At 34.3% G+C, this 60948-nt stretch overlaps 6 protein-coding genes across 7 annotated transcripts in view; 4 read left to right on the plus strand and 2 right to left on the minus strand.

Annotated features, from left to right (window-relative positions):
• The window catches only part of LOC126976887 (allergen Tha p 1-like), a 4547-nt gene extending 3047 nt beyond the window's left edge, over positions 1-1500 (plus strand). The window contains exon 3 of the mRNA XM_050825523.1: positions 1206-1500. Coding sequence (XP_050681480.1) covers positions 1206-1399 — 194 coding nt within the window. The 3' untranslated portion in view covers positions 1400-1500. The remainder of the gene's footprint in view (positions 1-1205) is intronic.
• Positions 1501-9983: 8483 nt separating this feature from the next.
• LOC126976885 (allergen Tha p 1-like) lies at positions 9984-14280 on the plus strand. The gene is made up of 3 exons (XM_050825521.1): positions 9984-10151; positions 12555-12763; positions 13987-14280. The coding sequence occupies exons 2-3, from the start codon at positions 12574-12576 to the stop codon at positions 14178-14180; spliced, it is 384 nt and encodes a 127-aa protein (XP_050681478.1). The 5' UTR covers positions 9984-10151; positions 12555-12573; the 3' UTR covers positions 14181-14280.
• Positions 14281-21388: 7108 nt separating this feature from the next.
• On the plus strand, positions 21389-23636 carry LOC126976894 (allergen Tha p 1-like). Its single transcript, XM_050825533.1, has 3 exons — positions 21389-21557; positions 22537-22745; positions 23344-23636. Exons 2-3 carry the CDS (start codon positions 22556-22558, stop codon positions 23535-23537), a joined length of 384 nt encoding a protein of 127 aa, XP_050681490.1. The 5' UTR covers positions 21389-21557; positions 22537-22555; the 3' UTR covers positions 23538-23636.
• A 6033-nt stretch (positions 23637-29669) lies between these two features.
• Positions 29670-37052, plus strand: LOC126976889 (allergen Tha p 1-like). Of its 2 annotated transcripts, none has more exons than XM_050825527.1 (3): positions 29670-29694; positions 30713-30921; positions 36842-37052. In XM_050825527.1, the coding sequence occupies exons 2-3, from the start codon at positions 30732-30734 to the stop codon at positions 37030-37032; spliced, it is 381 nt and encodes a 126-aa protein (XP_050681484.1). In that variant the 5' UTR covers positions 29670-29694; positions 30713-30731; the 3' UTR covers positions 37033-37052. The 2 variants fall into 2 exon arrangements, with proteins under 2 accessions (XP_050681484.1, XP_050681483.1); XM_050825526.1 differs by lacking the exons at positions 29670-29694; positions 30713-30921 and adding exons at positions 34763-34785; positions 35625-35812.
• Positions 37053-45727: 8675 nt separating this feature from the next.
• Positions 45728-47773, minus strand: LOC126976897 (ejaculatory bulb-specific protein 3-like). Its single transcript, XM_050825536.1, has 2 exons — positions 47568-47773; positions 45728-45969 (listed from the first exon to the last, which is right to left on the minus strand). The coding sequence occupies exons 1-2, from the start codon at positions 47749-47751 to the stop codon at positions 45782-45784; spliced, it is 372 nt and encodes a 123-aa protein (XP_050681493.1). The 5' UTR covers positions 47752-47773; the 3' UTR covers positions 45728-45781.
• A 1662-nt stretch (positions 47774-49435) lies between these two features.
• LOC126976893 (allergen Tha p 1-like) lies at positions 49436-60747 on the minus strand. Its single transcript, XM_050825531.1, has 2 exons — positions 60509-60747; positions 49436-49732 (listed from the first exon to the last, which is right to left on the minus strand). The coding sequence occupies exons 1-2, from the start codon at positions 60687-60689 to the stop codon at positions 49536-49538; spliced, it is 378 nt and encodes a 125-aa protein (XP_050681488.1). The 5' UTR covers positions 60690-60747; the 3' UTR covers positions 49436-49535.
• Positions 60748-60948: the final 201 nt, after the last annotated feature.

Below are 60948 nucleotides of genomic sequence, written 5' to 3' on the forward strand. Positions count from 1 at the left end.
CGATCGCTTGATAAATTTTTGTAAGTGGAAAAGGAGCGTTCACCGTCTACTGAGGCTATTCGGCAGAATTTAAATTTGAATGCAATGTTTGGGTGTACTATGAAAAGCATCGAACGATGAGCGAGATCGAGCGTAAATATGCATAGTACTTTTTTTCTAAAATATGCAACTACCGCTGAAAAGGTACTGAATATGCAAAAGCACATGCAATATGCATTTACATATAATCCGATCTCTAGTTATCAGAGTAAGTAGAGTAAAGAGAGCAGTGCTTGCGCACATCAACACCCTAATGCAACACCCTGAAGTTAGTTGGTCAACTACACCATTCGTATTATACTTCAGTTAGTGTAAGCCTCTTGTAACTCATATGTCTACTAAACCACAACCAATGTACGAGAATTAAATAAATTTCAAAATGTTTAAGTTGCAAAATTAAAAAAAATTCTGTATAATAATATAAAAATAATTTAATGATTTTTAAATAAACGATGTTTCACTAAATTCTGCGGTATAGTCTTTAGTGGTTGTATTTAATACCTTCTATATTAAAATACTAGCTGACCTGGCAAAGGTTGTTTTGCCCTATAAATTATGTATGTAAACCTTTCTTGAGCTTCAACGAATCTATTACAAAAGATTTCATTGAGATCGGTCGAATAGTTTAGGAGTTATTAGGGAACATACAAACATACATTCTCTTTTATATATATAGATTGTTGTATCTACAAACGTAAAATAGCACGAAAATTTAAAAAGATTTAAGGAATTATGTTTTGTGCGTACACTAAGTACACACACACTTAGATAGAAATAATACAGTGTAAATAAAATTGAAATCAAACAAAGAAATAAAAAGATAGTGGCAATTAGGTTCTTGGAGTAAGCTTTCTCCATCCCTTTCTCGCAAAAAGAAATTTGTGTAGAGCTACAATGGAGAAAATAAGATATGACGTCACATTTTACTATGGCTATCTCTATCTAATCAGAAATATTAAAATTCTAATAAGTTTTTTGATATTTGATCGATTGAATTACTTTATTCATCATTTGTTATTAAATCTTGTTACGTATTGTGGATTACCCATGGCAGATTGTATCTACTTTGGCCATCATATAGATGACTATTTGATAACTGCTTTTGGTCAACTACAGTAACACAACTACTACAGTATGAAAATTAATGTTATATTGCTCATTTCCAGCTCATATCAAGGAAGCACTTGAAGAGAATTGCGGCAAATGTACAGACACCCAGAAGAAAGGAACCCGTCGCGTGATCGGACACTTCATCAACAACGAGTCTGATTACTGGAACCAGCTGAAGGCTAAATACGATCCCAAGAACCAATACTCTGTCAAATACGAACAGGAGCTCAGAACTATCAAGGCTGCTTAAGACTAATCATAATTTATTATTGTCTTGTTATTTTTCAAATAATTGAAAGCATTTGTGTTACTAAATATTTAAATGGAATTAAAGGATAGCTTTTCATAGAATGAATGACTTTTAATTTAATAGAATATTTCTTACTCTTCTTAAATATCCTTTCAATCTGAATGATGAGTGATCTATCTTCTATTTTACAATTCTGTCTCTGTATGAAGTGTTTTGGGTGATCACACGCATGGCAACATAAGCCCTCAATAAATATAAGTACAGTAAAAACTCTTATAAATAAAACTCATTATTCGTTATAACTCTTTATGTAAATAAAAAAAATGAAAATGATTTAACCCAACCTTAACATAAAAAAGTATTTGTGAATCGTCATCAAATGTTTAACAAAAAAGTCAACTGCGCAAAAGCGTCATTAATACGTTTGTTGTAGATACTTACGAGTAATACACTCTTGCAAAAAAAAAAACGGGCACCCTAGGTCAATAACCTTCCACATTCATCTTTCATCTTTTCATCGTTCCACTGGCATCTTCAGTTTATTTCATAATTCTACGTGCTTGTACCACCATAATACTTTAAATAAATAAGTAAAAAGTAGTTTCTGTTAATTTCGTCATTATATTACCAGTGGGAGGCTCCTTTGCACAGGATGCCGGCTATGGGTACCACAACGGAGCCTATTTATGCCGTGAAGCAGTAATGTGTAAGCATTACTGTGTTTCGGTCTGAAGGGCGCCGTAGCTAGTGAAATTACTGGGTAAATGAGACTTTCTCAAGGTGACGAGACTTTTGGGGTTTTTCAATAATATTGAGCGGCACTACATTGTAATGGGCAGGGCGTATGAATTATCACCAGCTTGCCTTGTCCCTTATTTTCATAACAAAAAACATTTCATGGAATTAATGAAAAATTTCTTCTGGAATAAACTTCCCACTGCACAGTAATTACATTCCTTTGCTCCCGGATATTTTGCGGAGCGTGCTGCACCGATCTTACTCTTCGTTTTAGTACATCCCAAATGTGCTCTATAGGATCGAAGTCGGGACTTCGAGCTGCCCAATCGAAACGACGAATCCATACTTCTTGAAAATACGCTTCCACATCGCCAGAACCATGAGTGCGAGCGTTATCGTCCATAAAAATCAGATTTTCTCCAAGAACGATTAATGTGGGTTGTATGTAAGCAATAAGGACTTCTGATATGTACCGGCATGCATTAAAAGTGCTGTTTTCTATGTAAGGGGTTAATGGGCATGCCTTCGCAGAACTCGCCAACGTCGGTTCTCACCATATAGTGATTTTCTGGTTACATCCAAGAATAATACTCTACCCCAATCCCTTTGACTCCACGTTGCAAATTTCGAGTGAAGCTAAGTCTACCAACTCCGTGCGTACTTAAAGGCCACCTGTTGTACGGCGAATGCATATTTTGGCAGCGAGAAGCCTGCTCCTGACGGTCCATAAGCTGGTTTGCACACCTCTCACTTCCTCTAGGGTCTTTTTGTGGTCGACATAAGAAGATTTGCGATTTCTCAATGAGTGGTTCACTAGTAAGTGGTCATCTCGAGCTTCTGTGTAAGGTTTTCTTAAAGACCCAGGCCTTCTACTGATGGAACCAGTCTCTTGATGAACGAGCACATTTAGCCTCTGCAGGGGAGTGCATATCATATAGGCAATTAGGCAGTGTCTACCTCGTTATAAACTGAAATAAATATACCACTGGTGTCAAAGTTAATTTAGTTTAATTTGGTTCCGTTATTTTATAACCAAATTTGTATTCATAATTTTTTTCTTTTTAGGTAGACACACGATACCTACGGTTAGCAAACTTTGCATTTAAAAGCTAATCTACGATCGATAGATCTACAGTGCCTACCCTGCTAGAAAATGCGCACAATGCACGCCCCTGAGCCTCTGGGACACATAATATTGACTACACCCTTCCTCAATTAGCGCTATAATTTTGCTCGCTGTTATCATTCTATCAGCCATTTATGAGACCGCTAAATAATGGTACCTATCAAGACATAAAATATCAAGGAAATAGGACAATCCGACAATAATTACCTAAAATGATTTAAAGTTAATAAGAACTATCAACGATACCCACCACGATACGCAATTAACAAAGAGGATGTACTACTACGTAGTACTTAATGAGAACTGTGGGACTGCCTTAGTAAAATTTTAAATTAAGTTTAGTATGAAAAGTGCAGTGAGATTTGACATAAGTTTAAATAAGTAAGTATAATATGACGACGAAGCTATAATCCGGCTAAATTTGAAACCGAACAGTTATTGCATTAAACGTACTGGAATTCGGCTATATCATTTTTTACAAGATTGTCATCTGTCAATCTATCAATAACGTTTCATGCAATCGAGTGAATCGCTTTTTTCTTAGAGAGTTTGTATAAGCTGCGCTATTAACTGCATTTTTTATTAAAGTCCGACTATATCTTAAATTTGAATTTGGAATAAACTTTTTTATGCACCACGCGCCAGTGTGCTCTTGTGCCAGTAATGTTCTGAAATGATTAAAACCTCTTTTGGTATTGTATTTTCTAAAGGGACGGAAAAAATTAAAACCGCCCGTTGTTTTGCAAATGAGTTTTTATTCTGATAGCACCGTTAGTATATATCTATTTCTTTAAACAGTCTGAGTCTCAACTTCTAAGGCCGTATACATGTATAGCGCGAACCGCTCTTTTTGTAAAACGAAGATGCAATCAATATTATATAATTATCATAAAATGCTGCTCTATGTATTAGATGATAATAATAAATGAATATTAATGTTAATGATAATAGTAACACTATATCAAAAGAAGATATGAGTAGCTAGTTGAATATGCTATACAATCACTCGCTCACAAAATATAAATTTCCCTTCTGAACTCACCCCAGAACACTCCTGACCATATCTGACTTCCCTTCTCTGAATCATGTATTCCTTTCTGTCAGCTAACCTTTAAACTTTAACTTTATAACTTTTTAATTCTTATTATTTATAACTTTATATATATAAAGGCTTCTTCTAGAAATGTTGCATATAATACTATTATACACCTTGAAAAAGGTTGACTTAAGCCTATAGCGAATCCAAGATTTTTGTAGCCTTTTGCAGTTATTGTAGCAATACACCAGCTATTGAGTCCATTCGAAAACAAAGTATGATTATATACAGAAGCGTTCAAGTATCGATACTGGTGTTGACCTAATACATAATAATATAGTTGAGGTCCAGGAGGATTCTGGAGATGCCTTCGGCGTCTATTGTGATTTAACCAAGGCTTTCTATTGTGTTGAACATGAAATATTGGTCAGGAAACTTCACCACATCGGTGTTAGACATATACAGATGATTTCGTAATAAAATTGTAGATTACATACGGTAAGACTCACACTAATTGATGTATAAAATATAAAAAAAATGGTTCTTACTTGTAAAGGTAACATATTATAAAGGTTGTTGTTTTGTCTTGTTCAACTCTCAGGTTGCGGCTCCATCTACAGGATTATCTACAATAGATAATCTGCTCAATCCCAATAATTGCACATTAGGAAAATGACTTGAGATGTCGCTCTTGCAAATCTAGACAGTTTGTTATTTTTAAGTGATATCTTTCACTTCATGGATTAAAAGTCTGCATCGTCCATGAATTTTAGTACAAATTAAATGTGTACATTTAATCCCAGAAGTGAGGAATATCATTTAAAAATTACAAACTATTAATATTCAAAAAGGTTTTCCCAGTAATTTATCGCAGGCGCATTGTACCTCGTATAAACTGGATCTTCGGTTATTTCCATTTACGTCAGATATAATTACACATGGGTATTTTAGTGTAGTCTTATAAATACTTTTTTTTTTAGAAGAACGTGGCGTGTCGTTGTGGTGTTCACCTACGTCAACTTGATGTAAACTTCCTTCTTTTTGTTCGGGAGCGCTGATTCGTTACCCGGTAGGAATGTATTAATTGACCAGTGGGAGGCTTCTTTGCATCGGATGCCAGGTAGTGAAGCATTTTTTTTTATAGAATAGGAGGACAAACGAGCGTACCTGGTGTTAAGTGATCACCGCCGCCCACATTCTCTTGCAACACCAGAGGAATCACAAGAGCGTTGCCGGCATTCCGATACTAGGCGAGGCTTTAAGGGTAGTGATGTCGAGGAGCGGTGATACGGTTAATGGGGTTTTGGCATCACCAGTGCTGTCGTCTGCATAGCAATGTATGTTGGCGGTGTCCAGCATGACTTTGGTGCAGAATAAAGGGCGCCGTATCTAGTGAAATTACTGGGCAAATGATACTTGACAAATTATGTCTCAAGGTGACGAGTGCAGTTGTGGTTCCGCTCAGAATTTTTTGGGTTTTTCAATAATCCTGAGTGGCACTGCATTGTTCATCTGAACGTCCTGCTCGTCTCGTCCCTTATTTTCATTAAAAAAAAATTAACACGCCTTCCATCTGAGATATTAAGAAAACAAGCAGTGAGACCAATGATTTAGATAATCAGGTTATGGGAATTTTTGTGAAAAACTTCCTTTAGTATGTTCAGCTCTTTATGGAAGAGAAAAACGTATACCTGTACCTAGGTGTATACTTCTCTAGATTTGTTTAACATAAATGACTTTCTTAATGATACTACAGATTTGAATGGAGCGACCACACTCAGGATATTAATCTTCTAATATATAAAATCCTCGTGTCGCGGTGTTTGTAGTTAAACTCCTCCGAAACGTCTTGACCGGTTCTCATGAAATTTTGTATACATATTGGGTAGGTCTGAGAATCGAACAGCATCTATTTTTCATCCCCCTAAATGTTAATGGTAGTCCAGCCCTAGATTTTTTTTTAAATAATTATTTTTTTATATATATAAAAAATACATATAACCCAAAATTTTCAACCCTTTACGATCAACACCTATTTTTCTATCGCGATTCTAATATTATTCTGTTACATCCACAGATACGCCCTAGAGTTGCATGATGACAATCGAATTTAATGATTATTGAAGTATGATAAATTTTATGTACATTTATATGAATCTATGTATGATAAATAATAATATATCATTTGGTAGGTCAGCGAATCGGTCGTCATCTATTTTTTATACCCCAAAAATTTTAATTATTGAATTTATTTTATTACTTTATATGGCAATACTACGTTTGTTGGTTCAGCTAGTCTTTATACATATATTTCTTGTGTGCGTGTGTATGTCACTGAACTCCTCCTAGGCGGCTGGACCGATTTTGATGATATTTTTTTGTGTTCCAGTGAATTTGAGATTGGTGTGTGTCTTCAGGTGGATTTGAGAATGGTTTCGATTCACAATTACAGTACCTCCTGAACGGCTGGACCGATTTTGATGTTCTTTTTTTTGTTTTAGTGAATTTGAGATTGGTTTAGATTCTCAATTCCGTCCATATAATATAATTCTCCTGCTCATGTGTATGTTAGTGTCCTCCTCCTAACGGCTGGACCAATATTTCAAATTTAAGACGTGTGTACATGACAACTTCTGTTGGCTCCACTAGTAGTATATAATATCATAGAAGTAAGCTAAGCTGCTCACGAGTTTCACACTCACTTATTCAACGCACTTGCGAGGAATAAATAAAAATGTATAAAATTTCATAAATTGTTTAATTATTAAGTAATATGACAATTATGTGAAATGGCGCACAAGATTTTTTCTTGCACGCGCCATATGTAAGGTGATTGATTACATATAATTGTAACATAATATATATATTATAATTTTAAATTATTAATCTTATTCAAATTATAAAATGAATATATTTTATTTAGAAATTGCAAATTATTATAAACTATAAATAATTTAATCTTATATCTTTAAATGAGCAATTCTTGTATATATATATAATTGGAATCTCGGAATCGATTTTCATAAAATTTAGTATATAGGGGGTTTCGGGGGCGATAAATCGATCTAGCTAGGTTTCAATTTAAAAAAAATGTAGTTTTATCCGTTTTAATGAGAAACAGCTACAATAACTTTAGAATACAAAGGTAAATTTCGCCACTATATACAAGACTATTATAGCTCAGATGGGACATTGGGTGATCCGGAAAGCAGAAGACCCGGTTCGAATCCAGATGTACTATTAGTTTTTTTTTTTAATTCAAAATTGTACATTCTTAAAAATCCGAGCAAGGCTCGGTTGTCCGGATATTAATAATAAATGCTTTAACGTCTTAATTAGTTCAGCGGCATAAAACCTCTTTGTTGTAACAAAAAAAAACTGTATTACCTGGTTAAATTGAAAATATTCTATTAACTTTCATATTATTTGCAGTTAGGTACTAATTTAATTATGCAGGGATAACTCTATTAGTGTGTAATATTATTATGCACGTGTGTATAGCCCCCTTTACGAGCAAGTGTGTCGAAATAAATTTTATTTTACGATATTGTACAGTAACAAATTCTATTCAAAAAAACTTGTTGAGCTGTTGTCATACTTTTTCGAATGGTTGGTATTTGACGTACGATAAGTGATCTTAAATCCTATTTTGAAAAAAACTATCGGCCTTACAAATAAACTTGGTATAAACTTATAACTGACGATAAACAAAGAAAATGCAAAATGTTTACAATATCGTTGACAACACTGTCAATACAATGATAATTCTGAAGTTTTCCTAATGACAAGCTGCCTTGCAAATAAACGCGGGAAACGTTATACGTTCGAGCAAACCATTCGTAAGCAAAATGTCTATTTGTAAACATTTTACATTTTCTTGGTTTATACTTAGTTATAACTTTATGCCAATTTTATTTCTAAGGCCGTATGAGTTTCAATTTTTGATGTTCTGGGCATGTCACATGCATATATCACATGCGTGTTCGACATTCTTTATATGGGTGAATCATGAAGATTCAAGTACAATTACTTGTTTATAAAAAAAAACACTAGAACGTACTAAAAGTAGACCATGATCATTCGATGTGGAATGTTTCGTTCGTAGATGTTTACTTCATTTGCACTCTGGCATTTGTTTTCGATTTACTTTTGTTTACAATTTTTCCTTATACGTACTTATGCTATAAGACTGACTTACTAAAGTTTGGCTGCATTAAGGTAATAAATAATATAAATGGTATGATTAAATGATGGCTGGTCCATGCGTCAACTCGTGAACGGATGCTGCTCGTGGTGCATAATCGACCTGTTATAGTTACAGTAATCACGACGATTTCAAAAATGTTCACAAATTAATTCCACAGATGTATATTGAAGAAAATATTGGCACCAGTGGGAGGCTCCTTTGCACAGGATGCCGGCTAGATTATGTATATAATATGGTGCTACTACTATGGTGGTGGTTTGTCGGCCATTTTGAAAAAGTGCAACCTATTGTCGTGCCAATAAAAGAGCTAGGTTAACTTATGTTTTTTTTATTGGGTGAATGTTAATAAAAAAAACGAATTTGTAATTTAATTCCCCTTTCTAACCCCACTTATCAATCCTCGTGCGATATTTGGCTAAATTTACTAAAGTTAATATTTCATATCCATTATGCTATCAATATTAAATATAACCATATATTATATGTTAGTAAAGTGGCCAATAATATAATTAAGATCTTTGAGTTTTTTTTTTATTGAAATAAAGTTTATTATTTAGATACGACAATCACTTACATGAGAAATTGCAATTCATTAATTAAAGTGTTGACGTTCTTCGATTAGGTTATTTGGTCGGTGGACCTGTTTAGTAAAATTACCTGACCCTGCAAATTTGTATTGACATATAAAGTAGGTAATAAAAAAATCAATTACTAAAATTTTTGGGGTAAAAAAAATGGATGACGACCGATTCTCAGACCTACCAAATATATGGTACATAAAAAATTATCGTACTACAATAATTATTATAGTCGATTGCCATCTTGGAACTATTGCATATCTGTGGATAGAATATTGTTTTAAAATCGCGATACAAAAATAGGTTTTGATGGTAGACGGGTGAAAATTTAAAGTTGTATGCATTTTTAATCATAATAAAATAAAAATATAAAAAAAAATTAAAAATATTTAGGACCCTTATCATTAAGGCGTATAAGAAATGAAGATGTTGGCCGATTCTCAGACTACCCGATATACACACAAATTTTCAAACAAATTGGATTAGCCGTTTCGGAGGAGTTTAGTAACAAACACCGGGACACGAGAATTTTATATATAAGATACAATATTAATGTTAATGCTGTTAAAAATACTAAATACAGGAAAGATATTAAACAAGCCACTCATGAAAATAACTGTACTGAATTATTTTTAATACACGCTGTTGCTAAATATGTTACAAAGTCACTTTTCATAGTTTTGATAATTTTGAAGCAAACATTTTTCATTCGAAATTTGGTGTTCAATTTATTATTATTTTTTTTACACAAAAAGCGAACGTTTTTTGACTTATTGGTGGTACTACTACATAAAAAGTTTGCCCTGAAACTATTTTATCTCTAAGAGATGGCGTGGCATTAACCAAATAACATACCAAAACAAATTTTTCCAGATATTTTGTACATTATGACGACAACTTAGAGCTTCTCATTATCACGAAAACGTCATCAACTGATGCAGGCTCCAACAACACTCCTAATTATCATACAAGTTTTTGTTGAGACTGTGAATAAATATAAAAAGGACCAAGTACTGTGAAGCTGTTACTAGTTGATTGTTGAAGACCATTGCTGCAACATCTCTCAGGTACTTATACGAATTTATATATATTTATGAATTAATATTTATTTTCATTAAACCAGATTTTAAGTGTGTATAAATCAAAAGCCTCGTTGAAAACTTTTTGATAGTTTAAATTTTTCAGTATCTATACGTAGGAATTTAATATATATTTGTAGATTTTTCCTTGAAATGGGATCTTACATCATAAATATTCAATAATATTCAATTGGGGTAATAATAGGTATCTGTGCTTTAAAAATTAATGAACTAGTTCAGTAAGTACAGATGTTAATGTTTATATAAGGTGGTTTTAATATATAAATTAAATACCCTGTCAGGGTAGTTTCTTTATTAATTGAAAAATAAATAAAATTAATTAATTAACCAGCTTATTTCAGCTATGTCTGCTGCTTTTGTAGATCAAATTGTATAATTTATTTAATTTTTCAAACTTTTTTAAAGCTGGAATACAACAGCGAATATGACGTTCAAAACGGGTAAACCGTTTCTAAAATAACTGTCACAATCATCGAGACAAACACTCCATAAAACATTGTTTCAATGTTAAAAATAATCCGCACAATAGTTTCTTATAATCTAAAATTATTATAATTTTGTTAACCTCTTGAAATGTATATTATATCATATAAATTATCATATTAAAATCATTGTCACTTGAATACTCAATCTCCAAAATGATCAAAGTTCCCACAGAGTCAAATTACTTAAAAGCCTTTTATTATAATTAGCGCGACATTGAAATGAAAAAAAAAATAATTAAGATTATTTAACTACATATAACTAATATAAATAGATTATATAACCTACCTTTGTTTGAATATAATGCCTTCACGCCTGAACTACCAACCATCATATATTTTTATGTGCATGAATACATTTAGGTCCAATTTATTTGGAAATGTTAAGTTCTCGAAGATATAAGAATTAATTTTATTCGGACCGTGTCGAGGGAAGAAGTTTATTTATTGTTATATCAATAATATCTAAACTAATTCTTAAAAAAAATAACTAAATAAATTGTTTGGTATTTATGTAGATCGACAAATAAGAAAACAATTTATATATTTTGCTTTATACAAAGTTTATTTTGTTTTTACTCACTGGCTATAAAATAAATTATGTCTGTGGATATTGACCCTGATGTAAATATGAAGAGAATTTACTTAATTAACAGAGAAGTTACTTAACGCTACCTACGGCTTTGAATAATGTTTGGAATATTAATGTAATTATCATCTGATAACTTAAAATATAAACTATATTAAATATGGTATTTTTTAAACGCAATCAACGGAAGGGGTTTTAAAACCCTTTTGAAGAGGGGTTTGAAATTAATACCTTTTTTTAATTTATTTCAAAAGTTATCCGTTATTCGTCACTTTGTTTGAGCGTTAAATATGTATCAGATATTTATATTACCATCAGAAATATTAATAATAATTAACATGATTTTTGCGGGATTCATCATTTTATGTCGCTATTTACCAAGTAGAAAATAATTTTTAGTTTGTTATATTAAGTAGACAAGAAATAAGTGAAAGTTGTTCAAATTTCAAAATCATTTACTTGTAAAAAATCATCAAAATACATTTAGTAATTGATTGAACAAATTATTTTTTCGAAAGAAAGAAATATTGCATGAAAGAATATTTGCACACTTTAAATAAAGTAAAATGCATGCCTTATCTAATTATAAAATGATATATAGGAAATTTAAAGACATAATAGTTACAGGTAAATGTTAACTTTATCGAGTCATAAAACATCTTAAAGATAAGAGACCCGGTTGAAGTAATTGCATCACTATTTTGATAGTAGACAAATAAATTGGAGATTGCCATAAGAGGTACTTTACTATACCAAGATACAAAAAATAAAAAATAATAATCGAGTTAAAACTGGCTCAAACTGAACTGGTTAAATAAAACTGCATTGAGGAAGCTGCAAATGTGATTGTTGACACATTGCATTATATTACTGCACGTTATTTAATACCTGCCTCTTAAATATCAACTGAGTACTGTCAATCTTATAAATTACTTGAAATAATTCAATCGGTATTACAATTTGATTTTTTTTAATGAAAATAAGGGACGAGACGAGCAGGACGTTAAGCTGATGGTAATTGATACGCACTGCCTATACATTGCAGTGCCGCTCAGGATTTTTGGAATTCCCCAATAATTTTGAGCGGCACTACAACTGCGGTCATTACCTTGAGACATAAAATGTTAAGTCTCCTTTGACCAGTAATTTCACTAGCTACGGCGCTCTTCAGACTGAAACACAGTAATGCTTACACATTACTGCTTCACGGCAGAAATAGACGCCGTTGTGGTACCCACAATCTAGCCGGAATCCTGTGCAAAGAAGCCTCCCACTGGTAAATACAATTTTTTTTTTCAGTTGTCAAATAAGTTTCAAGATGAAGAGCTTAGCAGTTGTTTGCCTCTTGGCTTTGTTCGTATTCGCGGCCGCTCGCCCCGACGTGTACACCGACAAGTACGACAACGTGGACCTCGACGAGATCCTGGAGAACAAGCGTCTGTTCACTCCTTACGTCAAGTGTATCCTGGACCAAGGGAAATGCTCACCGGATGGCAAGGAACTTAAATGTAAGTTACACTTACAAACTTAATCTTATATTATAAACTTATCTTTTAATGAAATATTAACAGATAACTAATTGATTTTTATTAAGGAAACTCAAATTAATTTAAGATCAAATAGGCTTATTAAAAGCACTTTGATTGAACACTGAACAATTGACGACCTATACAGCCCAGTGGTTAGTGACCCTACCTACTTAGCAAGAGGTCTCGGGTTCGAATCTTGGTAGGATTCTTTAATACATTTATATGACGATGTTTGTTTCCGAGTCACGGATGTTTATATGTGATAATTTATGATTAAATTCATAAATTCATAAATATTTATCGTCGTATTGCAGCCCAATAGCACAGGCTATTTTCTTGTAAATTGTGTAAAAGTTTGTCAGTATGTAGTGTGTCAATCACTTTCTCTTTAACGGCCGTTTTCAATAACCTATCTATCCTTTTATGCTTACTTACATTTCAATAACCTATCAACAGATAGTATTGGACTATAACTAATATTATAAATATATTGGACATAACTATGGATAGATAACATCTTGTCATGAAACGATGATAGCAATATATCCGTATTGAAAACGGCCGTAAATTTACAAATTAACGATGAAATGTTAGTCTTGATAGTACTCTAGTCTTTTAAAATGAATCTTATCCTGTCCAAGTTGTAAAATCTTAATCAAGATGTTTTCATAACAATTGTTATTTCTATTAAAAGTATTTTTTAAAAGTAATTGGAATATAGGTATACATATGTATACGAATAGTTATACAACTGACACCTAATGAACAACTTCTTAAGATAGTTAAATTCACAAGTTATACGTTACTGGTCTCTAGTTCAATTCATTGAATCGAAATCGACCGAAATAGAAAACACAAATTGTGCAAATTAAAACTTTTCTATTACCCAGAACTATGTAAGTTCTATTTGAACGAGCTAGTTTTCGTTACAAACTGTTATACAAATTAAATTTGTATCTAACATTTATGAAGAATGCGGGTCTCGAACCCGCGTCAGAGCGCTCTTATTAATTTACACACTCACAACAAGATGGAGCCACAACCTGAGAGTTGAATTGGTAAGAGCCCTCGGACGGAACCCGCATCGTTTAAAGATTTTGGTTACAAGCTTTATTTATATAATAATTCTAAGAAGTGAGGGACATCACCTTAAAATAACAAATTGTTTAGAAACTATCAATTTAATTAATATTTATTTCCAGCTCACATCCAGGAGGCACTTGAAGAGAACTGCGGCAAATGTACGGACAAACAGAAGACAGGAACACGTCGTGTGATCGGACACCTTATCAACCATGAGGAAGAGTACTGGAACCAGCTGAAGGCTAAATACGATCCCAAGAGCAAATACTCCGTCAAATACGAGGAGGAGCTCCGTTCTATCAAGGCTTCTTAATACCAATAGTTGGTGTTGTCTTGTTACTTACCAAATAATACAAAACATGCGTGTTACAAATTGAATGCAAATAAATAATACTTTTTTTTATGTAATACAATGACTTTTATTGATTTTAATAATCCATATAAATCTTCTTCTAAATCATCTTTCCAGAACAGATGTGAAATCAAAATAGCCATCTATCTCTGTTTGAGGAGATAAGTATGGACATGCATGGAAGTACATAATAGGCTCAAGGACGAAGTAAATATTTGACCTAGATGTAGTGGTTTTCCCTTCAACTCGTAGTAAAGTTAACTTTTTATCGACTTTCCTATTTTTTACAAGTCTCTTTTTTGTCGAAGAGGACCAGGAGATAGCAATACTGGCTTGTAAAATGTCTAGTGAACTCAGTAAGGCCACAGTGTACAGAAAACTAACAGTGGGCCGTCGCCTTTGATGTTTGACGCGCACGGCGTACCCCCCAGCACATAGGGTTGTCACAAGTTTTTTACTATAAGAATATCGAGTGTGTTGTAGACCACACGACTGAAGTTATATCAACAAAATATTAATTTATAAAATTGTTCAAGAATGAAATGAAAATACGAAATAATCGTAATGTGTCTGGGACACATAGTAGAATTGAAACTTCAACGGACAGTTTAAAAACAAATATTTTAAAGTTTCTCGTCAATATTAAAAAAATATTTCAAAGAAAAATGCTAAGAAAAATTATTACCAAAAAAACACTCAATAAAATGTTGTTTAAAAATATTGAAATAATAGTATTTATTTTAAATATATTTCAAAGTAATAATGTTAACAAAGCACAGGTAGTATGAACTATTTCAATTGCTTACAAATTTAAACAAATAAGCGATAGCCCTTAAAATAGTGTCCCGAGCTACTAATTAATTCAGGCGTCCGTAGCGTATGCAGCTCGGGCTCACCTACCCGCGTCTCATCCCGCATTCCTCACCAGATTGCCCTGTCTAGACGGCTTCTTCGGACGCAACATATGTTGATGTATAGACTGTGGCGAGACAGTACTTGCCTGCAACTTTATGAGGCGCAAATACACCTAAAATGGAGTACTGTTCTCAACTCTGGACGGGCGCTCCCCACTACCATCTACTTCCACTTGATCATACACGACGAAGAGCGTTTCTTATTATGGGCGATGAAGTCATGGTTAAAAAGCAGTGAATGAATGTATTCGAAGAAATCCTGTATGAAAGCAAAATATTTTATCTCTGGAAATGCATACAGCACCAAGAACTATCGCGTTTTTAAAAGATGCGTCTTGCATTGTTCTCATCCGACCTATTCCGGCGATCTAGCCCCGATCATCGGTCTTGCGGGAGGGCCTACCAACATTACTTCCTCCAGTACGATATCGGTATTTGAGTTGAAACCTGTGGACACGACCGTATTTTGGGCATTGCCTTAGATACCAAACTTCAATGGGGTCCTCATATGTTTAATTTGGCGAAAAAGCTATTGCAGCACACGCAGTTAAAAAAATTCGGCAACCTACGGATGAAAATACCGTGAGGCTAGTCTACTTCAGCTATTTTCATAGTCTGAGGTCATATCATGCTGCCGATGTTAATACTATTTTACTACTGCAGAAACGAGCTATTCGTGCCATATATAAATTCGGACCAGGAGTGTCTTTAAGAAATAAATTTAAGGAAATAAATGTTTTGCGTTTGACAGCGTAATACATATATAAAAACCTTGTATATGAAAAAGGAAATTTGTTTAAAAAAAATTGTCACACTCATAATGTAAATATTAGCAATAAGGATAAACTTGCTGATCATGTAATGTCGACAAAGTCACAAATTCATTCTGTTCACATAGAGAATTACCTTTAAACGAATATAAGTCAGTTCAATGAAGAAAAAGTTGTACACAAAAGGGTACTATAAAATATCAAAATCTGGATATAAATAAACCTTGGGACTGAGCTTGTGGGCTGTTACATGTCTGTCTCAGATTGATAAATGTATTTATAGTTAGTTATTTCAAATGATAAGAAAGCCTAAACGACTTGAGCTTTAAATGAATCTTAATAAAAATAGTATTAATAATAATAATGAGTTATATTATGTAAATTTAAACAAAATGGTCAAATTGTAAGTAAGGGCATTTAGTAAGTATTGCAATTCTATTTAAATTATTTAACATTATTATTTCTTATTTGGAAGAGTTCTCGTGACGAGCATGTCATGCTCGCTTAATGCCATTCCTTGTGGCATGCTCATGAGCGGGCGGTACTTGAGTTGGCTGGATGATCCTGTCACCGGAAAGTCTGCTTCATGTTTTTTTATTTCTATAATTTTATTTGTTGTTTTAAATTAAAGTTATTTTATATTTTTTTATATAATAGCTAATGAAATGCTCAAATAATGTTGATAATGCTATATTTTATTTATGGTATATGTAGATTGATTTATCTGTTGTATTGTACTATATGTATGTACTCCATAGCTATAACTTTGTTTTTACTTATTAATTTACATTTTTTTGACTTACTCGTGTAAGGCATTTAGTAATTGACGTTTTAATATTTTTGGTGCATCACTTGCACATGTTGTATTGAAATGATTTGTAAATTTAATTGAAAATAAAATAAAATAAAGAAATTGTAATACCATTCTGTTTTGTAAAGAGCAACATTAGAGTTTCTTGCACGTTCTTCTCTAAGGACATCTGCTTTCCGAATGAGCTGAATGAAAAAAAAATTATTTAAATTATAATATAATTTACCAACGAAATAAAATATTTTTTATTTGATGAGGATGGCCCCAATGGCCATCTGTCCTTCGAGCTATATGCCATGGCCATTGGCACTTAAGTTTCGCCATCATCCAGGCTATGCCGGAGACTTTGGTCAAAGTAAAATAATATTTAATTAAGCTGAGTTTATGTTCAAAGGTCTATACAAGCTTCTCAAATAGTAAGCAGAGTGTAAGTGTAACTAAGTTTGAACTAAGTTTCAAGGAGTATTCGCTATTCCATCTACCTGATAAAAGAGTGATCCCTTTTCCCATACAAACATACTCGAATTTTTTCTCCATTGGTTTTAAGCCCTAGACAAAATTATTTTCAAATAAGAACAATATCATAAATAACATTTTTTGATATTTTTGTTTTTATCAGTGCATGAAACAGCTTAATCATACAAACCGTGGCCTATAAACAGACTCCACAATAAAAAGCGAAATAATGAAAAACAGACTGACGCCGAATATTTCCTTCCCATTAATTTCCAAAATTTCATTCCGATCGTACACACATTGTACCACTTTGGAAGTGTCCCTCGCGCAAATTATTCAATTTAAAAAAAATGATAGAAATTCCACACGTACAGGTTTCATGAAAAAAAAAAACACATTTCAGTTCTAAGAATGGGGAAGCACAATTTTTTGTACACAGAATTAGTACAGGTTACATCTCTACTAAGCAAGTTTCAACAGAATAGTTCTTATAATTTCGGAAAAAAGTGGCTTTGACATACGGACTGACAGACAGACAGACATGACGAATCACTAAGGGTCCCTTTTTTGTCATTTGACTACGGATCCCGAAAAAATATAAATACAGACTATTCACGCACACATAGATAGTTGTGCTTCGGTGCAGCGCGATAGCAATAGTTTCTTCAATAACATAATTTTTTTCAAATTACTTTGACCCGAGTCACGTCTTAGCTCAAGATGTTTGTCGGAGCTCCAGTTGTCCTTAACGTCCTGGAGATTGTCTCACCCGCGTTAGCGCGACGGTATGTTGTTTTAGAATTTTTAATTCTGAAAAAGGCCTCAGCTATTGTTAAAATTAAAAAAGATGTGGTGTCGTGGTACACCAGGTAGGAACGATGTTCCTTCGGCTAATGTAGAATCGACACAAATTAAAAAAAAAATCGTGTTCAATTTAATGTAGGTTTTCTTGATTTTTCTCTTAAATTTTGCAGATTAGCTTTTATTTAAGTACAGGAAAGTATTTAGGAAATTCAGTATTTTAGGAAATAATAAATTACGTAAAGAAAAAAAAATCGTAATCCAAATTATCAATTAAAATAACAAAATATGTCTCTTTATTTTTGTTTGACAACATAAAATTACATAGAAATAGAAAAAAGGTATTATACACTACTCGCTTGTGTATACGACTGTCGCGCCTGCGCACGTCTCATTTAACGGTTTTATTCCACGGACTTTTTCTTACGGTTTTACTATCACATTTTTTTCATTTCGGTCCCGCAGCAAAATCCCTATCTCCTCCAAGCCTGCCGTAAGGAACTTCGTTCCAATAAAAAAAATAGGTATACTTGAATTTGTAAAGCGGTTGTTATATATTCGTGCAAGTTTGGCGAACGTGCTCGACGAGCGCACTCGCTTATCTGATGGGTGCCTTTACTCATTTTTGTATGTAATGTAGCATGGCAACCATTTTGCATAAATTACCACATTGATTTGCTCATTCTATTTTTATCCGGCATTAAAACATCACCTTCATATAACTTTGTTATCGTCTTAATTTTTAAGGAGGCATTAAAATTAAGCCTTGAGAATCCAGATTTTTTTTTTTCCAAATAAATAAAATCAAGTACATCTAACACTCGCAGCAAAGTACAACAAAGTTTCTATTTTAGCCACTAGAAGTGACATTTAAGCGCGCATGGTTCTTTTTACAAGTTATGTTTTTGATGTTTTTTCTTTATTATAATATTTACCACTGGAAAGCTTCTTTGCTCAGAATGTCAGCTAGTTGGGTACCACAGCGGAGCCTTTTTGCCGTGAAATAGTAACGTGCAAGCCTAGTACAAGCATTATTGTGTGTAGAGGATTTTTTCCCATTGCATATTTTAATTAATTTTGATATAAAAATATTATTTTATTATAAAAACTAAGGAATGCGAAGTATTATGTAATATTTAGGTATATATGTAAGCCTGATTTAATAATACATAAGATTAAGCACTTACCAAACATAAGTATGTAGGCTTCTTCTTGTCTTTCTTTCTAATGTTTGTATCTAAAGGTTGTGATGTATAATGTTGTGTAGTAGGTATTATGAGTATGTAGTAACTTGTACATTTTTTGTATAATACGTTTTCTTGTAACAGCAACAATTTAAGATATTGTATGTTGTACGGCTGTTGTAGGACATCAGTAATATTTTTTTAAAGGTGTATGTGAATATATACATATTATTATGTCATATGTGTGCATTGTTGATGTATCTATAAGAATAAAGATAATGTAACAGAGCAAAGGTGCGGTTAGTGGACAAAAAGAGACATATAATATAATACCCCATTAATATTTTAAATGTCGAAACGTAACTTCATGTTTAATACCTAGTCAGACTATATTATGATCTTTAAGGCAGTCCACACAAGCCCTATATTAGAGAATAGTGAAAGAAATAAATGTTATTATTAATTATTATTATAAAAAACACTCAGTCTGAATGAAAAAGATTTATAAAAAGGTGCGATAACTTTTTTGGACGCGTTGAACTCTTTTGTGAGGGGGAAAAATAATTCAAGGCTACGTCGACATAAGCATGGTATTATGAGCCTCTATGCCTTTTAGATGTATATCTTATATTAATTAACTAGAAACCTATTTATAAATTAATATAAAATGTATATAATAAATATTGCGCAGTCTCTTTTTTAATAAATAAATAAACCATAAAAATGGTTTTTCTCTTTTTTCATAATATTCTGCTGTCTTTGGTATATCAGTTTTAATATCAAGTTAGATATTTAAGATGGTTTTTGTTTTACTTTCATAATATTATAAAAAAAATTAAACGACTTCAAAAAGAAGGGAATCGATCGGTATATTTTTATATATGTACACCGATTACTCTGATATTTATGATCCGATTTACGTAATTTTTCTTTAGTTCCATGCAGAATAGATGCCATTTGGTCCCATAACAATTTTACATAGTTTTATGTACATTTTTTTATGAAAATTTTAGTTTACCTCGATGATATAATTGTTTTTGTGTACGGCTTTTTTAGGAGTTTTCATTTAGGTTGACTATATATTATAATTATTAACTGACACTAAAAGTAAAAAATAAAAAAAACACGTTTAAAAAAACCGACTTCTAAAACTGAAAATTATCAAATAACTAAAAATTTAATTTAATACACCTTTCTATACCTTTAGCGGTGAAGTAGGTGTTGGTTGCGGATTTTTTATTTTATTACCTACCAAGCTGATAAATGACGTAATATGCTGTAGGTTTTTTGATATACAAATTAAATAAATAATATTATATTGTTGTCGTTTTCCGAGAGCCAGTAAGAAATTTTAGCATTTTTTACTATTTAATTTATAACGTTACAAAACATTAATATAACAGAAACCAAAACCACGAAGTTTTGTCCGGATTCCTAACATGAGTTAAGTTAGGAATGATAAATAAAATTATGAATAGAAAGCTAGCGAAAAACTTAAGTACATACACAGTCAAAAACCATAAATTGAATTTGTACAATATATTTTAGTATAATTTACAAATTAAGTAAATTTAATTTTAGCCAGTTCAATTAATATCTATATGAACACTTAAATATAATAAAAACTGAAGCGTACAATAAATAAGTTAAAACGAGAACTTTTGTTTTTTGGCTTTCCTGTGCGTCTGTGCACATTAATCTCAGAAACAGCTGAGGTGTGTAAGGTGTATAAGTCAAGTAGTATTTAGTGTTTTTTTTTTATTCTAATCCGCTCACAGACAAAAAAGTAATAATAATAAACAAATTAAAATGTTGTGTTTTCTACACAAGCATAAGTCAAACACGTAAAAAAAAAATTGTTGTGTTCAAGATGTCAGCATTGATTTTAATGGATTTACCTAACGGCCTGCTTGTCTAGTTTCTCAATCAACTTGAAAAAGGGAAGATGTCTGTGGTTTGTTATCATAATATTAGTCAGTGACATGATCTGAGGACACATCAATTTTCATCAAGACCGTCCACGTCGATCTTGAGTTAAGGAGGTACAGACACTCAGACATACAACGTAAACTTATCACCAAATATGACGTAATATTAGACAAAGACTAGAGATCTACATAGATACATATAGTATAGACTATAGGAGATATAGTATCATATCTTGTCTGGACAACTCGTAACCACATACGAATCGAGTTTGACCGCCTGTTTTTTACATTATGACGACAACGATAAGCTTCTCATCATCACGAAAGCGTCATCAGGTGATACCCGCAGGCACCAACCACACTCCTAATTAACATACAAGTTTTTGTTGACACTTGAACAAATATAAAAAGGACCAAGTACTGTGAGGCTGTTACTAGTTGTTTGTTGAAGACCATTGCTGCAACATCTCTCAGGTATTTTCATATCTTAATGTTGATACAAGCTTTTAAGTTTTTATAGATGAAAATTAGATATTTGAAACTAATTTGAAAATTTTGGAACAAATATTTTCTTGTTTAATGTTTTAAAAGTTTTCGGATTTTTATATCTAATTATATCTAACCGGCTTTTAAGTTTTTAGTTAATATTCGTTATTGATAGTTACACTGAAACGTTGGTATAAGCTTTTATCGTTTAATAATTTAAAATTTTTACGATTTTCATATCATCTTAGCCAAACGAGCCTTAAATTTTTTTTCTATGAAAATTCGATATTTGATACTAAATTGAAAACGTTAGGTATAGTTATTTTATTGTTTTAAAATTTTTAGGATATTCATATATAATTGTATCATATCAGGTTTTATTTTTTTATAATTGAATGTTAGATATTTGACATTAATTTGAAAAAGGTGGTTTAATAATTTTTTTGTTTGATGTTTCAAAAAGTTAGGATTTAATATTTAAATGAATCAATCAAGATTGTATAAATCAATATTGAATATTTAATCTTAAAACGTTAGTATAAATATTTTATGTTTGATGTTTTTAAATTTTAGGATTTTATATCTAATAGAATCAAGCAAGATTTTATAAATCAATATTATATAGTTAATCTTATAACGTTTGTTTAAATATTATATGATTGATTTTTTAAATTTTCATGTTATCTAATTGTATTAAACCACCTTTAGGTAATTTCTTTATCAATAAATATTCAAAAGTTTATTGTTTCATGTATTAAAATTTTTAGGATTTTTATATCTAATTATATCAAACAAGATTTAAGAAATCAATATTTGATAAATGATCTTAAAATGTTGTTATAAATAGGTGTCTTCTCTCTCTCCCGCAAAAAAAGTAATTAAATTTCAACTGATGCTGCTTCATTTTTAACTTAATTGAAACTGTTCATCCTGTAAAATAATTTAACTAATAATTAATATTTTTCAGTTGTCAAATAAGTTTCAAGATGAAGAGCTTAGCAGTTGTTTGCCTCTTGGCTTTGTTCGTGTTCGCGGCCGCTCGCCCCGACGTCTACACCGACAAGTACGACAACGTGGACCTCGACGAGATCCTGGAGAACAAGCGTCTGTTCACTCCTTACGTCAAGTGTATCCTGGACCAAGGGAAATGCTCGCCGGACGGCAAGGAACTTAAATGTAAGTTACACTTACAAACTCAAACTTAATAAATATTATCTTTTAATGAAATATTAACAAATAATTAATTGATTTTTATAAAGGAAACAAAAATTAATTTTAGATCAAATAGGCTTATTAAAAGCACTTATTTCAACTTTTTTATTTTTACAACATTAAGCGATGTTTTGCCTCAAAATAACACCATATTCTATTAATTTTCATAATCATTAACTTTTTTATATGCAGAAATAAAAAAGGGTATTAAGTTATTTAATATTATAAAAGCACTGCTGTAAAACTAAATCGTTTATCGTTTTAAAACATGTTTTTAATAAAGGTTTTTGTAACATATAAATAAAAGTTATGGAACTCGTTCTATAAATAACCATAACAAAAGTTTATACCTATTTATATCTATTGTATTTTCTATTTCTAGTAGATAGTAGGTGCAGGTTTGAGCACGCAAAACATAGCAAAACATTAAAGTTTATTTAGTTTTGTTTTTATCGAAATAAATAATATGAAACCTTTGCTAGCCGGCATTTGCTTTACATCCTAAGGTCAGAGATGCTATATTAATTTAACTATTAATTAATATATTAATCTTTATTTCCAGCTCACATCAAGGAGGCACTTGAACAAAACTGCGGCAAATGTACAGACAAACAGAAGACTGGAACACGTCGTGTGATCGGACACCTCATCAACAACGAGTCGGAGTACTGGAACCAGCTTAAGGCTAAATACGATCCCAAGAACCAATTCTCTGTCAGATACGAACAGGAGCTCCGAACTATTAAGGCTGCTTAAGACAATAGTCAAGAGCATACGTTGTAATGTGATTTACTAAATAATACAAATCTTCCTAAATGTTAATTGGATTAAATTATATTTTATTGTAGAATATAACGGTTTTTTATTTATATATATATATATATGGAACAATGCATTAAAAAGCGTAGATACATGTGGAAATCTTATTCCCGTATCTAGGTCAGACTTAAAATGGCAACTGTTTTAAATTACATTGGGTATAGATTGTTTTTCTTTTATATTTGATATACTGACACGTTTAAGATTAAAATTATATGTAGACATCACTTCAGCCGAAAGACGTCTACTGTTGGTCGATCAGTCCTGCGCTGCCCCTCATCCAACCTAATACTGCGATCTGGACCAGAAAATCGGTCCATCTTGTGAAGGACCTTCCAACACTGCGTCTTTCAGAACGTCGCTATTCGAGGATTTTACTGCCCCGAGGGCCATCTTGTCCTTCGAGCTATGTGCCCTGCTCACTACCTACTACTTTAGTTTCGGTGTCATCCACGCTATTTTTATTCAATCTCGCAGGGAGAGTCCGAGCATAGCCCGCTCCATTGCCTTCTAAGCGACCATGAGCATTCTAAATAGGACCATAATAATAGCAAGATTTATTTTTTCGCATTCATCAAGGAATTTATATACTACAAAAGATTGATATTAAAGGCATCCGCTTAAATGTTGCTATGGAACATCGAGTCCAACTTAGTTTTGACCGGTTTTTGTCTTTCTTACGTGTGAATTACGTCACTCCGCCAAATGTCAACCAATTTGATAACCTTTTTTGCTTGTAGTGTAAAAATCAAGTCCATTAAAATTGAATGTAATTTTGTATTGGGATATGGATTACCCCGATCGTATTAACCCTAAAGGGCCCGCCACACTACGCTCCTCACGCTGCCGTAATGTCTCCCTCTCTGCCCACACACTGCTCTACTCACGATCGCGACGCTTTGCTTGTCCTTTGACTCGAGCTCAAAAAACCGACAAAATAGGGAACGGTGGGCACATTCCTCGCTACTTCCAATACTACTCGTCCAGTATGTGGCAGGCCCATACCATATCAACAAGAAATTATTATCAGCACTTTTTCGTTCACTTCTAACCTATTTCTAAACTATACCTACTTACATTTATTCATTAAGCCCCCATATACATTATGTAAAATTAATGCATGAAATTACAAATCTGGCATACTGCCTACATTTGAATAAATTAAAAAGCTCTTTGGTGAGAGATTTTATAGTAAAACTTCTTTCAAATGATAGCTTGAATATCTAACATCTTGAAAAAAACGGAGATAGCCGAAATTCACTACGTTTTATGCAATGGTTCGCTTTCAAACTTAGCCGGATTACACTTTTTCGCCAATCGCGGACAATAGTTGGACTCGATGTTCCATAGCAACATTTAAGCGGATGCCTTTAATATCAATCTTTTGTAGTATATAAATTCCTTGATGAATGCGAAAAAATAAATCTTGCTATTATTATGGTCCTATTTAGAATGCTCATGGTCGCTTAGAAGGCAATGGAGCGGGCTATGCTCGGACTCTCCCTGCGAGATTGAATAAAAATAGCGTGGATGACACCGAAACTAAAGTAGTAGGTAGTGAGCAGGGCACATAGCTCGAAGGACAAGATGGCCCTCGGGGCAGTAAAATCCTCGAATAGCGACGTTCTGAAAGACGCAGTGTTGGAAGGTCCTTCACAAGATGGACCGATTTTCTGGTCCAGATCGCAGTATTAGGTTGGATGAGGGGCAGCGCAGGACTGATCGACCAACAGTAGACGTCTTTCGGCTGAAGTGATGTCTACATATAATTTTAATCTTAAACGTGTCAGTATATCAAATATAAAAGAAAAACAATCTATACCCAATGTAATTTAAAACAGTTGCCATTTTAAGTCTGACCTAGATACGGGAATAAGATTTCCACATCTACGCTTTTTAATGCATTGTTCCATATATATATATAAATAAAAAACCGTTATATTCTACAATAAAATATAATTTAATCCAATTAACATTTAGGAAGATTTGTATTATTTAGTAAATCACAGAACAACGTATGCTCTTGACTATTGTCTTAAGCAGCCTTAATAGTTCGGAGCTCCTGTTCGTATCTGACAGAGAATTGGTTCTTGGGATCGTATTTAGCCTTAAGCTGGTTCCAGTACTCCGACTCGTTGTTGATGAGGTGTCCGATCACACGACGTGTTCCAGTCTTCTGTTTGTCTGTACATTTGCCGCAGTTTTGTTCAAGTGCCTCCTTGATGTGAGCTGGAAATAAAGGCCATCCCGCCTCTTATTACGTAGTATTAACATCCTCTTTGGAGATGGATACTAACATTGAAAATGAAAGTAATTATTAAATATGGGTGGAAGTAACGCAGTACAAACTGTTCTCAAATGCAATTAGCAATGCATGCTGCGTTTGGCGAGGCTATGACGAATGAAAGCACCGTGCAGTTTTGGCTTAAGCACTTCCTTATTGGAAACATGAATTTGAAAATTAAGCTTCGAGGAAGACCAGGCGGTAAGGTATATAATAAACTGGATGCGTTGTTCGAAGCCGATTCACATAAAAGGTGGAATATTGTGTGCTCCAAGACCTAAACTGACCTGCAGAAAGAAGCTCGTATGAGGCTAGACTCACCATTTTGAACCGCTGTGCTGGTTCAAGGTATTTTTGATGAAGAGTAGATTCTGTACGATAATCACAATGACTAACTGCAGGTCAAACCCCGCAACAGTGCAAAGCATACCCGTAGAAGTGATTGTATCTGTTTGACCATCAAATAGACTTTATGATGCAATCCGTTACAGGCGAACATCCTTGGTGACTACACCCTGCTCCCAGGTGCTGTTTGTAATACTCGCGTCAAGAAGATACTGCGGTTGGTAAATGCGGTCTTTGCAACCCCAAGTTTCAACTGATTTTCACTTTCACTTTCACTTTCACAGAAACCGTTTTTAATACAAATTCAACCCAAGCGCGGGAAGCTATTTCGGTCAACAGATCAGCATAGCTATCCAACAGCAAATGTCAGTATTATTTGCACACTTCCTCGTAATGTTAGGAACAAGTACTAAACTAAACTCAGAGAGCTCGAATGCCGCAAGGAACGGGAGATGCGATGCTTAAGGAAGTATCCAAATGTGGTGCAAATAGTGGATATCATGAATATTATGGCTTCCAAGAACTATTGTCACATATCCCCTGAGGTGCAAAGCTGCCACAAAGCGCGTGGCGCTCATGCCCGTCTTAAGCCGCCGCGCGTTACCGACGCCAATTTGAACGGGCTCGTGTTACAATAAAAAATTTAATGCTTTTGAAGTGTTTCGGCTTGATTATAAAAACGAATGTCAATGCTTTTTATCACATACAACGAAGAGCGGTTTTTAATTATCGACGAAATTATCGAGTTATGGTGAAAAAGGACTGGCCGGGCACGTGCCATTTGTAATAAAAAGGCGCATAAAGTAGTGAATGAAAGTGTTTGTTGTTTTGTTTTGTTTTTAAAGAAATCCTGTCTGGAAGCAAAAGATTTTATCTCCGGAAATGCATACAGCATTAAGAACTATCGTATTTTAAAAGATGAGTCCTGCGCTGCCCTCATTCAACCTATTCCGGCGATCTAGTCTAGATCATCGGTCTTGCGGAAGGGCCTACCAATACTGCGTCTTCCAGTACGAGGTTGCTATTCGAGTTGAAACCTGTGGACATAACCGTATGTTTGGGCATTACCTTAGAAACCAAACTTCAATGGGGTCCTCATATTTTTAATTTAGCGAAAAAACTCACACAGTTCTGCAGCATACGCAATTAAAAAAATTCAGCAACCTACGGATGAAAATACCGTTTACTATATATATACTCATTTATGTATGTAATGTAGCATGGCAACCATTTTGCATAAATTGTCACATTGATTTGCTTACATTCTATTTTTTATCCGGCATTAAAACATCACCTTCATACAACTTTGTTATCGTCTTAATTTTTAATTATTTTTGATATAAAATTATTATTTTGTTATAAAAAGTAAGGAATGTAAAGTATTATGTAATATTTAGGTATATATGTAAACCTGATTTAATAATACTTAAGATCACATAATAGATGAAATGAAAAAAAGAATTTTAGAAGTTTATTGTAACAGCATTTTTAGCTATATGTGAATATATACAATTTGTATCATGTCATATGTGTGTACTATTGATGTATCTATAAGAATAAAAATAAAGTAACAGAGCAAAGCTGCGGTAAATGGACAAAAAGAGACACTAAAGATAATACCCCATAAATATTTTAAATGTTGAAATGTAACTTCATGTTTCATATCTAATCAGACTGTATGATCTTTAAGGCAGTCCACACAAGCCTTATATTCAAGAATGGTGAAAGAAATAAATGTAGTCATTAATAATTAATATAAAAAATACTCGGTCTGAATGAAAAAGATTTATAAAAAGGTTCGATAACTTTTTTGGACGCGTTGAACTCTTTTGTGAGGGGAAAAAATAATTCAAGGCTACGTCGACATAAGCATGGTATTATGAGCCTCTATGGTTTTTAGTTGTATATCTTATTATTAATATAAGAAATCTATTTATAAATTAATATAAAATATATATAATAAATTTTTCGCAGGCTCTTTTTTAATAAATGAACAATAAAATGGTTTTTCTCTTTTTTTCATAAAATTATGCTGTCTTTGGTATGCCAGTTTTAATTTCAAGTTAGATATTTAAGATGTTTTTTTGTATTAACAAAATATTATAAAAAAAAATGCTTCAAAAAGGAGGAGGTTAACAATTCGATCGGCATTTTTTTATGTATGTACACCGATTACTCTGAGATTTAAAATCCGATTTACGTAATTTTCCTTTAGTTCAAAGCAGAATAGATGCCATTTGGTCCCATAAAATTTTACATAGCCCAGTAGTTTTCATTTTATGAACATATTTTGTAAAAATTTTTGTTTACCTCGATGATTTTATAGTTTTTTGTGTTCGGCTTTTTTAGGAGTTTTCATTTAGGTTGATAATATATTATAATTATTAACTGACGAAAAAATACGTTTAAAAAAACCGAGTTCAAAAACTGAAAATTATCAAATAACGATATAAGTCGATGTCGGTTGCGGATTTTTTTATTTCATTACCTACCAAGCTGATAAGTGAAGTGATATGCTGTAGGTTTAATGAACAACAAATTAAATAAATAATATTATATTGTTGTCGTTATCCGAGAGACAGTAAGAAATTTTAGCATGTAATTTTTTTATAACGTTACAAAACATTATTATTACGGCAAACCAAAAATCAGGAAGATTAGTTCGGATTGCTAACATGACTTGAGATCGTAATGATAAAAAAATTAAGAATAGAAAGCTAGCGAAAAACTTAAGTACATGCACAAATTTTAAAAACAAAAATAAAAATTTGTACAATATATTTTTAGTTTAATTTATAAATCAAGTAAATTTAATTTCTGTCAGTTTAATTAATATCTATCTGTACACTTAAATATATTAAAATCTTAAGCATACCGTAGCTGTACAATAAATAATTTAAAACGAGAACTTTTCATTGTTTGTTGGTTTTCCTGTGCGTGCACATTAATCTCAAAAACAGCTGAGCAGGTGTATATTTAGTGTTTTATATTCCAATCCGCTCAAAAACAAGTTTCCTCCTTTTCTCCTATTTATTCCCTTTAATTTAAAAAAGGAAGACATCTGTGTATTTGTTTCCCAATTTTATATAATTTAAAATATTAGCCTGTTATATAATCTGACGACATACCAATTTTGATCAAGACCGTACTAGTCGATCTTGAGTTAAGGAGATACAGACACTCAGTCATAAAACGTATACTTATCACAAAAAATGACGTAATATCAGATAGAGACAAGAGATACGACATACGACTCGAGTTTGACCGCCTGTTTTTCACATTATGACGACAACGATAAGCTTCTCATCATCGCGAAAGCGTCATCAGGTGAGACCCGCAGGCACCAACCACACTCCTAATTATCATACAAGTTTTTGTTGACACTTGAACAAATATAAAAAGGACCAAATACTGTAAAGCTGTTACTAGTTGTTGGTTGAAGATCATTGCTGCAACATCTCTCAGGTATTTTCATATCTTAATATTGATACAAGCTTTTAAGTTTGGTACATGGAAATTAGATATTTGAAGCTAATTTGGAAACTTTGGAACAAATATTTTCTTGTTTAATGTTTTAAAAGTTTTCGAACTTTTATATCTAATTATATATTCTAACCGGCTTTTAAGTTTTTAGTTAATATTCGTTATTTGATAGTTACTCTGAAACGTACCCACGTTTTAAGCTTTTACTTTTACTGTACCAAGTTTATATCGTTTAATAATTTAAAATTTTTACGATTTTCATATCATCTTAGTCAAACGAGCTTTTAATTTTTTTTCTATGAAAATTCGATATTTGATACTGACTTAAAATCGTTAGGTATAGTTATTTTATTGTTTTAAAACTTTTAGGATATTCATATATAATTGTATCATATCAGGTTTTATTTTTTTATTTTTGAATGTTAGATATTTGACATTAAGTTGAAAAAGGTGGTTTAATAATTTTATTGTTTGATGTCTCAAAAAGTTTGGATTTAATATTTAAATGAATCAAACAAGATTTTACAAATCAATATTGAATAGTTTATCTTAAATGTTAGTATAAATATTATATGTTTGTTTTTTTTTTAATTTTAGGATTTTATATCTAATAGAATTAAGCAAGATTTTATAAATCAATATTATATAGTTAATCTTATAACGTTAGTTTAAATATTATATGATTGATTTTTAAAATTTTTAGGATTTTCATGTTATCTAATTGTATTAAACCACCTTTAGGTAATTTCTTTATCAATAAATATTCAAAAGTTTATTGTTTCATGTTTTAAAATTTTTAGGATTTTTATATCTTATTATATCAAACAAGATTTAAGAAATCAATATTTGGTAAATGATCTTAAAATGTTGTTATAAATAGGTCTCTTCTCTCTCTCCCGCAAAAAAAGTAATTAAATTTCAACTGATGCTGCTTCATTTTTAACTTAATTGAAACTGTTCATCCTGTAAAATAATTTAACTAATAATTAATATTTTTCAGTTGTCAAATAAGTTTCAAGATGAAGAGCTTAGCAGTTGTTTGCCTCTTGGCTTTGTTTGTGTTCGCGGCCGCTCGCCCCGACGTCTACACCGACAAGTACGACAACGTGGACCTCGACGAGATCCTGGAGAACAAGCGTCTGTTCACTCCTTACGTCAAGTGTATCCTGGACCAAGGGAAATGCTCACCGGACGGCAAGGAACTTAAATGTAAGTTACACTTACAAACTCAAACTTAATAAATATTATCTTTTAATGAAATATTAAGAGATAATCGATTGATGTTTATTAAGGAAACTCAGCAGCAAAGCAGCACTTTGATAAACATAATATTAGTAAATATCTCAGAATTTCAACTTTTTCGGTTTCATAACATTAAGAAATGTTTTGCATCAAACTTTTTTATATGCAGAAATAAAAATAAATGGTATTAAGTAATTTAATACTATGTGCCTTGTAAATCAAATTTAAAAGCACTGCTGTAAAACTAAATCGCTTATCGTTTTAAAACATGTTTTTAATAAAGGTTTTTGTAACATGTAATAAAAGTTATGAAACTCGTTATCTAAATAACCATAACAAAAGTGTATACCTATTTATATCTTATAATAAAACATATACGTTTCTATTTATAGTAGGTAGTAGGTGCAGCCTTGAGCACACAAAACATAGCAAAACCTTAAAAGTTTATTTGTTTTTTTTTTATCGAAATAGATAATATGAAACCTTTTCTAGCATTTGCTTTATATCCTAAAGTCAGATTTTTGATTAGAGCTTTTATTAATGTTTGGATTAGAGTTTTTTTTAATTAGAATTTTTCAAGATCAGCATATCTATTTTCTCGTGGAAAAATTATAAATGCCTTTCCAAATTTTGAGACTTATGCTAGATTTAATAAACTATTATTTGATCTTTATTTCCAGCTCACATCAAGGAGGCACTTGAACAAAACTGCGGCAAATGTACAGACAAACAGAAGACTGGAACACGTCGTGTGATCGGACACCTCATCAACAACGAGTCGGAGTACTGGAACCAGCTTAAGGCTAAATACGATCCCAAGAACCAATTCTCTGTCAGATACGAACAGGAGCTCAGAACTATTAAGGCTGCTTAAGACAATAGTCAAGAGCATACGCTGTACTGTGATTTACTAAATAATACAAATCTTCCTAAATGTTAATTGGATTAAATTATATTTTTTTGTAGAATATAACGGTTTTTTATTTATATTTATATATATATGGAACAATGCATTAAAAAGCGTAGATACATGTGGAAATCTTATTCCCGTATCTAGGTCAGACTTAAAATGGCAACTGTTTTAAATTACATTGGGTATAGATTGTTTTTCTTTTATATTTGATATACTGACACGTTTAAGATTAAAATTATATGTAGACATCACTTCAGCCGAAAGACGTCTACTGTTGGTCGTTCAGTCCTGCGCTGCCCCTCATCCAACCTAATACTGCGATCTGGACCAGAAAATCGGTCCATCTTGTGAGGGGCTTACTAACACTACGTCTTCCATTACGTCGTTATTCGAGGATTTTACTGCCCCGACGGACATCTTGTGCTTCGAGCTATGTGCCCTGCTCACTACCTACTACTTTAGTTTCGGTGTCATCCACGCTATTCTTATTCAATCTCACAGGGAGACTCCGAGCATAGCCCTCTCCATTGCCTTCTAAGCGACCATGAGCATTCTAAAAAGGACCACAATAGTAGCAAGATATATTTTCTCGTGTTCTGTTATTTCGCATTCATCAAGGAATTTATATGCATTATAAAAGATTCATATTAAAGGCATCCGCTTGAATGTTGCTATGGAACATCGAGTCCATCTAAGTTGAATTGTGAATGACGTCACTGCGCCAAATGTCAACCGTCGTCCACCAAATTTGACAACCCTTTATGCTTATAGAGTAAAAATCAAGTCCATTAAAATTGAATGATATTTTGTATTGGGATTTAGATTAACCGGATCGTTTATACCCTAATGGGCCCGCCACACTATACTCCTTGCGCTGCCGCAATGTCGCCGTCTCTGCCCACACACTACTCTACTCGCGAAATTATTCGCGACGCTTGGCACCGTCGTTCGCTTGTTCCTTTGACTCGAGCTCAAAAAACCAACAAAATAGGGAGCGGTGGGCACAACGATCAACATGACATCCGGCATGTTGCCACACTACGCTTCTATCTCCATGCTTCGCTTCTTCCAATGCTACTCGTCGAGTGTGTGGCAGGCCCCTAAAATCATGTTTCAATTTCATCATAATATCTATAAACAAAAAATCATTCGCACTTTCTCGCTCACTTCTAACCGCCTGTTTGTTTACAAGCTGCGAACTCAAACATACTATACTCACATTTACTCATTAAGCCCCCATATAATAAATAAAAAAGCCTTTTATTCAACCTTAAAAAATAATCTGTTTACAAATTTATAAGTGTTATACATGCATTTTAATAAAAAAAATGACATATATTTATAGAAACATAATAAAGTTAAAAATTAAAATTCACAATAATATAAATTAATCGATTTTGATTCGTAATATTTATTCGTTAATCTTAAAATTTAATAATGGTTTAATCCTAAAATATAATTTTATAAAATATATGCATGTTAGTTTATCATTATTGTTTTTTATTTTTTATAGGATCTCTCAACGAGTAAAGGCCTCCTCCAGATTTTACCAAGTCTTCCAGTCTAGAGCCGTTTTTTTTCAGTGTATTCCACATGTTTCTTTGATTTAATTTCATCCCAGATTTCTAAAGGTCTACCTCTCTTTCCTTTCCCAACTGGACCACGCCATTCAGTTGCAGTCTTTGTCCATCTTTTATCCGGGAATCGAATAACATGACCTCCCCATTTTCACTTTAACTTCATAGCATGTTTTAATGCATCAGTAGCTTTCGTTTTTTTTAGCCAAAAAAGACCAAGAATGCTCCGTTCCATTGCTCTCTGAGCAATTTGGATTTTATTTTTTGTATATTTGTTGAATATCCAGGTTTGGCTAGCATAAGTAAGGCAAGGTAACAAACATGAATCTATTATTTTTGTTTTTAAGCTGCGACCTAAATCTCATTTAAGTTTGTGTTTATAGGCCCAGAATTTTACACCACATACATTATGAAAGATTGTAGATGTATGTCGTTCTTCTACAGCGCGGTTTTCAAGGAATTTTCTATCACTTATAACCAAATTATGCCATGTGATTTTTTAGGCGGCGTTTCCAGGAACAAATAATATAAATACATACATAATTACTTTCAAAAACAGTGTTTAAGCCTTCCGTAATTCTTCTGTTGTTGCCGGAGAATGTGGGTGACGGTGATCACTTTATTTCAGATCGCTTGTTTGTCGTACTCTTCCATAAATAAAAGTTAATGAAGTAACTTTGTGATTAGTTTTATTAAAAACATCTTGAGTCTCAGAATAACGGGTGCATTGATTCATTATCGGATTCGTTTTCACTTGAAAAGCACTGCGGTTTTCACCTCAGTCTGAACGAAGCTCCAACAAACAACGGGTTCGTGTCCATACGATACACGCCGAGAAATCATAAAAAGATCTAAACAAATTAAAGTATAGTCTGCGTCACGTCAGGTATTCAAGTGAAGTGTAAAAATTTCCTTGATTACAACGAAATTCCCACCACATTGAATATAAATGAGCTTGATTTATTAAGCTTTTGTTTATGTGTCATTCTCGGAAACAGTGAAACCAGTTCTGCAGAACATGGTACAATATGGTAAGATAATTATTTGTCATATCGCCTGGTCTATATAAATGTAATGCACTGTCAACAACATTCATTCTGCATCAAGACATCAGCTGATTTATAAGTGTTTTACATAATATATTATTACTATAAATCACGTAAGTCAACTATTTACTTAGTTGTCTAACGCCTGTAGTTAATGTAATAGCTATATTTTATCATTTACAAGTAACGATTGAGACGCTTTTAATTGAACTTTAACGTTAATTATAACTTAATTTTAAAGTTATTTCGTTAATTTAACGTTATTTACTTATTAACACCGACAGTCAATGAAAAGGTGTGTGCGTGTTATAATTACCCGCCATTTACGTTAAGTTTTTGATTTATTAGCTATTTTTTGTTTTTTTCTCGCAAGCACAATTTACTATAAATCGTTTATGTGTAACAAGTGAAATGTAATATATTATACTAAGAAATAAAAAAGAAAACTTTGCGTTGCGACTTCACAGATAAGTTGGTATTACTGTCAACCTCAATTTTTTCGACGTTTTAAAAGCTACCACAGTCCTTTAGACGTAAAAATGATCTAAGCTCCCAACATTCAATATTAATTTTCAATTTTTGAATAGCGATACCTGCGTCAACAGAGTTATTACCGTCTGGAAAATAGTCTGAGCTACTCTCAAGTCGTGTCTTAAGTAGTTTTACTTCTATATTTCCAATATTTGCTTTGCTGAGTTGCGTCTGTGTTACACATTTAAATAAAACACTTTTTAAATGATAAAAACGTAATTATTACTGTGTTTTCAAATAAGTTTTTGCGTAAAGTTACATTTTTATTATTATTTAGCTAACCTCGAAACTTTTACTCAAAAACTAATGTAAAAACACAGTTAAAAAATTATACGCATTTTAATCATTTAAAAAGTTTAAATCCTTTAAAAACCGTTAAAGACTTTAAAGTTAAATTTATTGCACTGTATTCCACATTGTTATAAAAAAAACACCCCACTGAGCATCTTGCGCTCGTTCTCCTCAGATCTGAGGCAGTCTGTTTTGAATGGGTGTCAGTTGACGTTCAATAAGTGATTTTGAATTCTAGTTTGAAAAAAAATATATTTGAATTGTATATTTTACGCTAAATTCGTGATGTTATATTTAATTTGTGTATTTCAGGATGAGATCGGTCTATTTTCTAGTGGCGTGTGTGTTTGTTTTTGTAAATGCTCGGCCAGAAACATATACAGACAAGTTTGACGGCATCGATCTGAACGAGGTCTTAAGCAACCGTCGCTTACTGGTTCCGTACGTCCACTGCGCTTTGGAAAAAGGAAAATGCTCGCCGGAAGCGAAGGAACTGAAATGTAAGTGAACTACACTTGACTTGTTATTATTAACTGACACTAACGCCATTGGTGTTTGTAAGTAAGTATTCGAGAATGAAAACATAAACCTGGTGGCTTTTGATAGACCCTGACCACTATAATGCAGTGCCGCCTAGGATTTTTGAGATTAGTAAGACGTTGACCTGGTGGGTTTTGATAGGCCATGACCACTAGAATGCAGTGCCGCGCAGGATTTTGTATGACCCCAAAATTCTGAGCATCATTCTTTCCATCGGATGCCGGCTATATACTAGATTCCAAAGTGGCGATATTTGTCACCGTGAATCAGTAATGCGCAAGCATTATTGTATTTTGGTTTGAAGGCCGTCTTAACTTGTCTTGCAGGAATATTTGAGGGACGGTAATTACTTAACATCAGATGACCCGTTCACTCGCTTTTTGTTATGGAAGACGAACCACAGGAGTGTTACTGGCCTTTAAGAAAAGTGTACGGTTTTTTTTGAAGACACCCATGTTGTATCGCCCCGGAAACACCGCACTGGAAGCTCACTCCATGGCTTGGTTGTACGGGGAAGAAAGTTCCTTGAAAACCGCACTGTGGAGGAATAACACACCAGATGGTGGGCTGATGTCCTAATTTATGGCGCGTCGTGCGCGATGGTGGAATTCGGGGGCAGGAAAAGGTGAAACAGCTCTTTGAAACACTCCCCGTGATAAATGCGGTAGAAGAAACACAATGAAGCGTCTCTTCGCAGCGCCAGTGATCTAGCCGTTCACAGGGTCTTCGCTTACTGAAAAATCTATCAATCTCTTCTCATCAAAAGAATTTAACTCAAAATATCTTAATCGATCAAGTTCCACAATTTTGCAGATAACTCCAGATATAACAAGTTCTATTCTATATATTAAAAAGTTTTTAAAATTCAATTTCTTATTGTCAACCTTGTGATAAACATCTAGCTACAATAATTATATTATTTAAAGTAATGACTCAAGTTTCCTGTTAATATAATTTGCATACGGCCTTAAAATCCTTTCCCTTTCCAGCTCATATCAAGGAAGCTCTTGAGAACTACTGCGCCAAATGTACCGAGAAACAGAAACAAGGAACAAGAACAGTCATTCGACACCTTATTAAGAATGAATCTGACTTCTGGCAAGAGTTGGTGAATAAATATGATCCTGCTAAGAAATATGTTAGTAAATATGAGAACGAACTGAAAACTATTACTGTTTAGGCAATATATATTTATGTAGATGCTGTTTGTTTTTCTTAAATTCAACCGTCTTTATTGAGATGATTTTTTTTTTTATGATAAGAAGGGACGAGACGAGCAGGACGTTCAGCTGATGGTAATCGACCATTTCATGCAATGCCACTCAAGATTCTTTTAAAAACTCAAAAATTTTGAGCGGCACTTCAATTGCGCTCGTCAGCTTGAGACATAATATGTTAAGTCTCATTTCCTCAGTTTTAATATCTACAGCGCCCTTCAGACCGAAACACAATAATGCTTACACATTACTGCTACACGGCAGAAATAGGCGCCGTTGTGGTACCCATTGTGTGGTGATGCCCCAGAATGCAGTTGTCAAGGATCTTTACACCACGTGTGAATAGTACTACATATTAAGTTGACCTAAAAGTAACTTTATAAAAAAAATATCGATCTGTTTTTTTATGAAAAAGAGAACATGTCTAAAAAAAATTATTCTCGTTTTAAATGTCCTTCAGTAGGTACCTACATTGACACGGTTAATGTGGTTGCAATTATTGGCAGTTCCCCAATGGAAAGTGTCTTCTATTTATATTAAAAACATTCGAAAAACAATCAAAAATACTGATTGCACAGCAAATAGTTACGTCAAAATATTTAAATGTTAGCAACGATTTTTAAATGTTGAGTTTTTCTATATTGTAACCTTAACCATTAGGCCATTACCATAACTTCCGTATTTTAAGGCTTTTCCGAGGGTCACAGTGCGGGATTATATATAGCAAGTTTGGGACTAATTTGGGACTCTGCCTCTCCGGCGTTGCGGTAAGGGCAGCCACTCCGTGCCTCGGGCTTTTATAAAACACTCTAGGGGTAGGACAGCCAAGTACCACGTGGAAGTTGTGGTCCACTGATTAGCTTCTATGAAAGTAGTAATTAAAAATGGTTGTTGTAATAGAAATGAAACCCTTACGAACCGCAAATTCGGGATGCGAATTTCTAATGCCAACCCAAACTGTGAAATTAGTATATTTGATATGAATTGATGGGATACATTCTTTGATGTGCACTTAAAATATCCTTTTTGTAATATTATCTTCAAATTCATATATTTTTATTCAAAATGTGTATGTATTCATCATCATATGCCTCAGACCTGAGAATAACGGGCTAATGAAACTCAGCGCATTTTACGTTTTGCGCGTATTACGTTTCTTAATAAAATTTCTTTTCAATTAATATGAGATATAAAGAATGGTCGCTCCATTCCCAATCTGTGGTATTATAAGAATTATAATCTAAATCATAAGATTAAGAAAGAAATTTATGTTAAAGTAACTAAAAAAACGTTTATTTGACATTTTTTTTTTGAATTTCGAAACACTTTTGTTTTGTACATTTTCTATGATCATGTCTAAGTCTGAAAGACATCCTAAGTTGGCCATAACAAGTTTATGTTTGTTTCCGATGTTCACATTATGATCATCACAATTTCTAGCAAATTCGCTAATGTGCTAGTGAACATACATAACATTATGAACAAACATACTAACACTATCAAGAATAATATATTGAGATGCAACAGTTTAAATGTTTCCTATTTATAATATTAGAAGGGTTTAAGAGTAAAATTATTAATCTTATTATTCATGTTTTTATAAAAGGTGAGATAAAAGATGCATCCTGCTGCTTCATAAGAATATACCTTAATATGTCCTTTAATTGTCAATTTTTTTAAAGTCAAGTAGCCAATCCTTCAATATGGGGGCATTTATTTTAATTTGGAATCAAGCAAGAAAGATGCCATTATATAGCAGATACCCTTGGTTTTACCAACTCTACGCTTAACACAATATTCGCATGTACGGTTTTGATATTTGGCGCGGTAAATTTTATATATTTAGTTATATAACTAATTAACAATAGGTAGGTTATTGGCTTTAAGCCACTGGGTATCTAAGTTTGTTACTAGTGACGCAAAGTGGAAATCGGCCAGTGATATTTTTAAAAGATCGCTAATACTAGATTATTATACACAAATTTCAAATTCGCACTTAGAAATATTTCAAATATAAAGAGATTAACGGAGATATTGAGGTATTATCATTCTCTGTTTTTTGTAGTAGGTACCAGATCTTAAACTAAGTTAAAAACTATGGGTTGTAATGTGTTTTTATATCGGAAATAATATTATTAATTACAAAATGGGACGTCCTAATCTAACGCACGAACTAAGGGTTCAACTAAGAAAGACTTTAAATAATAGGTACGCCTTAAAGAAAAAAAATAGCAAACATTTTTTACATAAACTTTGCTCTCAATATTTTTAGGCGCATTACTTTAACATTTCAATGAAGTATATAATCATCATATCAATGTCATATGTCAACAGGAATAACGATTCCCAGTCAATAGAAAGTACAGTATAGATTTGTTTGTCTTGATTTGATTGTGTAGATTGATTCTGAATCGCATTGTTAAGTTCTTCGGACACGTCTCCCGGCGCGAGAGTGAGTGCATTGAGTGCCTTGTCATGCAGGGCAAAGTGGAGGGCACCAGAGGGCAGGGACGGTCGCCTATGCGATGGACTGACAAAATTAAGTCTCCATTGAATGAGTGCACCCGACTGTCGGCCAGCAAGGAAAAGTAGCGAATTATCGTGGGGCGAATCACATCTGCCCCAAAAGATGTGATATCTTTGATAATCGAGATGACCACGACCGCTCTGCCAAGAGTATCACGAAGAAGAAGAACAAGATTAGAAGCTGGCTTTATAGCTTCAAAAGACCGCAGATGTAAGTACCTAACTTATGATAATTTCGACTTGGTATTTCCATGTGTAACTTAAAAAATGTGAATTACCAACGAAGTAATCTTATATCTTATGTTAAAGGGCCACTTTTTAGTGTTCCGCAACAAAAGAGTCAACGTCGGGCACCCTATTACCAAGACCTGTCCGTTTGTTTGTCTGTATTTCATAAGCTGCAATTAATGAAATCTTGTAAGAAAGTGTATTTGTATTTGTATTTGTAGTGTATTGGTATTAATAACAGTAACAGTATTAACAGCCTCTATAACCATGAATAGTCCACTTAGTGGGTGAATAACGTTTTGCAGTGGGAGGCTCCTTTGCTAGAGGGCTCCTCAGCTAGTTGAATATCACAGCGGCGCCTTTTTTTTTTTTATGGAATAGGAGGACAAACGAGCGTACGGGTCACCTGTTGTTAAGTGATCACCGCCGCCCACAATCTCTTGCAACACCAGAGGAATCCCAGGAGCGTTGCCGGCCTTAAAGGAAGATGTACGCGCTTTTTTTGAAGGTACCCATGTCGTATCGTCCCGGCAACACCGCACAAGGAAGCTCATTCCACAGCTTTGTAGTACGTGGAAGAAAGCTCCTTGAAAACCGCACTGTGGAGGACCGCCACACATCCAGATTTTGCCAATTTGGCTTTGCCTTCCAGATGACCACGAAATTGGCAATCGCTCGAGATTTCGAGACCCAGTATTCCGATACTAGGCGAGGCTTTGAGGGAAGTGTTGTCGAAGAGCGGTGATACGACAAATGGGGTTTTTTTAGTGGTAAACGCGCAAACTTGAGTCTTCTGGGGGTTAAATTGGACTAGGTTCAATTTTCCCCATTTCAAGACCTTCTCGAGAGAGGACTCGATAGAAGACACAAGTTTCTCCCGGCACTGGTCGACGATTTCCCGAGAGAGACCTGCATGGCCAGTGTATACGGCATCACCAGAGCTGTCGTCTGCATAGCAATGAATGTTGGAGGTGTCCAACATATCATTGATATGCAGAAGAAACAGCGTGGGGGACAGCACACAGCCTTGGGGCACTCCAGCATACACGGGCTTCGGGTTCGAGCAATATCCGTCGACAACGACCTGTATGCTGCGCCCAGTGAGGAAGCTAGAGGTCCACTTGAACAAGCTCTCGGGAAGCCCAAATGATGGAAGTTTGGAGAGGAGCGCCTTGTGCCATACACGATCAAAGGCCTTCGCTATATCTAGGCTAACTGCCAGGCCTTCCCCCTTGCTTTCAATAGCCGTAGCTCATCTATGTGTCAGGTATACCAGAAGATCACCTGCCGACCGACCATGGCGAAACCCGTATTGTCGATCTGATATACTAAGAGCTGACGGCTAATTATGCTCTCCAAAATCATGGAGGGAGGTAATAGCAATAGGCCTGTAGTCTGCCGGATCCTCTCCTTTTTTTGGATCGGATGGACAAGGGCTGACTTCCATGAGTCAGGGACTACGCCTTTAGAATAAAAGTGCCGGAATAAACGCGTTAGCACCGGCGTCAACTCAGGGGCAGACGTTCTTAGCACGATTGGAGAAATGCCATCCGGCCCACTCGACTTCCTGACGTCCAACGAAAACAGAGCTCGCCTAACAGTTTTCTGTCTGAACTGTACTTCAGGCATAGAGCTCTGACACCGCGGGATAGTCGGCGGTGTTTTTACGTTGTCGTCAAGAGTCGAGTTGGAGGCGAAAAGAGTGCACAAGAGATCGGCTTTCTCTTTTGCCGTATGGGCCAGGGTGTCATTCCTCATGTGCAACGGCGGCATGGACGGCTGGCTGAAGTTACCAAGAGCAGCTATCGACAACGACCAGAACTTGCGTGTTCCGGTCGGGTAACTGGAAAGCTGCTCGCCGATTTTGACGACGTGTTTTGACTTTGCACGGGCGATTTGCCGCTTAAAAAATCTGGAGGCACGGTTGTATTTCCTCTAAAGAACTGTGCAGTTCGGATCCTTTGCGCCCAGCGCCGCAACCCAAGCTCGATACGCCTGTTTTTTGCAGATGCTACTTTAACTGACGCATCGAACCAGGGCTGTGATCTGCCACCGATGGGTACTACAGAGTTTGGTATAAAAATATCCATAGCCTGTAGTATCACATCGGCTACTGCAATGGCGCAGGCACTAGGATCATCCGAAGGGAAACAAACCCTGCCCCAAGGGTAGGATGCAAAAAAGGAACGCATCCTATCCCAATCTGCTGACTTGTAGTGCCGAACGCGGCGGATCGCTGGTGGTCTGCGACGTTGGCGTCGGATAGGCACTACACTCCTGACCAGGCAATGGTCGGACGTTCCGAGAGGGGCGTCGACAAAGACCTGGTAACCATCGGGATGTGTAGTCAGCAGAAGATCCAATAAGGACGGCATGTAGCTATCCAGATCCGGGAGCCGCGTTGGCGACTCGACCAATTGGGACAGACCAAACGCCAATGCAAAATTATGCACAGATCGCCCTGCGTAGTCTGTGGTACGTGATCCAAGCCATTCGGCATTGTGCCCGTTGAAATCACCCAAGACTACAATTTCAGCGGAGGGGATCTGTGCAAGCACGTCGTCAATTGCCGCTTGAACGCAGCCCATGAGATGATCGGTTTCTGCGTTAGCACTATGGGACCTGTAGACACACGCATAGATGCGGATGCGGTCCTCTAAATCTACGCGGAGCCAGAGAGTGGGCAGGTCCCTACCCACAAAATTGCCGAGACGGCGACAGCAGATATCCTCCCTAACGTACACACATACCCCGGCATGAGGCAAAAAATTGTGCTCAATTTTGTACCCGGGGTACGTTAAATATGACGTATCGCTAGGTCGAGATATCTGCGTCTCCGTAAGGAAACACAAGGCCGGCTGCGCCGTCTCAAGGTGGTGGTGGACGGCGTTTAAATTGGAGTGAATTCCCCTGATATTGCAAAAGTCCACGTTGAGTGTGGAGCGGGGTGCCGTGGTGTTACTGCCTCGTTTGTCCTTAGTCATGCGCGGTTCTGTGCCCTCCCCAGAATACGAAGGGCAGCCCGAGCTAGAGTGCTCGGGGAGGGATTCTCCGACTCTGGTAGAGCCGGTACCCTCCTGGGGTACTATCTCTTTAGGGACCGCTTTCATAATCTTTGTTGGGGATGGGGGGGGGAATGGCCTCCGGTCCTCGACACTAACCTATGCGAAACATAGCGGCACTAGGCCGCTACTCCACGCCGGTATTCTGTGTGAGTGTGGTAATTAACCCGGACGAGCCTGGCCCGATTGTGCTGACGTCAAAAGACGGCAGCGTGACTCTCCCACTTCTAAAAAGCCCTTATTCGCCTCTTACGACACCCATGGGCCTGGGACTCCCCTATTCTTTTTACGCCCCGGGAAAAGTACAGGGCGCCTTTTTGTTGAGTGAGTTAAATGAGCAGCCCATGAGACAATTCGTCTCTGTATTTCATCTATGGGACTTGTTAAGACTTATACACACGCGTAGATGCGGAAGCGATCTGCAATATCACCGAGTCATATAGTAGACAGGTATTCTCAAATTTTCCGAAACCGCGTCAGCAAATATCCTCCATATCCAGCACAGATACTAAATATGAGGCAAAAAAGTGTCTGTGTACTTATGTACGCACGCAATAAGTATCTTCTTTGGTGGTTGGTGGTGGTTGACGGCTTTTCTCAACAAAATAAAAATCCTTAAAAAAACTTGTTCCTCGTGCTGTTTTACGTTTGAATCTTTCTACAAACACAATATTGTAAAAAAGAAGGTTTTGATTACAACCATGAAAAAATTATTTCTCCTCCTCCTCGCGTCGTATTCCTCATTGTTGAGGGTCGTGATTTCTCTGAGGATTCAACGTTTTGAAATTATTCGCCATCTGTGCCTGTCCTTGGCTGCCAATGTACGTAGCCAAAGATAGACACAGACGCACTCGTCATGAAGTCAGACCATCATATAGGGCTGCGACCTCTGGGATTTCGTCTGAAATATTATTATACCGCATAATTTCGAATAACGTTTATAAAAATATCATTAAATTATTTTATAGAATTCGAAATAATCTGTTTCAAAATCAAGCACCACGGCCGTACCATCCTTTTCTCGAAGCAGTTTTTTAGAGCCGTTTTAGATTACTTCGTTGTGGATAAAATTAGATGTCTAAATTTAATCTTTTATTTTAGCCTGGCCATCGCACTAGACAATCTAATTACATACAATATGTATTACTTGTGAGATACTTACAAAATATACACTATGATTTCGTTGGATGGCTAAGTTAATCTTTTCAATATTTATATGGTCACTGTAAGATGTTGTTATGTTAGGTAATTATGTATTACATAACTAGCTCACTAAGATAGAAGGACCCTTAGGTAGGGACTAAATAAATTGACAGACTTGTTATTAAAATATGGATCTCACAACTTCTTATGGTAGAAGAACTAATTTGCGAGATTTGGTTTTTTTACAAGTTATGTTTTTGATGTTTTTTTTTTATTGTTCAATCTATACATGTTGAAATTTATTTAATTCTCATCCAATTGTTGCAGTTCAGTAGACATATGAGTTACAAACAAAAATAGCTTTTATATTTCTACATAAATAGAGCACTGCAATAAGTTCTTTTACGCGAAGGATAATGAGAAAACACGCAAACAAGGAATTTTATGACAATTTTATGGTGAAAATGTAACATTTAGAGCTATGAACACTGCTTTTACCTGTTACACATACCCTATCTTATTTGAAACTTGCCAATGCTTGCTGTTGTTTATACTAAACACTCCAGAGCTATTATTAACTACCATTTTTTTTTACAATAAAACACGATGTTTCTCGGTATGACGCATTTGTTTAGTACGAAACTCGGAAGAGGTATTCTTATAACTTGTACTTTTATTTTGAAAGTACATTTATTAGCATTAGTAATCAATTACAAAGATTGTAAGCAATTAATGTTTGCGCCTTACTTTTTGACAAAAGTAAAGTAAGAAAGTATTCGCTCGCAAAATATGATCAGGCGTTACATTTTTCATGCCTTGCATCATTCACACAGTACTGTACTTCAATTAGCGCGCGTGTGATATAATTACCTCTCACCTATCTGTATCAGGCAGTAGTATACTGTTAATTCTGTTTTGATGTAAAAAATAATAATAATGGGAAATAAGACTAGGCGGAAACATACAAAATCAGTGAAGTTGTCAAGAAAACGTAAATCAGTCCTTGCAGGCGATGTAAAAAGACGACTCCAGGAAATGCGTGATAGCATTCAACATGTGCATAACTACCTATGTGTATTAACAGAATATTATAATTGACATTAAGATTTAACTATAATGATATTTAAATTATTATTAATTTAATTAATTTAATTTTTAAGTTTTTTTCAATTCTAATTTTCTCATTATAGTTTGTAATACGCACGACTCGCCATAAATTAGGATATCATCCCTACCATCTGGATGTATGGTGGTTCTCCACAGTGCGGTTTTGAAGGAGCTTTCTTCTACGTACTACAAAACTGTGGAATGAACTACCTTGTGTGTTGTTTCCTACGATATGACATGGGATAATATGACCTTAAAAAAAAGCTCGTACACTTTTTTAAAAGGCTGGCAACACTCTTCTGATTCTCTGGTGTTGAAAGAGAATTTGGCCAGCGGTGATCACTTAACATCAGATGACCCGTACGCTCGTTTTTCTACATCTTCTAAAAAAATAAAATAATTATAGAATGCTGGTTGTTGATGTAGATTTAAATCATGCTTATCGTAAAATTGTATTGTCATAGGAATTTTATTTCCTTCAACAAGAGTTTAAAATTCAGTCAGTAGATTTGAACGGAACAAAGACACATTGTTATGTATGTTTGTAACAAAGGTCTTGCTGTTTGTAATAATGTAAGTAAAGTCTTTTTAATTATAATCGATTTTTAATTATCAACGTATTACAAAATATTAGGTTTTTATAATATTAGTCATCTGCAGCCAGGAAGGATTCATATACCGGCTTGTAAACATCTCCGGGATCATATTTGTGCTTCAGATCTTCCCAGAAAGTTTTTTCCTGTTCCTTTATGAAGTTCACAACCTTGCGTGACATTTTGCGCTGCATCTCTGTACATTTACTGCATGAAGTCTGGATGGCATCTATAATGTGCGCTGAAATATAAAAATGTCTTGCATGAATAACTAATATATACCATAATTATTTGACAAGACACACAACTGGCCAGAATGATGGTGCCATGCCATGCGTGTTACGAGACCAGTGGGAGGCGCCTTTGCACAGGAAGCCGGCTAGATTATGGGTACCACAACGGCGCCTATTTCTGCCGTGAAGCAGTAATGTGTAAGCATTACAGTGTTTCGGTTTGAAGGGCGCCATAGCTAGTGAAATTACTGGGCAAATAAGGCTTAACATCTTATGTCTCAAGGTGACGAGCGCAATTGTACAGCCGCTCAGAATTTTTGGGTTTTTTGAGAATCCTGAGCGGCACTGCATTGTAATGGGCATGGCGTATCAATTACCATCAGCTGAACGTCCTGCTCGTCTCGTCCCTTATTATCATAAAAAAAAATCAGAGTTAAACTTTTTTCACATAACAGCTAACAAATTCTAATAGAATTTAAAATATATCTAAGATTCGCACGACTTATATATGTGTAAACATTTTATCGTACGTCACGATGTATAATACCTTATTTCTAACAATGAATATTATCTGTCTGGTATCGAGGAGTAGGTCAGTGACAGCCGAAAAACAACTCATACTAGTTTAGCTGACATTACTTTAATATCACTTAGAAACATACTTTAAACTTGTACTATTAATACTATTGTAATATTTGAGAAATAAACGTAATTATATTTTATTATAAAGGCTTCTTAAATGAAAGAGAGTTTGGTAAATGTCCAAAATTTTAGATTGAAATATAAAAAAAACTATTTTAGAATCATTATATAATAATTATTCTTGATGTGCAATGTATCTTATAAATTAACACAATTCTGTATTTTTATCATTATTTAATGTTCACCAATATATTTATATCTCATTTATAGCACTTAATGCCACCTTTATTATATTATATACAGTTATGTACAGATTATACTATGATTTAATATTTATTATTACAATTATTTATTTATTTTTATTTTATACTTACTTTGATACCTACGCAAATTAATTTGCAATGGGAAGACTAAAAGAACTTTCTACTTCAAATGTCACGAGGGGCTGCTGAAAACCAGTGTTGTGTTGGTGTCTTCTGCACTGACACAACAATATACTGAGTCAGCTCCTTTTGGCAGGGAATCACGCTCACACTGTTATATTTATTTAATTATTTTTAATTTTTCATAATATTTGTTACGTTATTTAATTTAGTATTTTAAGATTTAATTAATATTGTAAATTATTGTTTTTCGTGTGAGGGTTTTTTATTGCTAATAAAGTGTGTTTCTATTCTAAATATTGTTAATAAGGAAGACAGCATCGAAAATGCGAAGACGATCTTCAAGATCTTCAATGGCAGGTGTGATATGGATGAGGACAAAAGATAGATCTTTGTAGAGAACACTTGGGGAGGCCTATGCTGAAAAGCAGAACAATCTAGAAACCGGTGTCTAATATAGTAAATTATTACATAAGTACTTTTAACTGCACTTATTTATAGATTGTTAATAAAGGCTTTTATTATTATTACACGGGCTTCTTAAATGAGAGGGAAATTGTATTATTGTAAATGTTCTTTACCTTTAAGTTCCTTTCCTTCAGGTGTACAGCGTCCATGGTCTAATAAACACTTCATGTATGAATGAAGTAACTTTTTGTTACTCAAAATTTCATCGATATTGATATTATCATATCTATCTGTGTATTGTTCGGCAGATGTCGCTGCTATCATCACCACCAGTACTGAGACAATCAGCAAATTCATTTTAACTACAACTCAATGGACGCTTAGAAAGATCTAGTATTATTAAAAGGCAAACTGTCATTTATATACTGACATATTAAACTGACTATATACAGCGTCGGAAAAAACCTCTATTGTGTTCAATAATTGGTCTGTTTCGTAATAAAGGGTTTATAGACGTGATTGAAGGGTAAACGTTGATGAATTTGATTAGTACCGGCTTATCTTGCTTTGTTATAATAGTATATGAAGATTGGAAACATATTCTCCACCATAATAGTTAAATTTCATCCAAATGGAAAATTTAAACAGATTATTTTAACTTTAGCAAGTAAGCTATTTGGAAACGAAAGTATAGTGAATCGGTTCGGGGCGTCAATTAAATCGAAAACCTGCAAATAAATTATTAATGTAACAGAATTGCAAATTTAACCGATAAATGCAGAAGAAAATGATAAAAGTTATAGATTAGCACCATTTGAGTTTAAGTAATTTTACAACAAAATAATTAGTAATAAAAATATTTTTTTATATGGTTAATAAAATATGTAAATGTTACATTTTTAGAATGTTCTAGATGTTTACCAAACAAATAGAAAACAATCCTGATAATAGACTTTTGTTGAAGTGAAACAACATGTTAAACTCGCGTCAGAACACGTGGCCTGATCGAAAATTCGTAAGACTGTTGCTGTTAAGTTGAAATTATGGATGAAGGATTTATACTTCTACCTAATTATAGATTAGATATTTCAAATAAACTATCATACTGTCATTGGACCAGTGGTTGAATCATTGTTATTGCGAAGCCGAAACACCGCGAGGTCGAGGGATCGAATCTCAGCCGTGAAATTTTCTTCAGATGTTAAACTCGCGTGATCGAAAATTCGTAAGACAGTCGTTGAAATTATGGATGCAAGTTGATTTTTTCGGAGGAATTCATAATCATTTCGTGACTATTTACAGTGCGGCTTTCAAGGAACTTTCTTCCATATACATTGCAATAAAGCTGTGGTCTAAATTTTGTGTCTTATTTAACGTGTGCCTACCAATAAAATTCCATACACATATAACGACAATGTAAGCACAGTTTTCTCCTTAGTCGTGTATCAACTATCACTGTTAATAAATTTAATTTAGCTTGGATTTAAAAAGATGGCTGTGTTTTTGCTGTTATTATTTTACAATATTTTAATGTGAGGTAAAGTTCAATATTATTAACAATTCCAACAATATGTCATTTTAAAAACTTAATTGTTTATGTTCGTATGTGCACTGATATATAACAATAAATGTGCGTTCTAAATGTTTTTGTTATTGAACTACTGGCACCAAATTTACCATCTTTATTTTAAAGAAAATAAGGGACGAGCAGGACCTTTAGCTGATGGTAATTGATACGCCCTGCCCATTACAACGAAGTGCCGCTCATGACTCTTGAAAAACTGAAAAATTGCGCTGGTCACTTTGAGACGTAAGATGTAAAGTCTGATTTGCCCAGTAATTTCACTAGCACGGCGCCTTTGTGGTACCAAAATGTCCTCAATAATGACCAGGATGAATATTAGTTTACCGAAAAATTACAATTACACATAATATATTAACCTGTCTTTAGATATTGTCGTTAAAAAGTTGAATTCAAAATGATGGTCGCGATCACATTATATGAGGTCATAAAGCTAAGGTTTAGAAATAATAAAACATGTTTTAAATGCTCATAACAAAAAATATATTTATAAATTGCCAATCGAATCATTCTAAGAAAATCAATTATTGGTCAGAAACACATAGTGAATTTGCTACTATTATATTTTCAATCCCTTTTCTTTCGCCAGATCCTCATACTTCGCTTTGTATTTCCCTTCGGGGTCATATTTCGCGCATGCCTCCTCCCAGATTGCTCTCTCATTGTTCACTAAATGAGTAATAACCAACTCAGTACCACTCTTCTGTTTTTCAGTACATTTTGAGCAGCCCGTTTCCAACGCATCTATAATATGCTCTGAAACAATATTATAACAGTTAAAAGACAGATTAACATTTTTTTTTATGAAGACGAGACGGGCAGGACGTCCAGCTGATGGTAATTGATACGCCCATTACAATGCAGTGCCGCTCAGGATTCTTGAAAAACCTAAAATCATCCAATCGCTCATCCAATTGGATGAGGGCGTCTGTTTTTACCATGATATAACTAATAATTAGTGACGTGTAAACAATGCGAGTGGTAGTGCAGTAGTGACGCATGGTTGTATTCGCTTTAGAATTCGTATTTGTTTTGGTGGCTTCACTGTTGTGTTCGGTGCGAATATAGAAATACTAAATGCAACAAACTCAAGCTTAAATGATTGAAAATTGAGCATCTGTCTACAAAGTTCAATAACGCTGCATGAAAGGGATATAGGATTTAATAATTATATGTACTTATAATATACATACACAATATTCAAGAATTGTAACTAAGAATTCTTATAATCAATAAGATTTTATTATTTATTAACCTTTCCTTAGATACATATAGTTTAAGTAATAACCTATGTTAGCTTTCCTCAAGTTAAACGATTTCATTATTATTTAATTTTACAGTTATCACTTCTGTCAGGCGTCCTGAAACGCACTGGTTTTTTTAGTTTTAGCCTTTTTATTCAGTAAAAGTGTGGACCTCAAAAATAGACTTTCGTTCACAGTTCATGGTGGTCTTACGGCAGTTTTCAATAACCTATCTATTTCGTTTTGATGTCTTATACAGTTCTATATATACTTGAATACCGTTTTCAATATCTACCTTAATTTAACTTACTAGAGGTAGGCAAATCTAGCCTTTCACGCTTACTTACATTTCAATAACCTATCGACATAAAGCATTGGACAATAACGATATTGGACATAACTATGATAAGATCTTGTCATTAAACGGTGACAGCAATGTATCCGAAACTAGAGATATGTTAATGAAAACGGTCGTAAACAAATAATCAATGACGACTTAGATACTACGTAAAAAGAGGCGGGACTGCCTAAGTTAAAATTGAAATTTAGTTTAGTATGAAACGTGCAGTGATTTGACATAAGTATGAAATAGTAGTAATTACAGTATGGCGATCGGCGAATAAGTATAATCCGGCTAAGTTTGCAAAAGGAACTGTAGGTTAAAACATAGCGGATTTCGGCTATCTCCATTATTTTCAAGATTATAGCCGTCATCTGTCAACCTATCAATAACTGTAGGTTTTATACAATCGAATAAATCGCTTTTTTTAGAGAGTTTCGCTAGGCTGCAAATAATTTTATAAGGACACTTATGCCAAAGAGCACATACTAAACAAGAACAGAAGACGATAAACAATTATTTGAACTGTCTTCGGGCTTACAATAGGTCATAAAACAGTGTATTGTGTGTCAGTTGCGTCTATATTCTATATTAATAAAAAGGGTATGTTTGTTATTACACAGATTGTACCATTTTGCTGGCAGATTAACTGTTAACCTCTAGTTTGAGCACGTGTAAGACGTAGCTTATCACGCACACTAAAGTAATAAACCTCGCCTGTTTTCATCGGTTGTATAACAGCAAGAGGCCTATCTAAACGTATAATTAATTATGTGAGATATTATAACAGTATAGATTATATTATATATATAAATCAACCATTTTGTGTCCTATATACCCCGACTTTCGGTGTAACAGCCAGCATCAAATATCAAAATCAACAACTTTTCTAAATCGTAACACGTAAATAACTGTTTTTTACTTACGTCTGATTTTTTTTCTCATATTTAATTTGTAAAACAAGTTCATTATTCTTTGTGTTTCGTAATCCATTTTTAACTATTCTGTTCTTTCTAAGTCGGTCTCTTCGTATGATCTGTATGCCTAACATCTGTCTTTTTTGGATGAAAAAACCCCATATTAAATTTTGTGTGGAAAATATGGTGATACCGTCGTTCTATAGCGACCTTGACTTTTGTGGTTATGGGAATTATTTTTCATCCAGTCTACGTAAAGGCGGTACATTTTCGCACAATTCAGTTTCTCATCCAAAAAGTCTGTTTGAGTCTGTTTTCGAAGATAAAGAGACTCCTTGCGAGGAAACAAATTTATATGATCAATCAAATTCATAATTACAGTTTAGTTGTATTCTCACTGATTTTGTTATATCTGTTTGTGTGACGGCCACGTAGATCTGTGATAGTTTGAGTTTCTTGCTTTTGCAAGGCTGTGAACGCCGTCCGGTCACTTAAATTTAAAGTCTGCAAAAATATTTTCTTACAAACTATCACAGAATCAGGCCCGTAACGAATATATCAAGGTCTATGTTCTAGGCCTTTTAGAATTTACATCTGCAACACGTGTGGGTTTTGTTTTAAGAATAGTGTCTCACTGATGTTCATGGTTTCCTAATTGCCAATATGCTTTGAATGCGAACAATCTGGCAGAGTTATCTACCCTCTCTCTGTATTTATTTTTACATGTACAGGATCACCCATAAAATGCCGTTTTTCTGTTTTTTATTATTGAATGATACCGTCTACCTGATTTTTAACAGCTTATTTCAATTAAATAGCCATTGGCATTCATCCCTTGTTCTTTTACGTCTGAAGTTCGATTCAGTTTCAGCCAAAATAGAATTAGAGAATTGAATTGGAAGGTCAGTTTAAAAAATTAATCTGCCAGAAACAGTATCTATAATTTGACTCTCAACCCGATCAAGACTTGTCCCATGCTATTAGTTTTAAGTTTATGAACGGCCAGGTTGTGCCAAAAGAGGCACGAATGGTGGTTCGTAACAGAGTGCTTATCGCCACGTTGAAGAACGGAAGTGAGAGTTGGGTATGGCAGAAGAAGCATAAAAGCAAAATTTACGCAGTTGAGATGATTTCACTGCGTAGTATGTGCTGTGAGACTGATTGATATAAATTTGAATAAGAGCGTGCTGTAGCCTGAAAGAAGAAGTCGTGATAAGAATTGAGAAATGCTGAATTGGTTTGGACACGTCGAGCAAATGAGTGAAGAAAGAATGACAAATCAAATATATAAAGCAAGTGTGTGTGCGTAAGTCGGTCGCGGGAGTATTCGTTGGGCATTCATCGACCAAATTGGGGAGGTCTTGAAAAAGGACAGATCCGAAGCACCCGGAACCGGCGAGCATATATGAAAATAATAATGAATGTAAAAGAAGCGCGTGAGGTTTGTAAGGACATCTATCCTTTGATCCAAGTGGCAATCAGTTGTTTCTGCCTACCCCGACGGGAAACAGGCGTGTGTGTGTGTATTAATTAGCAAACCTAATATTTTTTTAATAGTTAGGCTATTTTTGGGTGTATATAAATACGTTTTGCTTATTGCGATGATTAAACTAATTTATGTGAAACTAGTCATATATTAGTTTTTGCGCCATTTTTTTTTTAAAAATACTACAGAGAATAAATAACTTTTAAATAATTACGATTTTTATGGCGTATGTTCATACATATGAAGTAACTTTTTTTTTTTATGAAAATACGGGACAAGACGTGCAGGAGGTTCAGCTGGTAATTGATACGCCCTGCCCATTACAATGCAGTGCCGCTCAGGATTCTTGAAACCCCCAAAAATTCTGAGCGGCACTACAACTGCGCTCGTCACCTTGAGACAAGATGTTAAGTCTCATTTGCCCAGTAATTTCACTAGCTATGGCGCCCTTCAGCATAAACACAGTAATGCTTACACATTACTGCTTCACGGCAGAAATAGGCGCCGTTGTGGTACCCATAATCTAGCCGGCATCCTGTGCAAAGGAGCCTCCCACCTCCCACTCTTATTACGTCGTAACTATTCCCAAACTCTGCTTAGATAACTACGTATCGCTTTTAAATAAAATAATGTAGATATAAGTATCGTGAAAGAAGTAGGCAACTAGACTTGCACAACAAGTCTAGCCTAATTATATCTTTTAAGAAACATTCAACAATAGTTATAAAATTGATATTTATAAAAGTCGTTTACGGAACTTTATTACTCGTTTAATTGTAAATCTGTCAACTTCGTTATTACTAATGATTGATATTATATATTATATATTGATATATTATGATGATAATTGACAGAACTATTATTAATGTGTTATGATGCAATATTTAAAAAAATCTATTTAATTCCTTTCAATTATGAGATAATTTTTTGAAAAAAATTGACAAATTTTTTTTGAATAAAAACCTTTTGTTTGAATTTTTAGTGCAATAAAAAAAATAATCTCATAAGTGGACTTGCGGTTTTCTTCCAGGAGTAGAGCGTTGTGGTGGTTGTGGTTTCAAAAGTTGAACAAAGCATACACGATTTTATGACGTTACGTCACTCGAACGGTTAGCTCAGTTGGCAGAGCACTCGTACGGAACGCTTGAGGTCGTGGGAGTCCCACATCGTTCATAAAATTTTGTTTTCAAATTTTATTTGTGTTCTAATGTTATTGTAGCTGTTTCTCATTCAAACATGGATAAAACCATTTTTTTTTAATTGAAACCAAGCTAGATTGATTTATCACCCCCGAAATCCCCTGCATACTTAATTTTATGAAAATCGTTGGAGCCGTTTCCGGGATTCAGATTATATATATATACAAGAATTGCTCGTTTAAAGATATAAGATATGTAAGCTTCATATTAATTGCATGCTGTATCTACCTTAAACGATAAACGATAACGCATTTAGAATTAACTTTAGATTAAATATTTTATTGTTGCTTGAACTTATGTATCTAATTATCACTGGTAGATCGAATAAATAAATAAAAACAAAATGATTGCCTCAGGCCTGAGAAGAATGGGCGCAACAGACTCAGCTGGCTTTTTTTTTTCATCAAAAATATGTTTTACAATTAACGTAACATTTACAAAGTAACATTGTACAATTAAACCTATTATTTAATAGCCTTAGGGCGGTCGCTTCATTCCCAATCTGTGGTATCATTAAGAAAGTCATTTATGTTACCTTTACCACACAAACATTTTTTAACAATTCTTTTGAATAACGTAATACTTTTGCTTTGAACATTTTCTGGGATCCTGTTGTAAAAGCATATACATCGCCCCACAAAAGACTTGCTAACTCGACTTAGTCGAGTAGTAGGCATAATAAGCTTATGTCTGTTACTGGTGTTAACAATATGGTTATGACAGTTTCTGGAAAATTCACTTATGTGCCTATGAACATACATTACATTATCAAGAATATATTGAGAAGCAACAGTCAAGATGTTAATTTCTTTGAATTTTGCTCTCAATGATTCCTTAGGGCCTAGGTTATAAATAGCGCGAATAGCCCTCTTCTGCAGCACAAATATTGTATTAATATCGGCAGCGCTACCCCACAGCAATATACCATAGGACATAATACTATGGAAGTAACTAAATCTATACAAATATTATAAAGCTGCAGTGTTTGTTTGTTTGTTTGTTTGTTTGTTTGAACGCGCTAATCTCTGGTACTACTGGTCCGATTTGAATGATTCTTTCAGTGTTGGGTAGTCCATTTATCGAGGAAGGCTATAGGCTATGTTTTGTTTTTCAAAATTAGGGATCCGTAATAAAATTGCTATTTTGTAACACAAGGTGTAAAATCGAAAACCTATTTTTGCGTGCGCTGCAAAAACTTGACAATAGAACAAAATGATGTACAGGCTATAATATAGGCAATATTTTATTACTTATAAAACTATCGCGTGAATTATACTTTATATGGCAAAACAACGTTTGCAGGGTCAGCTAGTTATAAAGATAAATCGAAAACCAATACTAATAACCAGATTTGGGTCCTATTGACATTAACTACTTTTGCAACCGTTTAAGCTAATGTGACTGTAACAGGGCTTTAACATTAATAACCTTAAATGTTAACATAATGAATTTAGTTACGTCCTGAACGTTTCGCTTCTACTTTGTAGTTCATTTTATTTGGGAAATAAAACAATAACACACTAAATAATTACAGTAGAAAAATTAATAACATAAGTAGAACTAAGTGAATTATAATATTAACCTACGACAATGTCCACGGATATATATCTATCTATATACTCGTATATAAAAATGAATTGCTGTTCGTTAGTCTCGCTAAAACTCGGGAACGTATAGACCAATTTGGCTAAATTTAGTCTTGAATTATTAAGGTTTAAAAGGTGAATAAATATGTAAAACCTCAGAATTAAATAAAAACAATGATTTTGATATTTTTTTGATTCTTTCCCCGTCGTTCAGAAATTATATTAAAACAAAAGTAAATAATGAATAACTAATTAGATCATAACTGTGTGTGTCTGACATTATTTCAGGAAAAATCGAAAATAATAATATAATTTCATTCACACCGAATATTTTTTTTTAAATAATAAAAGGATTCCTTTTGTTTGTTTTAAATTTATTTAATACAAAAGTTTAGGTCTTTTATTTATTGATTGAGGCAGTACGAAGTCGGCCGGGTTAGCTAGTATAATATATAAGTGTTAAATTAGAAGAAAGAAAAGAAGACTCTACTTTTCACGCAGAAATCAAGAGATTATTGCATACATACATTGCTTTAAGTAATGTTATTAGATTAGATACATATAAGTCTCCATTCAGAATACTTAATTTAATAACAATAAGATCAATAACATTGATGGTGTTTTAAATAGTTTACCATTAATACTATTGATATCGCTCGCATCGCCGTAGCGGAGTTTAAAAGTTAAAACAAGATATGTGGTGTGCGGTCTAAGTAAAAAGAACATGGCAGGTGTTATTATTAACGAGTTTTTGACGTTTGTGCAAAATAAGATAGATGTTTTAGATGAGTTAAGCATCGTTCAGATCTGTGCTACGAATTTCACGGATTCTGAAGTAGAGAGTGGTAAAAGTGCACTATATAACGCATGTGGTGACGGCGTCAGAAATATTCAACGGAAAGGCGAAGATAGAAAAAAGAAAAACATGAAGGTGTTATAAAATTTTTAAAGGAATTTGACCCCGATGCTCAACCAACTTTTGTCGCAAGGGATCTAAGTCGTCTGCCACCAGTGTCGTTCGATCATGTACGGATTTCTTTAGACTCGCATAAAGAGCGAGGTGTCAATATACCTCCAATAATGACGACCCCAGAAAAGGCGAAATATTTAACATCTTCGAATCACAACAAGGAAGACTCGCGCCAAGCAAAAAGGACCCGTACGCGTAATACTAGTTCGTGCGTAATCGGCGTAGCGGCGGACTGCACGCTTGTAAGCGACGCGGCGACGAAATCTAATGAGTCACCCGCAAACGATACTTCATTTAAAATTGTTGAATACAAGAAACGTAAATCTAAAATAGCAAATATGAGGGGAACATCTGTGGCTCAGTGTAAGATTCAGGTCGTAGATCCAGTATGCTGCATATATATCTCCCGCACATTAAAAACTGTTTCCGAAACTGACATCAAGGAACACATTAAAGATATGGGGGAGGAGTGTATTAGTGTTGAACGTCTTACTCAAAATAGGGAGACCTCTTTCAACTCATTTAAAGTTAAGATACATGCAAGTAAGATTAATACATTTTTGGATGCCAAGTTTTGGCGTGCGGGGCTAATATACCGACGTTATAAGGAACGACAGTTGTATACTGCTTTAATTAATAATAAATAATATGGATAGAAGACAGCCAATATAACATTAGCTACGTTTAACTGTCGTTCTGTAAAAAGATCTGCAGAACAAATAAAGAAGCTATCAGAGAACGTTGACATTCTGGCCCTGCAGGAGACTTGGCTCCCCCCACATGATTTAGGATTTGTGAACGGACTCAGTCAGCACTTCAGTTGTTTTGCTAAGTCAGCTGTGGATACCTCTACAGGAATTCTTAAGGGCCGACCGTATGGGGGACTTCCACTGATGTGGCATAAGTCACTGTTTCCGAGTGTATCTATCATAGACTGTACCAGTGACAAATTGGCCGCCGTGTAAATTGATTTGGGTGGACGCCATATCCTTGTAATGACTGTCTATCTACCATTTGATGATGGTAATGAAGATTGTCTGGCAGACTTCATAGCTTGTTTGGGAAATATTGAAGCCGTGATCAGTGATATTGAAGCTATCTATGTGCTGGGTGACTTCAACGCACATTTTGGTACTAGATTCGGTAACGAGCTGCTTGCTTTCTGCACAGGCTATTCACTCGTGTGCTTTGACACTGAGGTTCTGGCTCCGGACACGTTTACATATATTAATGATGGCAGCGGGTCTAAGCGTTGGCTAGATCACTGCGTGGTGACGGCTGCAGCGCGTGAAACAGTAATTTCCGTTTTTGTGGATCTTGGAGTGTACTGGTCTGACAATTTTCCCCTTCTAATTAAGTGTGAAATGGATATATTTCCTCAAAAAATAACAATATCTATAGAAAATAAGACACTATCTAGAGTTCACTGGGGTAACAGAGACATGAACGAAACCAATAGGTATAATATCCATTGTTGTGTTAACCTGAGTGATATTAATTTATCTAGTCATTTTTTAAGCTGTATAGATAATTTTAGTAATTTTATTTTATGTAATGCCCATTTATTTTTATTAGACCGCTACTATGACAGTATTGTTAAGGTTTTACAAGACGCTGTGTGTCACGATGCACCCGTAAGACATAATAAAGTTAATAAAGTTTTGGGATGGAATTACCACGTTCGTGAGAGTCACCAAAGAGCGAGATACTATTTCAAATATTGGCTATGGTGTGGTAAACCGCAAACTGGTGCGATTTACGATAAAATGGCGGACAGTCGTAAGAATTTTAAAAATAAATTGAATTGGAGCCAAAATAACGAGGACCAGATAAAGATGGATATTCTAGCCTCGCATCAGGCAGATAAAAACTTCGTAAAATTCTGGAAGGCCACGAAACATCTGAACTATAGATCAAATTTACCAGTGTTACCACTAAAATGAAAAGGGGAAAGGCTCCAGGTTTTGATGGATTGAGCCTGGAACATATTCTTTATGCAGGTGATAAAATTTATAGTAAATTGGCGGAGCTCTTTACAATTTGCATAAATACAGGTTACTTGCCAAAAAACCTCATGAGAACTGTGGTGGTTCCTATCCCTAAAAATAAAACTGGCGATCTCTGCAGTCTCAAAAACTATAGGCCAATTTCGTTAGGTACAATTATAGGAAAAATACTGGAGAGATTAATGTACCCGGATGTAAACCGTAATTTAAAGATTGATGATGCGCAGTTTGGTTTTCGTCCCGGTCTCTCAACGGATTCTGCTATATTTGCTCTCAAATCGATAGTTAGCTACTACACACGTAGGGACACCGCTGTATACGCATGCTTCTTAGATCTGAGCCGAGCTTTTGATCTGGTAAAAACTCACCTGGTCGAATGTACCGCAAAAAACTGTAGATCTGTTGAGATACTGGTACGAAAACCAAACAAATTATGTAAAATGGGGCGACGCCATCTCCAATGACTTTAGATTAGAGTGGACCTCTTTAGCCTTTATGTCAATGATCTGATTGTGGAACTTAGGAATGCCGGAGTTGGCTGTCACATAGGGAAAACGTGCGTGAATAACTTCAGCTATGCTGACGATATGGTGCTTCAAAGTCCCTCAATCAGAGGCCTCAGGATACTGCTGGCTATCTGTGAAAAATATGCAGGGCAGCATGGCCTCAAATATAATGTAAAAAAAACGCAAATGATGGTGTTTCCGGCTAAGAAAGGTCTGGAGAGAATTCCGATGGTCTTTTTAGACGGTGTATAGATAGAGTGGACCGATTCAGGTACTTGGGGCATATCCTAACTAAGAATTTGTGTGATAGCGAAGATATAGAACGCGAGCGGAGGGCTCTGGCTGTTCGATGCAATATGCTCGCACGCCGGTTTGAACGGTGCAGTCCTGAGGCGAAGCTGACACTGTTTAGAGCATATTGTCAATGCTTCTACACGTGTCAGCTTTGGGTCAACTGCACTAAAACTACGACGAAGCAGCATCAGAGTGTAGTATAATAATGCATACCGTATTCTGATGAGACTGCCCAAATATTGCAGTGCGTCGGGCATGTTTGCCGACGCCAGAGTCTCCGATTATTTCGCAGTGATAAGATCACGAGTTGCTGCTTTTTGGTCTCGCATTCGCGAATCCGAAAACGAAATTCTCGGTGTATGCTCTGAGCACTCAAAGAATCCTATACTCCATTAAACTGGCTTTCGGTGCATCGTGACATTAACCGGAAATAGTATTATCAGTACATTACTTTTTGTACGAATCCCCCTTTGGGGCAATTTTACTTTTAAGTTATTTAATTACTAAGTACTGTGATGTATACAACTTTATTTTTAAGTACATCTTATTCTATTTTATTCAATTTACTGTAATGGGTTTAAAATGCCTGAAATAAATAATAATAATAATAATTTTGACACACTTTTACACAAATTATGTTGCCCCAAACTAGACATAGCCTGTACTATGGGTACAAGAAAGCGATATATTTAATACAATATACTTACTTAAATATACATAAATACATATAAACATCCATGACTCGGAAACAAACATTCCTATTCATCATATAAATTATTGCACCTACCGGGATTCGAACCCGGGACATCTAGCTCGATAGTCAGGGTCACTAACTATTCGGCTATATGGGTCGTCAAATGACATATTATTATTATTATTATTAATACAGGTTATTAATACTTTTTTATTATTATTTTATTTTAATGTTTGAATCTCGTTTAAGTCTAAATAAAAAGTAATTCTCACAATTTTCTTAAGACGTACCTTTAAGCTCCTTTCCTTCAGGAGTGCATTTTCCTTTATCCAGTACACAGTGTGCGTAGGACTCCAATAGCCTCTTGTTGTCAATGATCTCTTGTACATTAATATTATCATATTTACTGCTGTATTCCTCAGCAATAATTGCTCCAACAACGCAACACAAAATAATAAGTACTCGTGCCATTTTAAACAATGAATCAAGATGCCAGGACAATACCGCTGTTGAGACTAATGTTTATGAACTGCATTGTTCAGATTATATATATACAGAGGACTCACAGTACCGTGTAATGGAGGCATCTAATTTATTCTTTAAAGGTTTTTTATCCACCGAGAACAAAACAATCGACTTGTTTTTAGATTATTAAATCTTTGAAATGTTAGTTTCCAAAAAACTGCTTAATGATTTGGTGTAATTGTGTTTTTCCAGTAATGTTTCTATG

The sequence above is a fragment of the Leptidea sinapis genome, chromosome 42, assembly GCF_905404315.1.
Source record: "Leptidea sinapis chromosome 42, ilLepSina1.1, whole genome shotgun sequence".
NCBI lineage: Eukaryota > Metazoa > Arthropoda > Insecta > Lepidoptera > Pieridae > Leptidea > Leptidea sinapis.

What these genes read in the sequence shown, in the direction of transcription:
- LOC126976893 (XM_050825531.1), bottom strand. Translation starts at nt 60,689, where the DNA reads ATGGCACGAGTACTTATTATTTTGTGTTGCGTTGTTGGAGCAATTATT. An exon ending in TGAAGGAAAGGAGCTTAAAG is followed by an intron (nt 49,733 to 60,508) that starts GTACGTCTTAAG and finishes ATATTGTTTCAG; the next exon opens with AGCATATTATAGATGCGTTG.
- LOC126976894 (XM_050825533.1), top strand. Translation starts at nt 22,556, where the DNA reads ATGAAGAGCTTAGCAGTTGTTTGCCTCTTGGCTTTGTTCGTGTTCGCG. An exon ending in GGACGGCAAGGAACTTAAAT is followed by an intron (nt 22,746 to 23,343) that starts GTAAGTTACACT and finishes CTTTATTTCCAG; the next exon opens with CTCACATCAAGGAGGCACTT.
- LOC126976897 (XM_050825536.1), bottom strand. Translation starts at nt 47,751, where the DNA reads ATGAATTTGCTGATTGTCTCAGTACTGGTGGTGATGATAGCAGCGACA. An exon ending in TGAAGGAAAGGAACTTAAAG is followed by an intron (nt 45,970 to 47,567) that starts GTAAAGAACATT and finishes TTTATATTTCAG; the next exon opens with CGCACATTATAGATGCCATC.
- LOC126976889 (XM_050825526.1), top strand. An exon ending in GGAAGCGAAGGAACTGAAAT is followed by an intron (nt 35,813 to 36,841) that starts GTAAGTGAACTA and finishes TTCCCTTTCCAG; the next exon opens with CTCATATCAAGGAAGCTCTT.
- LOC126976885 (XM_050825521.1), top strand. Translation starts at nt 12,574, where the DNA reads ATGAAGAGCTTAGCAGTTGTTTGCCTCTTGGCTTTGTTCGTATTCGCG. An exon ending in GGATGGCAAGGAACTTAAAT is followed by an intron (nt 12,764 to 13,986) that starts GTAAGTTACACT and finishes ATTTATTTCCAG; the next exon opens with CTCACATCCAGGAGGCACTT.